Source organism: Ahaetulla prasina, chromosome 1 (assembly GCF_028640845.1).
Source record: "Ahaetulla prasina isolate Xishuangbanna chromosome 1, ASM2864084v1, whole genome shotgun sequence".
Lineage (NCBI taxonomy): Eukaryota > Metazoa > Chordata > Lepidosauria > Squamata > Colubridae > Ahaetulla > Ahaetulla prasina.
In genome coordinates this window covers 294556795-294628883 of record NC_080539.1, presented here as the reverse complement: position 1 = coordinate 294628883, position 72089 = coordinate 294556795, and the positions used below count along the sequence as shown (strand labels likewise).

General features: G+C 40.7%; 1 protein-coding gene across 1 annotated transcript; it reads left to right on the top strand.

Annotated features, from left to right (window-relative positions):
* The first annotated feature begins 16645 nt into the window (after nt 1–16645).
* CHST1 (carbohydrate sulfotransferase 1) lies at nt 16646–53094 on the top strand. Its single transcript, XM_058164801.1, has 3 exons — nt 16646–16741; nt 42974–43075; nt 51602–53094. The coding sequence occupies exon 3, from the start codon at nt 51646–51648 to the stop codon at nt 52903–52905; it is 1260 nt and encodes a 419-aa protein (XP_058020784.1). The 5' UTR covers nt 16646–16741; nt 42974–43075; nt 51602–51645; the 3' UTR covers nt 52906–53094.
* Nucleotides 53095–72089: the final 18995 nt, after the last annotated feature.

Sequence of the window (72089 nt, the reverse complement as noted above, 5' to 3'; positions counted from 1 at the left end):
GTCTGATGTCATACAAGTATTTCCTCTGCAAATGAAAACTTTCAGTGATGATTCCACAAATGCAAATTTGTGCAAATTTGCATAAAACAGTGTGGTTTTGTAAACCACCTGTCAGAAACACATTTCCTATTATGCTCATAATTAAACATATATTTATAATATTCAGATTCTGCCTTTTGAGTGAATAGTCAATTCTTTAGTTCAGGAGTATGCAAACATCAGGGATGCGGTGGCTCAGTGGCTAAGATGTTGAGCTTGTTGATCGAAAGATCGACAGTTCAGCGGTTCAGATCTCTAGCGCCGCATAATGGGATGAGCTCCCATTACTTGTCCCAGCTTCTCCAGCCTAACAGTTCGAAAGCATGTAAAAAATGCAAGGAGAAAAATAGGGACCACCTTTGGTGGGAAGGTAACAGCGTTCCGTGCGCCTTTTGTTTAGTGTTTAGTCATGCCGGCCATATGACCACAGAGACATCTTTGGACAGCGCTGGCTCTTTGGTTTTGAAACGGAGGTGAGCACCACCCCCTAGAGTCGGGAACAACTAGCACATATGTGCGAGGGGAACCTTTACCTTTTGTTCTGTCCCCCCCACCTCAGTCCGGGAGACACGTGAACTGACTCAATTAGCCAGCAATTTAGTCCATGGCAGCTATCAGCTCTGGCAGCAAACCAGCGATCGTCTGCCAAGGTTTTCTTTATCGTCACAGAAGCTCGTTACTGGAGCAACCAGGAAGTCAGGAACAAACAGCAATCCAGGCCAAATGCTCTGTCAAATAGTTCAGCTCAAGTTTTCTCCAGTCAGTTTGTTTTGTCCATCACGAAGTAGTAGAGCAGCCCCTCCTGCTTTTATACCCTGTGGGGTGTGGCTCCGTGACTCAGCACTCTCTAGGCCTGCCCCACCCCTTCTTTTGTTGTTCCCTCTCTTGTCTACGAAACCTGGGATCTAACCAGGACTGATTGTCCACAGCTGGGTCTGGAAGCGTTGCCTGGGTGGGGGGAGATACAGGAGACAGAGGCCTTGTCACCTCCTCCACCTGGCCTGCTTCTGGCTCCTGGAGCTGAACCAGAGAGGCCGGCCCTGCAGAGGGGAGACCTGACGGCCCTTCCCCCTCACTCTCTGAGTCACTTTCTGGCAGGGGGCCAGGCCCGGGGGTGGGGTGGGGGGGGCTGGAGCCACAACATCTTTATCTTTATGCAAACATCAGTTATATTTTAATGCAAAATTTAAATTAATGGTTGAAGAAATGAAACTTGATAGAAAATGGTGATATAGAGGCAAAACCAAGCATGCCCTTTCCCTTTAATAAGTTGCAGGTGAAACTCTAATTCGAAATATTAGTTATACTTGCATACCGATCAAGAATATTGCTATCAAACTGGCACTAACACTTTAAACAGATGTGGTCAAAGGCAACAAACTGATACTCATATTTTATGATGAGAATCACTGAAACAGAATTTAGCAATTCAGTTATGGGAAATATATCTTCTTAAGTGTGTAGTTTTAGCTGCAATGTTTGAACTACTGGGAGCCAAAACCTCTTGAATATTAATTACAAATCAATCAGATATACAGTACAAGTAGATGTTCTATTTTCTGTCCAGCCTTTCCTCACACCCAAGAAATAGAGCATATTGGGTTATTGTTAGCCTGGGTTAGATTAAGCATGCCTGTGATCTAATATTATTGTTTGATTATCTTGGGTTACTTATTTATTTTGTAATTCTTGATTCACTGGATTTATTTTTTCTCGAAGTTTCAATAAAGCAAACAGCAGAAAAAAATATTCCTGATACTACTGCCTTTTGTTGAGCAATAGCAAAGGCCCAATAATAACCAAAATAACAACAAGATATGTATATGGACAAGACTGATTGTTGATCATTTTAGTCTGGTCAACAATCAAATTAGAATGAATAAGATATGAAAGTATCTCATGATAAAACAGAATGGAATCAAAGGGAAGAAAAGTGTTCTGCATTCATGCATTGGGATATACTGGTATTACTTGCTTGGTTGTGCAATATGATATCCCATAAATCTGCCGTAAGTAGTCACACCACAATGAGACAAAGCAGATCCTGAAAAATGGCTTTTCATGTTCAGTGGTTGTTCCCAGTGAAGGTATTCTTAAGAAGGCATTTTAGAAGGCACATGGACAACACCATCTTAGAAATGAACTTCTGAAACCTAATTCTAGGCTTACCCAATTAACTGGCTATGGCAACTAACACTTGATCCTGAAAAGAAAAGGGATTGGCTAGTATTTGTGTGGAAAACTACTAGGAAATTCCAGAACTATACGTTAGACCAGGAAGGTTAAAAAAAAAATCTGGAAGAAAGGAGTGGCATACAACTTCCATAATTTTAACTAAAAAGCTACTGTCATATCCATGAAGTCATCAGGAGTTGTGTTTGACGTAGAGATTAATTTTAGGCCTAAATATTACAGAACAAGGAACATCACTGCTGCTGTCAGAGTCAATGCTTATTCGTTATGTTAACAAGAGTGATATATCTGCTTGTCTGCTTCCTTAGTCAGAAGTTTTATAACCAACAGCACTGTTGTTTTTATTTAATATACTACAAGACACAGATACAATTCCAGGACAGATGTTAGTTGCTGTGGAATTTTATCATGTATATCAACTTGGGATGGGATGAAAAAAATCAGGAAAATCACCCCAAATGAATCTTTGCCTCTTATGATGTCGATTTTCCACACTGGTACACCCACAATCTTTTTTTAAAAAACCAATTTCTACAAAATTTGAGTGAGAAAACAGCTTTGTCTATTTCTTGAAAAATGATCAGGATAAGATTAATTTATTAAAAAGTGGAACAGTGTACATCAGATTTCTAGTTTAATTTAAACTTTCAAGTTTGGAGGAGAAGTGTGTTCCAAGATGAGTTTTCACTCAGTTTGTAGTACCGGTATGTTAATTCTATGTAGTACTTTTTGGAGTTATGAGCAATATTTTTCTTCTGCTGATCTTTCTTACTTTTTTGTTTTCAGGTACTATGTGTCATAATTTAAATATCCCAGCCACCTTTAATTTGAGAAAATTATTATAGAAGCTTCATGTACATCAACACAAGTCTGCAAAGTTGAGGGAAAAAACAGCCTGGAGAGAGAATAAGATCAGGCAGATATCTTGGATCCTACTGAGATCCAGTAACTTGCTTACTAATTACTAGGTAGGTCAGAGAAGAAACATGGTGTTTTTTTTTGCGCTTAAGCCTTCCCAGATCTTTAAAGATGAAATTTAAAATTACCTCTTCAGAAGAATCATTGTCTAGCTTCATTTGATACAGCAAGTAGTTAAGCAAGAATTCTTCAAAATACCAGAATCCTCCTCCTCCCTCTTCCTCTTCCATCTTTAAAATATTTGAATTTGTCTTGCCATGATACTATTTCTGCATTGTAGAACCTTGTATGTTTGTTTATGTTATTGGCTTCGAATGATTTAATTCACCTATAAATTATACTTGATTATGTTTGAAACAAGAAACCTACCAATTTGGAGCTACTTATTTTCAAAATATTAGGGACCTAATCCTTACAAATTGGCAATAGCTTTGTACAACTTCATATTCACATTTCCTTTTTCTTCCAAATATGCATGCATTTATTTCATTGGGATTAAATAGGTTAGAAAATTACAGCATGTTTTTACATGCTATGATTGTTAAAAAAAATTAACATTCGACCTATTTGAAGCCAACTTCCAGAATTCTCAGTGCCTTGTAATATGGCAATTCTAAAAGTTCAGTTTAGCTGTTCTGGAAGATATATCTTGAGAGGATTTTGATTTACAGGATTAAAAACAACTTACTGGAAAGGGATGATCACATTTGACCATGGTTTCAGTATATTCACTTGACTGAATAATTTAAATTGGATAAAAAATTTTGTGAAAACTGATGTTTACTTCTGGGTTTTGGCAAAAATGCCCCATAGTGGACAATGGCTTCACTTAATGACCATAGCATTCACTTAATGGCCACAGATTCACTTAATGACAATGTTGATTTGCTTAATAATTGCCATATAAAAGGTTGTAAAATTGGATTGGTCACACGATGGATGACCTCCTATATGGGCAGACTCAATAGTCAAGGACTACCTGTAGGTAATGAGGAACATGTTCAATAAACTATTATTGAAAATGAATATGGAAGATGAATATGACAAAGATTAAATGGGCAAAACATTCTGAATGTATTTATTAAATTTATATGCTGTTTATCTTGCAGCCCAAGCAGACTCTGGGAAGCTTACAATGTAGTAATAAATACAGTGTAATTCTTGACCAATAGAAGACTATGTGGAATAAAAGGATTGAAGTTTAAATTGAATTGTAATTTGAAAGAGAACTTTCACAAGATGATGTATCATTGATATTGAATATCTGATAAATTGTCAAAGATATACAATATAAAGATATGTCAAACATACATTGGAAATGTGATCAGTCTGAGGGTACTTTTTATTATCTTTGGTGGACATACAAGAAAACTAAGAAATTTTGGGGCTAAATGTGGATTTTAATTCATAGAATTCTCAAACTAAATGAACAACTGAAACCAGAGATTTTTGTCTAAGTTTGATGGATAAACAAATCTGAAAAAAAAAACAACAACCAAGAATTTTGGTCTTATACATGATAACATCAGCAAAACTCACACATTCCTATAATGGAAGCATGGATGGTAAAATTAGTTGAGTGTGTAGAGATGGCAAAAATGAGCTTTTGAATACATAAATAGCATCTGAAAAATCATTCCCATTGAAAAAAATATTATCTAAGGCAGTAGTCTCCAACCTTGGTCCCTTTAAGACTTGTGGACTTCAACCTTTTTTGACAGTTTTAACCAAAAACTGTCTACCATTGACTTCACTCCATTCCTAAGAGGACTATAAGGGGCGTGCATAAGTGCACAAAAGTGCCTACTATTCCTGTCCTATTGTTTTTCTTTCATTATATGTGCTTGTATATAATGTTGTGACAAAAATAAATAAATAAATAAATAAACTTCCAAAGTCCCTCAGCCAGCAAAGCTGTCTGAGGAACTCTGGGAGCTGAAGTCCACAAGTCTTAAAGGGACTAAGGTTGGAGACCCCTGATCTAAGGCACTCCACCATCAAACTTAAACTGAGAAAGTAAGCATTTGAAATTAAAAAAACCCCTAACACATTGAAAATATAATATTTCCTTAGCTCAGCGCTAACTAGACTTTTTCCTGTAACAATTCCTTGGACCAGAAATTCCTTCTGATTGAGTTTTATCTGTTTTGCTTTTTCTGGATATTCCAAGGTTTATCTCTGATTAAGAGGACAGTTATCCCAATCTTCATCCATTAATTTCATCAAAGACCAAATTTTTTTATCTTCAAAAGGGAGGAAGGGGTTTGAGGATATGCTTGTAGCATACCTGCCAAAACTCGTATGTTTCTTTTTAGGAAGGAGAAGTGTATTTGAATATGTTTGAGTTTCTGGGAGGAAGTGAACATGGAGATGAGTCTTCTCTGTCCATTCACTACAGAGCCCTGAAGTCTATTGGAGAAAGTATAATAAACAGTGTTTAAAATGTTGGAAGAAATATCCATCTGGGTTCAGTTCCAAGTGGGGACAAAGACACTGGAAACATGGAGGCTGCTTGGAAAGATGGTTTAATGATGGTCAGGATCACATGGCTTGAGTTCCTGAACAGAAAAGGGATGAGATCCTGTGTGCTTCCTGGCTTTATGCTTTTTCTGAGCTTTGAACTTTCTGGGGCACAAGAAGAGTACCCTGATTGGTTGTCAAACTCCCAGGTGGTCTAGGGGTCTTAGTTAACATTGTAGGTTGTCCCTCAAGCTTGCCTGAGCCTTGCCATGTGGTGAGTTTCTGTTCTATTGTGTTGCAAATGATGGGGGGATTGAGTGAGCTTGGTTGAGGCTTTAATGGCCCATTGACAAAGGTGGGGGGGTGGCAGGAAGTTGCAGGGAGCTGCTTTGTCTTTAAAACATGTTTCTCCATTTCTCATCCAGGGAAATATATTCTGCCTTTTTAAATACTTTCCAAAATATTTCATTCTTCTAGGAGGGTGGTGGGTGCTAAATTCCTACAAAAATAAATAATAAATAAACCAGGCTGCACTCACAAATCTGATCTTTTAAATAATGCACAACAATGTTATTCTGCCCCAGCTTGTACCAGGAACAAATCAGTTTCGAAAAAACCCCTGTCCCTATCTCAAATCAACCAAAGTGGAGTTGTTTCAGCATTTGTATAAAGTTGTAGCAGAAGCAGAAGTTTTCAAATTTCATTTCATGAAAACAAACATCATTTCTGTTGTGGAAGGATGGTGGTGCAAAGTTATGCGCCGGTTGGAGGGATTGGGAGTGGGAGGCACCGTTTATCGGTGGTTCTCCTCCTATCTCTCCGACCGGTCGCAGACGGTGTTGACAGGGGGGCAGAGGTCGGCCCCGAGGTGCCTCACTTGTGGGGTGCCGCAGGGGTCGATTCTCTCGCCCCTTCTGTTCAACATCTATATGAAGCCGCTGGGTGAGATCATCAGTGGCTTCGGTGTGAGGTACCAGCTGTACGCTGACGACACCCAGCTGTACTTTTCCACACCGGGCCACCCCAATGAAGCTATCGAAGTGCTGTCCCGGTGTTTGGAAGCTGTACGGGTCTGGATGGAGAGAAACAGGCTCAAGCTCAATCCCTCCAAGACAGAGTGGCTGTGGATGCCGGCATCCCGGTACAGTCAGCTGAGTCCTCGGCTGACTGTTGGGGGCGAGTCATTGGCCCCGATGGAGAGAGTGCGCAACCTGGGCGTCCTCCTGAATGAACGGCTGTCTTTTGAAGACCATTTGACGGCCGTCTCCAGGAGAGCTTTCCACCAGGTTCGCCTGGTGCGCCAGCTGCGCCCCTTTCTAGACCGGGATGCCTTATGCACGGTCACTCACGCCCTCGTGACGTGTCGTCTGGATTACTGCAATGCTCTCTACATGGGGCTCCCCTTGAGGGGCACCCGGAGGCTCCAGTTAGTCCAGAATGCGGCTGCGCGGGTGATAGAGGGAGCCCCTCGTGGCTCCCATGTGACACCTATCCTGCGCAGACTGCACTGGCTACCTGTGGCCTTCCGGGTGCGCTTCAAGGTGTTGGTGACAATCTTTAAAGCGCTCCATGGCATAGGGCCGGGCTATTTATGGGACCGCCTACTGCTACCGAATACCTCTCACCGACCCGTGCGCTCTCACAGAGAGGGACTCCTCAGGGTGCCGTCAGCTAGGCAGTGTCATCTGGCGACACCCAGGAGAAGGGCCTTCTCTGTGGGGGCTCCCACCCTCTGGAACGAACTCCCTCCAGGACTTCGTCAACTTCCGGACCTCCGAACCTTTCGTCGCGAGCTTAAAACATATTTATTCATCTGCGCGGGACTGGATTAGATTTTAAATTTATTGGTTTTAAATGGGTTTTTATTATTTATATTGTTTTTAATAATTTGGCTATAGAATAAGTTTTTTAACTGTCATTTTAGTTTGTATTTATATGTATTTTTAATTGCCTGTGAACCGCCCTGAGTCCCTAGGGAGATAGGGCGGTATATAAATATGAAAAATAAATAAATAAATAAAATAAATTTGATAATATCCTTAACTAGTGGTGCTATTCAGCCAGTTCTATCCGGTTCAGGCAAACAGGTAGCGGCATCTGCGGGAGGTTCCGCCCACCCACCTGGATGTCATCGGATCCTGTTTTTGATGCTCTGTGCATGTGTGGTAGTGGCACTCCCATTTGCAAAGCAGTAGCAAAGGTAAGTGAATACCACCTGTGTCCTTAACCATGGATTGGAGGAATTCTGGAATTCTGCACACTGGGACACATTATCCTGGGAGGCTAAACCAGATTATATGTGAGACAAATGATTATCCAATCTCTTTTTAAAAACTTCCAGTGTTGGAACATTTATAACTTCTAGAGGCAAGTTGTTCCACTGATTAATTGTTCTAACTGCCAGGAAATTTCTCCTTAGTTCTAAGTTGCTTTTCTCCTTGATTAGTTTCCACCCATTGCTTATTGTCCTACCCTCAGGTGCTTTGGAGAATAGCTTCACCTCCTCTTGTTTGTGGCAGCCCCTGAGATATTGGAATAGCTATCATGTCACCCCTAGTCATAGACTAGACATACCCAGTTCCAGCAACCGTTCTTTGTATGTTTTAGCTTCCAGTCCCTAATCATTTTTCTAGACTCTTTCTAGAGATTCAACATCTTTTTTACATCGTGATGACCAAAACTGGATGCAGTATTCCAAGTGTGGCCTTACAAAGGCATTATAAAGTGGTATTAACACTTCACGTGATCTGAAGTGTGCTTCTGCAGCCAAGAACTGTGTTAACTTTTTTGGCAGCTGCAGCAAACTGCTAGCTCATGTTTACCATATTTTTCAGAGTATATGATGCACTAGAATATAAGACGCAGCTAAGTTTTTTTGGGGAGGAAAATAGGGGAAAAAATCTGCCTGGTATTCATCTGGTTAGCATCCTTAATTTGGTCAGCTTCAGCACATTAGTTTGCTGGTTTTTATCCCCTGCTTGGGGATAAAAAACAGCTTCTAAAACACAGCTGATCTTTGGAGAGAGAAGCAATGAGAAAAGCAGGCAAACCATGGAGATCGCTTCACTCGCTAGCATCTCCTTAGGGCTGAAAAAAAAACTTCAAAAAAGCTACATTTGGAGTATAAGACACACCCAAATTTTCAGCCTCTTTTAGGAAAGAAAAAAGTGCTTTTTATATGCTGAAAAATACGATAAGTGATTGTCCACTAGGACTTTCACTTTAAACACCCATTTACAAAAGTGGGCCCATAAAAACGTAGTCATGTGTGCTTGCAGAAATACAAATAGGTTACTGTGACCAAACCACAATAAGATGCAAAATGAACTTCCTAAACTCTATTGCAGCCTTCCTAAATCTAGAGTTAATTAAAAATTATGGGTGTTGTAATCTGAAAGAACTGAGATGGACTCCCAGGAATTTAAAGGGGGAAACTCTCTCTACATAGCCCCCTCAATATAAAGTGGGGCAAGTTCTTCTCTCTCCCTCTGGAAGTCCAACATCATCTCCTTGGTCTTGCTGATGTTCAGGTGCAGATTGTTTTTTAAGCACCATGTGGAAAGTTTTTGAACCTCCCCCCCTGTAGCTGTTTCGTCTCCACCTATAATAAGACCCAGTATGGTGGTGTCATCTGCGAACTTAATGATCACAGTAGATGGGTCTGACGGTACACAATCATGTGTGTACAGTGAATACAGGTAGGGACTGAGCACACAGCCCTGTGGGGAGCCAATGTAAGCTTAAGACCATGTTGTGACCCAGGCCCAAGTAGGTAATAATAAACTTAGTCCGTGGAAAAACAAACTTTATTCGAACAGCTGAGAATTATTTCATTCCCAGCATTATTCAACTCAAAGTAAAACAAATGCCTCCCAACACAAATTTCTCAGTTATCTCACAAACCTTGGTCCAATTAGGCAAACTGCCAAAGGCCCTTCCTGGCAAATGTTCAGAAGCCACTAAAACAAAGACATAGACGAAGCAGAAGACGAAGCAGAAGACGCAGCTACAATGTTGTTTTCCAGCAAAGCTCAAACTGGTCTGTTTTAAGCCTTATGGGAGGGGCCAATCATCTCTTGGCCCTACTCCTGAGCTGTCCTCTCTGCTTGAGCTGCTCTTTCCTTCTGGCAGCTCTTCTCATGCGTGCATTACGAACAGGCTCCTCCTGTTCCTCTGCCTCACTACTATCAGTCTCTGGAGGCTTTGGAGTCCGCACTTCACTTCCTGGCTTCACCTCAGTCTCATCATGTCCGACTCTGTTGCCAGCTCCATAGGCTACTGATGGACCACAACAGACCACAGGAACCAAGGAGTTTTTTGCAGTCAGCTTGAGGATTGAGTGGCTAGAAGTCAAGGCATTCCAATTAAGCTCACAGTTGTAATGCACAGACATAAAGTTTGACTGAGTCTCAGTTCATAATCACATTTGCAAATTACACTTACTTGCTTTTAAAAATTAAGAACCTTCAGAATGGCAAGTTTTGTGGTACTTACTGGATGGGTTTCCTTCAATTCTTAGCAAAAGACATTTTAAGTATAAATTTAAGAACAGAAAAATATTTTGGGGGGAATATATAGTAAAGGAGTGATTACAGTGTTGATTTTTTAAAAAGTCATAAAAGGATAGGAGTCCAGATAGATTTGAAGTAAGACTTTGAAATTAATTACAAGAATTCTTCCTGTGGGAAACTTCCTGTTCTAATTTTAAAAAAAAATAATGATGGAACTTTGAAGGTTGGATACCAGAGGGAACCAGAAGGAACTAAAGAATACAATTAAAAGATAAGAACACATAATTTGACTTGCTAACATAGAATGGTGCAAAAGACTTTAACTTTGGATGTATTGAAAGATATTTGTGAACAATGGATTTACAAGTTATTTTTAAGAATATTTGCCATTATAGATTGTATCTAAATAAAGTTCTATAAAAGGAATAACTTCTGTCAGACAAGACTGAAATTGATTTAAATCTGGATATAAAATGACAGGCTATACGACTTATATGGAAGAAGATATACACTGGATATACATATAAAACCAGTTAATATCTTAGTAATTAAAAGATTTTTACAAGTAAAAGATCAGAAGATTTATATGGATAAATTGCTATACTGGGTTTACAATACAGGCTTGCTAAAATTTGGAAGAATTTTGTGAGAAGGAATGAAGGAAAAAAAAGATAAATCAAGTTATTTTAAAATATTAAAGTCTAAGATTGTTTAAAGTGAAGTGAAGGAATATAAGGTCTGTTTGTTTGATCATAGTTAAAATAGATTTGTTTTTATCTCTCATAATCTTTAATGGCCTTTTGCTGATCAGGACTCTGGCTTTAAACTCTGTTTATAGATAAGACATGAGATATAGAAGAAGAGATCATTTGTTGTATAGTATTTTTAGATAAGTTACTAAAATTGTTTAGGTTTGTGATGAAGGGAGGAGGCCTAAAATAATCTTTTTTTTCCTAATCAAATTGCTTTAAATTTTAAGTGCAACCTCAAATGGGAAATTCTACCTCAAAAAAACATAATGCAAATCAGACAGCCAATTTAGTGATCACATGAGTGAAAAACCTAAGACAAATTCCAGTTAGGACAATTTTTATTAGGTTGAATAGAAGTTCACAAATCTCATAAGTGGTCAAGTTCTTTGGATCTCTCCACTAAGCAAGTTGTTGCAAAAAGCAAATCTTTTTATAGGGCCTCTGTGGCTCAGACTGGTAAGACAGTCTGTTATTAACACAGCTGCCTGCAATTACTGCAGGTTCTAGTCCCAACAGGCCCAAGGTTGACTCAGCCTTCCATCCTTTATAAGGTAGGTAAAATGAGGACCCAGATTGTTGGGGGCAATAAGTTGACTTTGTATATAAATATACAAATAGTATGAAGACTATTGCTAACATAGTGTAAGCCGCCCTGAGTCTTCAGAGAAGGGCGGGATATAAATGCCAATAAAATAAATAAAAATAAATAAAAATCTGAGGGTAAGGGTAGGGTGGCAGATACTGTAGTCATGAAGCAGATATAGTTATAAGTTAGAACTATAAGCAGGGGTGAAATGCTCCTGGTTCGGACCGGATCGCATGATCCGGTAGCAATTGTGGCCATTTGTTCGGCGATCCGGTAGCAATGGCAGAGCAAAGATCCACATACCCATCTGTATTTTTTACCTTCTGCGCATACACAGGTTTTGTGCATGTGCAGGTCTGTGTGTGCATGTGATGCATGTGCACATATGAGCGAAGCGAGTGTGACGCGCGCATGTACACTTCCGAACCAGTAAGGAAGGTAAGTAGATTTCACCCCTGACTATAAGGTATATAAAGATTATAAAACACTCAGCGTCACTTTGGATACTGAGACGGGCAGCATATAAATTAAATAATTAAATAGAATATCTTTCAAAAATGAGCATAGACATACACATTAGACTATATCTATTATTGCAATGATTAAGTTCCATCCAGGTCTGGGTAGAAGAAGCATGCAAATAATGATTGTGTATTTCATGAGAGAGTAGAGTAAGTGGGGATATACAGGCACTTGAGTAATTCAACAAGAGAAGCGGTGATGTGTTAGAAAAGAAAACAGGGGAATGAGGATAAAATTTGCATTGCATGAGTGAGGAAATCCACCTATACATAATATATCACTTTTTTTCAGTTGGAATAAATAATGCCTTCTTAAAAAAGCAATTTGCATTCTCGAAACTTTGGAGCTAGAAATTTCCAAATATCTCAGCTAGAAATAGGATGATGAAAAGATGCTGACCTGCAGTTATAACTGAGTTTTCCAAATCTCTTAGGGATATGGTTCACTTGACGTGAGGAAGAAGGAGTATTATATTCACCATCTTGAGTTACTTATAAAGTAATAAAGACTGAATATTTTTTTAAAAAAAATAAATATAATAAAAATAAAATAGCAAGCTATTTCCTCCTCTCTTTCTTTGTTGTTGTGCACACTCATGCCTGCCTCTTTCTCCCCCTTCAAGCAACGTATGTCAAATATATTTATAACTAAGAGGTCTAGACACTTTTTCTGGAACAAGTGCTTTTGACTGTCTGCAACTCTATCAGAAGTATACAAATCTAATTGCAAAGAGGGGAACACTTATTTGTAAACCATGGAACCTTTCTCCTAAAGTCAATTTCAGTCAGTATTATAGTCAAGACAACCTAGATGGTCTGGCATTACAAACTAAGAGGGAATGATGGATGGAATATATAAATTTAGAACTTCAGTTGGCTGCATAGAAGAGGAACATGATATTGCCAAACTTGAGGCCATCATCTAATCCAGGGGTCACCAACCTTTCGGACCTCAGGGACCATTAAATTCATAATTTAAAATCCCATGGACCACTAATATGATCTGCCTAATGACTGGCTAGATGGGCTTGGCTAGTTGGTCATGTGACTGGGTAGGTGTGGCCAATTCGATATCACTCGCATCGAGGAGTGCCTCACCGGCCTTTACTCACCCCTCCCCTCCCAGCCACTCCTCACCTGTCCGCTCAGGCTCCTTAGGGCCCCAACAGGAAGCAGTTGTTGGAGCTAAGCAGCCACCATGATAAAGAGTTGGCAATTCTGAACTGATCCAGTTCAAATTGGATCTGGCCGAGAAGGAGGCTCAGCAGAAGCACCTCACTGAGGACTAGGAGCATAGGCTTTCCAAGTAGAGGGAAGACCTGCGGGAGTGCAAGGCCAGACACCGGTGGCTGGAGGCTCAGAGGGCTGAGATGGTCAGCCAGCCATGAGGCAGTCCCACTGGATCAAAGCCCTCTGGCTCTTTGCCACCAGTGGCACTTCCCTCCAGTCTTCACTCAAAGCCCCACACCAGGAGGCCGAAGCAGACCCCAAGTTGGAATTTCTGACCCACACATAAAGATCCCGAGGGGGAGACTCTCTGCAGCAACAGAAATGTTCATTGCCTGTATCCAACCCAGGGGCCATAGTTTGAGGACCCCTGATTTAGTGCAATAGAAAAAATGCAAATAATTTTTTCTGAGGACCACCAAAATTTTCTCATGGGCCATCAATGATCCATGGACCACCAGTTGGTGACCGCTGATCTAGTCTTCACAAATAGCCTTGTCCTTTTTATATGACTGCAGATAAAAAGCTATATATATATTTATTTGGGAATAAAGAAATAAATGGTCAGGGATTCTGACACTGGAAGGGAGTTGATCTTCAAGGTCCCTACCATTCCATGATTCATTAGTTTATTTATTTATTTATTTATTTAATCAAATTTGTATACCTCCCTATCTCCCGAGGGACTCAGGGCGGTTCACAGGCCAATAAAAACATATAAATACAAATTAAGATCACAATTAAAAAACTTATTCTAAAGCCAAATTAATTAAAAATGATATAAATACTAAAACCAATTAAAATCAATATAAATTTAAAACCTAGTCCAGTCCTGCGCAAATGAATAAATATGTTTTAAGCTCGCGGCGGAAGGTTCGGAGGTCCGGAAGTTGACGAAGTCCTGGGGGGAGTTCGTTCCAGAGGGTGGGAGCCCCCACAGAGAAGGCCCTTCCCCTGGGTGTCGCCAGATGACACTGCCTAGCTGACGGCACCCTGAGGAGTCCCTCTCTGTGAGAGCGCACGGGTCGGTGAGAGGTATTCGGTAGCAGTAGGCGGTCCCATAAATAGCCCGGCCCTATGCCATGGAGCGCTTTAAAGATTGTCACCAACACCTTGAAGCGCACCCGGAAGGCCACAGGTAGCCAGTGCAGTCTGCGCAGGATAGGTGTCACGCGGGAGCCACGGGGGGCTCCCTCTATCACCCGCGCAGCCGCATTCTAAACTAACTGCAGTCTCCGGATGCCCTTCAAGGGGAGCCCCATGTAGAGAGCATTGCAGTAATCCAGGCGAGACGTCACGAGGGCGTGAGTGACCGTGCATAGGGCATCCCGGTCTAGAAAGGGGCGCAAATGGTGCACCAGGCGAACCTGGTAAAAAGCTCTCCTGGAGACGGCCGTCAAATGATCTTCAAAAGACAGCCGTTCATCCAGGAGGACGCCCAAGTTGCGCACCCTCTCCATCGGGGCCAATGACTCGCCTCCGACAGTCAGCCGTGGACTCAGCTGACTGTACCGGGATGCCGGCATCCACAGCCACTCTGTCTTGGAGGGATTGAGCTTGAGCCTGTTTCTCCCCATCCAGACCCGTACGGCTTCCAGACACCGGGACAGCACTTCGATAGCTTAGTTAAGAGGTATCCATGAAAATCTTTGAAGAGTTTTGCTTTTCTTTTACTGTGTGGGATACAGAAGAACGTTTTCATCCCTCGACCCTGATAATGCAGTTTTCTTTGCCTGAAATGGAATAAAATGGGGTGAGTGGGTACTAAGACTAGCCAGTACTGCAGATTTTATGAAGATATTGAGGAAAAAAATAAATCTGTTTTCAATGTTGGCCACAGAACACGGAAGGGTTCAGTTAAGGTCACAGAAAAAGGAATCTTCACATACTTGTTAAATTGTAAGAAGAAGGAAATGGGTTCGCCAAACTAAACAAATTCGAAAGCTACATGGCCCCGGAGATGACAACCGTCTGTTCAATAACCGTCTGTATCAATTAAAAAAAATAATAATTTCATACCCTTTTCTTAGATCTTTACAGAGGCATGGCTAGGATGCTAACATGGTTTTGTGATTTTATTAATCCAAGGGGTGTGTGTGTGGGGGGGAGTGTTTTGAGTACGACTTAAGACTCTTTCCACAGCTCCTGGAGGCCTGTAGAAGAATATATGCAGGAATTTCCATCTGGGAACTGGAAAATTACAGACTTTTGAAGCATCCGCGGGAACAGTAGAAGCCGCACAAACCGGACCCCAATGTCGACTTTTTTCTAAAAAAAAATAAAAAAAATCTGGGAAATTGTTCAACGAGTAAGAGAGCGACCCCTGGCGGCCAGTCGCAACTCTTCGCGTAGAGTACAGTAACTGAGCGGGCTTATGACAGCGACTAAATCGCAAATCTTTCAGCGGCATTTATAGCCCGTCGGCGCCTTTAAGTGGGAGAATCCCGTCAGTTTAGCCATCTGGAAATATCAAAGTTACCCGCTGGTTGGACAGCGAGCGGCTCACGTCCGAGGACCTTCGCTACCGAATGACCCGGGGTCGAAGTGATCCGCTGCGCGCCAAATTCCTTGTGCAAGAGAGGTGGGGGGGGGGGGGAACTGCAGAGGAGAGGCCCGAAGGGAGTCCCCCCCTCCCGTTTTATCCAATTAAGGCAGAGCAGAAATGGGTTGTGCGCTGACCCTGGAGAAGGGGCGCGGGAGGGGCCGGCAACCGCTCCTGCTGCAGATCCGGCTCCTTTAAGAGGAGCTCCCTTCAGCTTCTGCCGTCTCAACCGCTTCTTTGCTTGGGTGGAGGGGAGCCCGAGCAGGGAAACAAAAAACCAGACTTGTGCTCTGGTCAAAGCAAACCAGAGGGGCCAAAAACAGGACATCAGACCGCCGGAGGAAGAGAGGAGAGGAGAGGAAGGGCGGGGGGAGGTGTTAGAAAACACGAAGGACTTCTCTAGGTAGCCGCTTCTGCAGACAGACTCGGCTCCGCCAGAGAGGAGAAAGTGAGGTTTTGCTTTTTTTTCCTCGCGCGCCTCTCTCCAGCCTTTCGGGACCGACGCGGCAACTGCGAAGCGCGCTTCCTTCTCTTCCGCCCCTCATCTCCACCCTCCCCATCCTTCCATCCTCTCACAACATCCCCCTCGCCGCCGCCGCCGCCGCACAATCTGAGCGGGGTGGCGGGAGGGGGGGGGGAGAAAGCGGGGGCAGCCGGGACCAGCGCTGCAGAGAGATAAGGCGAAAGCGCGCGGCCGGGGCAGGTCGAGCGAGAAGCACCGCTCGCCCTTCTGGCTCTGGCCGCGCGTGCGCGCGCGCGGAGAAACAGAAAGAGAGAGAGAGAAGGGGCTGGCGGGCGCGAGAGCTCAGCCCCGCGGAGAGAGAGAAAGAGAGTAAGGATGCTTCGCTCGCCGCTGCCGCTCGCTGGGACAGAGGGAGCTTGAGGGGCGGACGGAAGAGAGATGCAGCTACGGTCTCCGGCTGGGAATCTCTGGAGATGAGGCGGGCGCCCGCCGCCGCCGCTGCGTCTGAAGCAGCCCAGCGTTTTTGAAGGTAGTTTATGTGAATGGGAAAAGCAAGGCGTGACGGGGCGCAACCTAAATCCCCCTTGCCTAGGACGCTTGGAGGGGGGGGGGAGAAGTGGGGGGGTGGGTGGGGGGAAGGAAGGTACCGGATCCGCTCTTCTTGGCTACCTGGAGTGTGTGCTGGGGTGGCTTCCCCCCCGCCCCCTCGCCGGCTTTGAAACTGAATTGCTAGAGAAGCGAGGGGAGGGAGCGATGTGATTTCCACACGTGCATTCCCACACCTTGGGGTCGGTGACTGGACAATAAGTAGCACCGCGGGAATGTACTTTTCCGCTGTGAAAACGCCGTTTCGGGATAGCCCAAAACAGGGGGGGGGGCGAGTCTAAATAGTCATTTCTGTGGCTTCAGCTTTGCTAGTTCAGAGCCCCCACTGTCTCTCGTCGAGCTCCCGATTACCGAAGGTATAAAGGTATCGTGTGTTAACCTTAAGAGATCTGTCCGATCTAACGGGCTAATATTGCAAAATCTTTGCAACTGAACACTGAACAGGCTATTCGTCCCTTGAAAAATCTGAAACCGCTCCTTTGCGCCGGCATTCTACTAAAGAATAAAAAAGAAGAGAATCTCTTCCCATCCTTCCTTGAACCATGCTTTCGGCATGATGGTGGGGCATGCAGCGAACTATAGGTAACTGTAATTATGGCTCAGGGAAACATGGTGATCTATGTGTTGTGGTGGAAAGATTCATTTCCAGGTTTCAGAGTTGTAAGAAGTGGCTATAAGTGTATCAGTGCACGGGGGGTGGGGGGGTGGGTCATAAGAATTATTGTCTGTCATAGAAGTCTGCCTTTGTTCACCCAGTGCTGTGAACTGGCTCTGATCCCCAGTAGAAGTTTTTGGTTGGCCTTGTAATATAGAAAAACACAATAGCACAGTATTGGGTGGGGGGAATATTGAAATATATGGATTGCTTCTCCAGCTTGCCAGGATGATAAAAGTTCTAGTTTTGTTCAGAGCTAGAAATGGAGTTGGCTGGAATAGAGAGTCTTGTGGATGCTGCTTTCTTTCCCTGAGGTTCTATAATACTACTTCTGATTTCCAGAGATGATTAGAGCAACAACTGGAGTCCAGAATTCCAAACTCTTAATTTCATATTCTCTATTTAAAGTTCTTTCTCTGCTGATTTGGAATTTCCCCATGTTAATTTCCAAATTGCCCTAACTGTTTCCCAGTTTAATTTGGAAGAATCAGAAGGAAGAAAAATCTATGCCTTTCAACAATCCATTGGTAGAAACAAGCTTTTGTATGGATGAGATACACCCTTACTTTTTTTTCTTTTGGATCTGGGAAAACATTAAAGATTTCGCTGAATGGACAGCATCTCTGTGCTCCTAAATGATATGAAGCACTCAAAGGAATGAGAATGGTATTTAATCCAGATGATTTAATTTATATGGTGCAACAGGTAAAACTGTTATTTCAGTTGAAATGAATAATAATAATATTTTTTTAAAGAACCGGTGTCTCTTATGTGGCATTGGATTAACTTAAACAATATTCTGCTATTTAGAGGAAAGCTTAACCCTTCCCCAGAGAATGAGGCCATGTAACTGGTTAAGATTCTGCCATCTGTAATCTCTCCCCATCTAAAAGCTGGGTTTCGTCTTGCAAAGAGGATTTAGAGAAGATCTGAAACTGAGCAGGCTTCAAGTGAATGAAAATGTTCTTGTTCATTCTTTCCCCCTCTAACACAGCACGTTTTCAGACTTTGCAGGATAGTTCTAGCTTTCAGAAAGAAAGAAAATCTTTTGTAGGTGGGGTATTTCCCTGGAAATGTACACTTTCTAATCTATTTCCATTCATGATAGCAGTTCTCTTGTAGTAGCCAAACTACTTTAATTTATTATGTGCAGATCAGCTATTCATGATGGTCTTGTAAAGTAATTCTATAAAGTAAGTACCAAAATGAAATATAGACATATGTTGATTGTTACAATGACTCCTAAAAAGATTGTTAGGGCAAAAATTGATTTTAAAAATCTAGGGTTTTTAATGGACTCTTTTTTAAAATAAACTTTGGAGTAGTGTAAATATATCTTATTCATAGTTGAAGTGAAACAAATTCCACAGTTCTGTTTATTTTTCAAGATTTTGTTCCATCAACGCAAATGCCAAGATGTCCCGAGAAGGAGGTGAAATAAATATGACTTCTTATTGATATGTTATTTTGGATTTTAAAGGTTGCTAGATTAACAAAGCTCTTAAGCAAGAAATGAAAAGTAAAATCCAGAAGTATTGCTTTAGAAGTAGCCGATAGTAAAATCACTTTAAAGGTGAAAGAGCAGAAACGTTGGAAAAATACAGGCTTTTACTTGAAATCATACTAACCCAGATAGATGCCAAGTACATATTTCTGGGAAGAACATTCCACAACCTGAAGGGGCGCTTTTCTTCTCAAGAACTGCTGTACCATGTTCAGCAGGGACATTCAGAAAAAGTCCTCTGAAGATCTCAAAATCCAGGTAGGAAGGTATGACAAGGCACAGCCTGTTCCTCTTTCCAAACTAGGACCAAATTAAAAGAGCTCCTTGAATTGAGCCCCCAAATATGATGGAGCCAGTGATAAATACTGATGTGATAAGTTCGTTTCTCCCCGTCCAGTTGGTAAATCTGGCATCACGTTTTGAAATTTCTGCCTGTTTTGGTTTTCACCTAAATAAGAAGCCCCATGTTCAGTGTGTTGCTGTAGTTTATGTGTAAATGAAAGCATATTTGTTAGGTAGGAAACTACATCTGACAGGTAAAAAGATTAGAAAGTGTATCCAACTTTAATACTCAGGCTGTGAAAAAATCTTTTTCTCAATACCCTAGAAAGAAGAGCCTTAATTCAAAGCAGTCTGTTGACAACAGTTGAAAATAATTGTGGGACCTTTTGAATAAGCACTTAACTGAATGCAATGTTGTGTTGTCAAGGGTAAATTGAGGAAAAATCAGAAGCTGTATAAGACAGACTGAGAATGAAAAAGAGACAGGTTGATGGTTAAGTTAATAGATTATTTATATTCTTAAGGCCTGTAGAACTGTGAGTAAAATTCTATCCCATGGAGCAATTGCTAGCTTTTAGTACAGTAGTGATTTCATTACTATAAATCAAAGATGGTCCCTGTGGCCCTTAGGATGTTGCTGAAATGCAGTTTCAAGCAGCCTCAAATAGCATGGCCAATGATGAGGGATGCTTGGGGCTATAAATGCTTGTTTCAAATGCAGTCTGCCTCTTACACAAGATTTAGTATTGGATATATTCCAAGTGTTGCACATCTTGAACAAAATTTCCTGTTAGAGGTCTACTAATCCTACTAACTGAGTATCAGAATAACAGAGTTGGAAGGACCTTAGAGTTCTTTTAGTCCAACCCCTGCTCAAGCAGAAAGCTCTACATCATTTCAGACAAATGGCTGTCCACTCTCTTCTTAAAAACCTCCAGTATTAGAGCACCCACAACTTCTGAAGGCAAGTCATTCCACTGATTAATTGTTCTAACTGTCAGAAAATTTCTCCTTAGTTCTAGATTGATTCTCTCCTTGATTAGTTTCCCTCCATTGCTTCTTGTCCTGCCTTCAGGTGCGTTGGAGAATAGGTTGACCCCATCTTTTGTGCCAGCCCCATAGAAATTGGAACACTGCTATCATGTCACCCCTAGTCCTTCTTTTCATTAAACCAGACATACTAGATGTTACAAACAATACAGAAGTTCTCCCTCATAATAAAATGGGTTATTCTTACAGAAGGCAGTTGGGGAAGTGAGAGTTAATACGTTCCTCACCTGTAATTTTCTGTTTATATACCTTAACTTTTTCTTACAGCCAATCTGGCTTCTGTCTCTAGAACTCAGTTCAAGGAAGAAAAAACAAAACAAAACCAGGCAAGGAAAGATTGGAGTGAATAAAAGGGGAGAAGCTTCTGCCCTTGCAGATTTTTCTGTGACTTCTGTACATTTACATATGTAGGATGCACACATACCAAAAATGATTTTTTAAAAACAAATTATCTTAGTTCGGGACATAATTTTTGAAGAAAATCAGCAACTAAATTAAGAGAATCATCTGTTCTAGATAGTAAAATACAAAACTGAGATCTAACTTGGTACAATATTGAAGAACATTTCTTCTATTCACTGACTACAAACTTGCATGGCCATCTGATGAATTTTGAAATGACACTTTTCAAAGATGTACACTTCGGTTATCTTTTCACTTCTATATGTTTTTTTTTTTAGAATCTACAGTGAAGATGCATGGGTTTTAAATTGAGCTAGCTCATTTGCTTCAGATTTCAAACTAAGATAGCTCCTTTCTTTGATTCACCATCCCTAACTTTCTCCTACTAGAAATGTTCATGAAATAATTAAATTGTTCTGAGCTTGGAACAATACCAACCATTTAGAATAGAATAGAATAACAGAGTTGGAAGGGAGATCTTAGAGGTCTTCTAGTCCAACCCACTGCTTAGGCAGGAAACCTTACACCACTTCAGACAAATGGTTCCTCAATGCCTTCTTAAAAACTTCCAGTGTTGGAACATTCACAAACTCTGGAGGCAAGTTGTTCCACTGATTAATTCTGTCAGGAAATTTCTCTTTAGTACTATGTTGGTTCTTTCCTTGATTAATTTCCATCACCAGTTCAACAAACAAAAATGCACAATTGCTTTTAGTTTTCAAACTGTAGTTAGTTGGCTCTGTCCCATATCCTATGTATCCTGAAAAGAATTAGCTCCAGCCAATGCCGGAAGAATTGGAATCCATACATGCTGTGTTACTAGATACTGATCATAGATGATTGGAACTCTTAAAATGTTGTCCCTAAGATGAGGAATGAGAATGAATTGTTTGATTTCAAGTTTAAGACAGAACTTTGAAATACATGTGCATTGTTTCATGATGAGAATATTCACAACATTTCCTTGGTCATGACTACCAAGGGTTAGATCGAAAAAGTGGAATTGTTTATAATCATATGCATATTGATGCAAGGGTTAAGTCATTTGAAATAGCTTGGCTCATAGGCTGAAATATTTTGAAACAATTCCAATAATAGTAATAATGATATACTAACTTTTGTGGATTGTACAGAATGTTAATGTGAAGTATATTGCAATATTTGCATAAAAATTACCCCCACTCTGATCCTACCAACTTAAAAGTATAAAAGATCATAAAGGGTTTTCGTAATAGATTCTGAGGATACAAGTGTACTTATAGTACTTTCTTATAAGAAAGTATGAAGTATAAATATTCAACTGTGGGAATATTCCCAGCATGGAACAATGCACATATATTTCAAAATTTTGTCTTGAACCGAAATCAGACACTCTGTGTTCATATCTGAATCTATGTGGTATGAATAGCTATAGAGATTTAAATTGTCTTCATCATCTACCAGGCAGATAGAAATGTTATTTTAAGGAGACATGTTGGGAATAAGAAAGTTAATGAATTACGTTAAAATAGACTTTTTATAAGCTGGATTTTGACTTGAAAAATAATATGTAATGCAGCTGACCTTTATGTTGCTTTTTCTATGAGTGAGGGCTTAAGTGATTCTGCTGAGTGTTGAACATTTTACTAAAGACGATTTAAGTGATCTGTATGATATATCAAAAAATTATTAGGAGGATTGAAATTGGCTTTACTATTTTTATGACATGCTTTATCTGAGCTTTAAATATGTATACTCTCAATATTTAGTCTCAGACTCTTTCTCTTTTTAGGACATACTCTGTTGTACTGAAAAAGTTGCCAATTCTTGGATTTGTTTGTTAAATGCTATTCAGCTGCTCAGAAAAGTGATTTTGATATCACTGATGTACAAATCTTTCATGTTGGATGCAGTCTGGTAAACCCAGAGATGTTTGAGTTATCTTTAATGAAAGAATTTCTCAATAACCTCCAGTCTTTATCCTCTTGTATGGCAACAGTGCTTCCAGCTATTCAGTATTATTCTGCCCTCCCGCTCTTATGGATATGAGAAAAATAAAACCATGTCAGAGCCTAATTCCTGCATTATGGTTTGCTGTATTCCATGCCTGAAGGGCAGCAGCATTTCATTTCAAGAAACAAAGTTATTCAGTTGAATAGTTAAGGCAGCCAGCAAAGCTATAGTTTGTCACTTCTAGCTGAATTTGTGTTTTACAAACCAACAGTCTCATGTCTGTGGCTGTAAAAGAAGCCCTTATTGAGAAGGAAATGTTTTTCTATGAAGTAATTCATAAAGAAACATAACTTTTTGTCTCACTATACCCAGCAGCTTTACCATTCAACACTCCTAATTTTAAGACCACTTACGTAGATGCACAAAATCATGCTATCATGCCTTCCTCAGACTATGTGCATGCATATGAAAACCAAGTTAGTATAGGATGAATGCAGAGGTGGGCTGCTGCCAGTTCAGACTGGTTCAAGCGAACCGGTAGTTCCGACCAGTGGCTCAGACTGCCTACCCGGTCTAGTGCTATCCTGTCCTATATAATCACCATTTTTTCGATGCTGCACGCATGCACTCACATTTTCAGTTCTGGGCAAACTGGTTGTTACAGTATGTGACGCCCACCTCTGGATGAATGACATAAGATCGAATAGAACTTTCTTAAAACTAGCTGACTATTCTAGCCAATGCATGTTAATACAGAGAATAAAGCCATGTCAGAGCCCAAGTCTTGCCATTATGGCTTGCTATACTCTATGCCTGTAAGGCAGCAGCATTTCAAATATAAAAAACCCAAAGTTATTCAATCAGGTAAGTAGCAAAAGCAGTTTGTTCACTGCTAGCAGGATTTGTGTTTTGCCAATCAACAGTCTTATGTTTTAGGTGTAATAAAAGCATCCATTAGGAGGGGAAAAGCTTTGGGGGGGGGAAATAAGAGAATTTAAAGAGGGAGGCTGTTTTTTTATTAGACAGAACATTTTTTCAGTGCCTCTGTCCTTACGATTTCTGGGGTGAGGTTCAAACATATCTGGAAACCATGGAGCCTAGCTTTGAAAGCAACAGCTTCTTAGCAATGAGAGAAAGATTCTTTGAGTATGATTTTGAGGTAATCTTATTTATCATCAGTTAACAGTATCTCACAAATGCAGAGAGGAACAGTTTCAATCAACAGTTTATATAGATATGACTTAGGTTGCCACTGCTTTCTGTTGCCATCCTGATAAGAGAAATTTGGTACATCTTATTAATGAATAATGTAGGGCGGCATGATTTAGGTAAACGTTTTTGGGATTCTGATGTTGGTATAATAATCTGTAGCAGCACTAGGATCTAGTACATATTTTCTGTTTAATAGTTTGTCATCTAAGGCTATGCAAACCTTTAGCATATCACAGTAGAGCAAGAATTATACATTCTAGTTACATATGGTCAGGAGGTGGGCAACATCAACATCAAGAGATGACTGGAAGGTTAGTTCAAATTCTAGCACTGGACAACTGCTTATGGAATTGATTCAGAATTGTCAAAACAAAGCCTCTATTGAAATACTGAAGTTGATTCCTCTGATTTAACTTGGGCTGTGTCCAGTTAACGTATTCTTGTCAAACAATAAAATCATCCTATTTAGACTCATGTATCTTCGCAGAGTAATCCCCATCCTCCCCCCTCCAGCATCTATCTATACTGCTTTGACAAGATGCTCCTAAAGTTATCTTTCATAAAATTTTACATGATTTCATTTTAAGCTCAACCCAACACAAATAATAAAACTAGACATGTTTAAATCTATTCAGGTATGAAGGCTCATTATCTACATATTCTCTTTGGTATCAAGGGGAACTTGCTTCTGTCCAGATATTGGAAAAGAGCTGTATTAGTCACCCCAATTTCATGACTTTTAGATAAATTGAGGCTGGGAATTCTGGCAAGTGCAATCCCAGTAACTTCTTGGGGATAGCTGAAGTTCAACTCATGTGATTTTGCTATCAGAATAAATGCTAGAGCACACATAAAATGAGATCTTATATATTATATATGTGTATGAATGGGGATTGTTTGAGACTAGGTGTTGCATTATAATCTAAATGTTCTGAGATTGATTGTTATTTCATGTTAAGATCTGTCAGTCACTCGGTGCTACAAACAGGCAACTTTTTTTTTTTGGTCACAACATTATATACAAGCACATATAATGAAAGAAAACAATAGGACAGGAACGGTATGCACTTTTGTGCACTTATGCATGCCCCTTATAGTCTTCTTAGGAATGGGGTGAGGTCAATGGTAGACAGTTTTTGGTTAAAGCTTTTGGGAGTTTGAGAAGAGACCACAGAGTCAGGTAGTGTGTTCCAAGGGTTAACAACTCTGTTACAAAAGTCATATTTTCTGCAATCAAGATTGAAGCAGTTAACATTAAGTTTGAATCTATTGTTTGCTCTTGTATTATTGCGATTGAAGCTGAAGTAGTCTTTAACAGGAAGGATATTGCAATAGATGATTCTGTGTGTTAAACACAGGTCATGTTGGATTCGGCGGAGTTCTAAGTTTTCTAATCCCAGGATTTCAAATCTGGTGGAATAAGGTATTTTGTTGTTTACAGAGGAGCGGAGAACTCTTCTTGTAAAATATTTCTGGACTCGTTCAATTGTATTAATGTCAGAGATGTGGTAATATTGTAGGTAACAGTAGGGAATAGTATTAATAGTAGGGAAAATGCTGGATGTTGATCATTCTGAAAACCAGAGCCTCATATATGTATATTATTTGAGTTGTTTTTGAAATCATTGGCTAAAAGAATATAGTAATTGACTGCTTCTCCAATATGTGGCAAAGTTGAATTAGATAAAAAAGAGAGACATAATTATTTATCGGCTTAGCTAGCTAGTAAATTTAAAAACATAGAGTATACCCTTGTGAAAGAGTAATGGATCTCCATTGAGAAACTGCTAAGATTTAGTAAATTGTTCTTTCTTGGTGACTTGGCACTGGAGTAAGACTTTGTACAATGTAGAAGTATGCTAAAATCTTTTCCTCCATCACAAATACTCTGATTTAAATTCACAACTAAAAGGATACACTATTTCATAAGTCTAAAAACAAATGCTATACTCCAGCGATCTTGTAACTGAAAATGCAGTATACAGAGAGATAATAGTATGGCTACATTATATCTGTGTGAAGTGTAAAGTTAACTTTTAAGTATGCTTATATTCGGATATGTTGACTGTATCAAATAATGACTGGAAGCTTGGCTGAATGAAACTCATCTCTCAGCCTGGTAGGGAATTATTTGGTATGCTGCCATGTAATTCCCAAATGCTGCAGTAGCTCCGAATTTGAATTGGGACTGTGGGGGAAAAAGTTGAGTCATGTGTCTTTATCTTACTCTCTGCATTACATCATACGGGATATCCATGTCTGCTTGAGGAGAGAGAGAGAGAGACAGAGAGAGAGAGAGTGGGGGGGGGGAGAGATCCATAAACACAAACAATAAACTATAAACACAAAGCTTTCTCTGTGTCCCAGCATAACAGATACAGTGTCCTTGCTGACCTTAACAGGGACACTAAAGTGACAGGTCAAGGTAGTTGTGATCATTTTAACTCAGATAAGCAGGGGATTGTGGTCCGAGATGAAAAACTTACTTTGGAAAAGGGAAAGTGTGAATCAGGTATTACACATCAGTCACACAAGAAGAGCAAGGTATCCAAAAAGAGAAGCCACCTTCTGGTTGGTGATTCAATTGTAAGGGATGTAAATTTAGGAAAAGATATGGAGGTTATGAAAGAGGTCAGGTGTCTGCCAGGTGCTACTGCCAGCAGAGACAAGAGACGTATTTTTAAGATAGTCAAGACTGTGATGTTGATGCTATTATACATCTTGGCACAAATGATCTCTCCCAAAAAGATGTACTTTCTGTGCAGAATGATTTCCAGAGCTTGGGGTATGAACTTAGTAGTATAGGTTGTAGGCTTAACATTTTAGAGGTTTTACCAATATAGAAGCAACAAAAGGGAAAGTTTAATGTGTGGCTAAAGGAGTGATGTAAAAGGGAAGGCTTTGGTTTTATGTCTGTATGATGTCTGCAGCTGGTCCAATGGAAAACTGTACAAAAGAGATGGTTTGCAGCCATCAAAGAAAAGAACTGAGTTACTTGACATTAAATTCACAGATTTTCTGGATAAACATTTAAACTGAACAGTGGGGACAGAGAATTAATTGATACAGAACATTTCTGTCCCCAGCAATCTAAAATTAATAGTTATCAGTGCATGTAACATAGATATTTGTGCAGGTAAGATTATCAACCTTGTGCCAAGCATTTAATAGTGAGTGCCATACCATGTGCACTAATCAAACAGGTGGCAAGAAAGTAGGGGCAGTCAGGCATAACTCATATAACTATAACTCATATAGACTTCACAGAAGATTATGTTGAAAAAGCTCTTCGCAAACTGAAACCATCTTTATCTATTGGACCTGATGGACTATGTGCATACTTCTTAAAAAAACCTTTCCACTAATATAGCAGAACCCCTAAGCATAATCTTCGATAAAGCTTTCAAGACTGGTTCCTTTCCCAAACTTTAGTCTCCAGCCACAGTCATCCCTATCTTCAAAAAAAGGAGATCCCAGCCTAGTTGAAAATTACAGACCAATCTCTCTATGCTGCATCACCTGCAAAGTAATGGAATCTATCATCAACCAATCCATTACCGTCCGCCTAGAAACAAACAACCTACTCTCTAATAAACAATTTGGTTTCAGAAAAAAATTATCATGTAACTTACAACTTCTCCACTGCAAAAACATATGGACTACTAATCTTGATCAAGGCAAAGCAATAGATGTAATCTACATAGACTTCTGCAAAGCTTTTGCCTCAGTAGTACACGATAAACTTCTCCTAAAACTAAAATCCTATGGCATTTCAGGACCCCTTCACAATTGGATAACTGCTTTCCTGTCAAACAGACAACAAGTGGTCAAAATTGGCAATGCTCTATCAAATCCTGTCCCTGTCAAAAGTGGCGTTCCTCAAGGTAGCATTCTTGGACCAACAGTCTTCATACTATACATAAATGATCTCTGTGACCATATCTCAAGTTATTGTGTTCTCTTTGCTGACGATGTCAAACTATTTAACACCACCAACAATAGTAATACCCTTCAAAAAGACTTTGATTTTGTATCCAATTGGTCTAAAATTTGGCAACTCCAAATCTCAACCAGCAAATGCTCAGTCTTACATATTGGAAAAAAGAACCCAAACACTTAAGTACAAGCTCGATGGACATTACCTTGTAGATGACCCCCACCCCATTAAAGACCTTGGAGTTTTCATATCAAATGATCTAAGTGCCAAAACCCACTGCAACTATATAGCAAAAAGGGCTCTAAGAGCTGTAAATCTAATTCTGCATAGCTTCTTTTTCAAAAACTCTACACTACTAACCAGAGCATTCAAAACATTTGCCAGACCCATTCTTGAATACAGCTCATCTGTCTGGAACCCATACCACATCTCTGACATTAATACAATTGAACGAGTCCAAAAATATTTTACAAGAAGAGTTCTCCGCTCCTCTGTAAACAACAAATTACCATATTCCACCAGACTTGAAATCCTGGGATTAGAGAACTTAGAACTCCGCCGACTCAGACAAGACCTGTGTTTAACACACAGAATCATCTATTGCAATGTCCTTCCTGTTAAAGACTTCTTCTTGTATTGTTCAATAGCAACAATACAAGAACAAACAACAGGTTCAAACTTAATGTCAACCGCTTCAATCTTGATTGCAGAAAATATGACTTCAGTAACAGAGTTGTTAATGCTTGGAATACACTACCTGACACACTGGTCTCCTCTCCAACTCCTAAAAGCTTTAACCAAAAACTGTCTACCATTGACCTCACCCCATTCCTAAGAGGACTATAAGGGGCATGCATAAGTGCACAGAAGTGCCTACCGTTCCTGTCCTATTGTTTCCTTTCAATATATGTGCTTGTATATAATGTTGTGACAAATAAATAAATAAAAATAATAAACAACACAGGTTATGTAGACAGTAAACACAGGATCAATCAAAATGGACTCAAGTGTCTATACGCCAATGCACAGAGTTTGAGAAATAAACAGGGTGAATTAGAAATTCAAGTAAATGAGGGCAGATATGATATTGTTGCCATTATGGAAACTTGGTGGGGTGAAACCCACAAATGGAACATACAGCTAGAGGGATTTAAATTATTTTAAAAAAAAACACACCAGACCAAATAAAAGAGGAGGTGGAGTTGCACTATATATAAGAAATAACTACATCTCTACAGAAATGGAGCACAACAATGACGAAAACTGTCTTGAATGCATTTGGGTTAATATTAAAGGGGAAAAATGATATTGCCATAGGTGTATACTATAGAATACCGAACCAAAGAGAGGAAATAGATGAACTTTTTGCTAGTCAGCTAATTAAGATATGTAGGAAGCACATACCAATAGTAATGGGGGATTTTAACTACCCTGACATGAACTGGGAGACAAACTCCATGAAGTGGAAAATCCAAGAGGTTCCTAACAAACAGTCAACTTTGTTTCCCAAAAAGTAGAGAAGGAAACAAGGGGATCAGCCATATTGGACTTAATTCTCACTAACAGAGATGAAATAATAGAAGGTGTTGAAGCTACAGAACCTTGGGGGCAAGTGATCATGCAATATTGGAATTTGACATTATGCAAGCACAAGTAGTACAACAAAGTCAGCTAGAGTCTTGGAATTTAAGAGAGCTAATTTCAATAAACTTAGAGCTTGGGAAGGATTTCATGGATGAGAATTCTCAAGTGGAAAACAACTTAAGAAGCTTGGGAAATTTTGAAAAGTGAAATTATAAAAGTCCAGTCTAACTCAATACCAATGAAGAAGAAAAATAACAGCTCTCAAAAGAAACCAGCATGGCTGCATAAAGAACTCTCTGACAAATTGAAAGACAAAAAGGTCAAGTATAAAAAATGGAAAGAGGGGCACATAATTAAGGCAGAATATCAGCAAATAGCCCAAGCATGCAAAGATGAAGTGAGGAAAGCTAAGGCTCACAATGAACAAAGGCTTGGGACAAAAGTAAAAAACAACAACAAAAGCTCCTTCCAACATGTTAAAAACAAGAAAAAAGTCAAGGAAACAATTGGTCCATTGCTGGGAGAAAGTGTCAAGAAGGTGACAAGCAACAGGGAGAAAGCAGAACTACTTAACTCTTTTTTTGCATCTGTCTTTACACAAAGGGAAAAAACAGTCCAACCTATCAAAAACAGCACCACAAAAAACAGATTAGGAACACAAGTTAAAATAGAGAAGAAAATGGTAAGTGAGCAGCTATCTACCCTAGACGAGTTCAAATCACCAGGACCAGATGGACTACACCACAAGATTCTGAAGGAACTGGCAGACGAGATCTCGGAACCACTGAAATATATCTTTCAAAGATCCAGGAGCACCGGGAAACTGGCAGAAGATTGGAAAAGAGCTGATGTAGTTCCCATCTTCAAAAAAAAATAATAATGAAAAAATAGATCCAGGAAACTACAGACCTATCAGTCTGACCTCAATACAGGGAAGATTCTGGAAAAGATAGTCGAGCAATGAATCGACAAACACCTAGAAGCAAACAAAGTAATAGCCAAAAGCCAATATGGGTTTGTCAAAAACAGATCATGCCAGACTAATCTTGTTGCATTCTTTGACAAAGTGACAAAATAAGAGGACCAGAGGAATGCTGTCGATATAATTTACTTGGACTTCAGTAAGGCATTTGATAAAGTAGACCATAACCTACTACTAGATAAAATAGAAAAATGTGGGTTAGACAGCATCACCACCAGATGGATTCGTAACTGGCTGACCAACAGTACTCAATGTGTAGTCCTCAATGGAACTGCATCTACATAGAGAGAAGTATGCAGTAGGGTACCCCAAGGCTCTGTTTTAGGCCCAGTACTCTTCAACATCTTCAACAATAATTTGGATGAGGGGATAGATGGGGAACTCATCAAATTTGCAGACAACACCAAACTAGCAGGAATAGCCAACACTCCGGAAGATAGGCTTAAGATCTTAACAAACTTGAACACTGGGCGCTATCTAACAAAATGAAATTCAATGGTGAAAAAAGTAAGGTTCTACATTTAGGCAAGAAAAACAAAATGCACAGGTACAGTATATGTGGTACCTTGCTCAATAGTAGTAGCTGTGAGAGGAATCTTGGAGTCCTAGTGGACAACCACTTAAATAGCCCGTTTCCCCAAAAATAAGACATCCCCTGATAATAAGCCCAATTGGGCTTTTGAGCCCATGCGCTAAAATAAACCTCCCCCTGAAAATAAGCCCTCCCCGAAAATATTTAAATGCAGAGCTGGAAATCAGGTAAGATGACAAGAGGAGCCCCATCTTTCTCCACAATAAGACCTCCCCAAAAATAAGACCATTGCTTATTTCGGGGTTCAAAAAATATAAGACAGGGTCTTATTTTCGGGGAAATACGGTATGAGCCAGCAGTGTGCAGCAGCTGCCAAAAAAGCCAGCACAGTTCTAGGCTGCATAAACGGAGGGATAGAATCAACATCACGTGAAGTGTTAATACCACTTTATAATGCCTTGGTAAGGCCACACTTGGAATCCAGTTTTGGCTGCCACAATGTAAAAAAAGATGTGGAGACTCTAGAATGAGTACAGAGAAGAGCAACAAAGATGATATAGGTACTGGAACCATATGAAGAACAGTTGCAGGAACTGGGTATGTCTAGTTCAGTGTTGGCGAACCTTTCACGTTCTTGTGTGCCGCCTGCATGCCGGAAGTGGCACACGAAACCACCCCGAGGCAAATGCGCAGCCTCACCGGCTCCCATCACGTTCCTGTGCTCAAACGTGTGCTGGCCAGTTGGCCTTCATACACGTGGTGTTGGCGACCCCGGAAGTGCAGCGGTCCATCGCACATGCATGTTGGCGAACCTATGGCATGCGTGCTGCCTCACACTTGGGTGTTGGCGAACCTATGGCACGTGTGCCACCTCACGCATGTGCGGTCCGCTGGCACCGCACGCACATGACGGCCAGCTGACCGGTGTGCATTTGAGCACAGGAATGCAACAAGGAGCTGGCGAGGGCACGCATTTGCCTTGGGACAGTTTTGCATGCCGCTTCTGGCACGCGTGCCATAGGTTTGCCAACACTGGTCTAGTTTAATGAAAAGAAGGACTAGGGAGACATGATAGCAGTGTTCCAATATCTCAGGGGCTGCCACGAAGAAGAGGGAGTCAAACTATTCTCCAAAGTACCTGAGGGTAGAACAAGAAGCAATGGTTGGAAACTAATCAAGGAGAGAAGCAACTTAGAACTAAGGAGAAATTTCCTGACAGTTCGAACAATTAATCAGTGAACAACTTGACTCCAGAAGTTGTAAATGCTCCAACACTGGAAGTTTTTAAGAAGATATTGGATAACCAATTGTTTGAAGTGGTGTAGGGTTTCCTGCCTAGGCAGGGGGTTGGACTAGAAGACCTCCAAGGTCCCTTCCAACTCTGTTATTCTGTTATTCTTTCAGTCTCATTTCTTGAGTATCCTAAATCTCCTAGAGCATTTGCTGTTGACAATCATGTTTAGAGCCAGCCCCCAAATCCTGAGTCACAGTATTGTTTCCATGGAAACAGACTTGTTCGTTATAATGCATTTTAGGGATAGTGAAAATATAGTACAGATGCTGCTAGGGATTGGACCTCTGCCAGAATCATATTGGCAAGAGAGATGCGAGATTTCATAATGCTGGGTGAGGGGCTCATACTTCATTCTCTACCACTGTAGAAAGAAGTCTTGTGAAAAACATGTAATATACCCGTGTTTGTATGACAGCTAAGCCATGAAATTTACAGGCACATTTCCTAATCATACAACATTCTTACCTGTTGCTGTGATAGCTGAACTTTCTATTCTTCAGCATTGTTGCCAAAAAACAAAACAGAACAAAAAAACAACATTGAGATATACTATTGCATATTCAAGACTGCAATGGACAAGAAGAATAGTGAAACTACTGACTTGGCATTATGAATGTCAGCTTATTATCTGGGTTATTACTATATTAAATCCATCAAGCTAATCTCACGGTCATAAATGAAACTTAAACTCTGAATACCAAAACTCAGGTCACTGAGTAACAATGTTCAAATTAATAAACATAAGGGAAAATTTAAGAGAAGAGAGAGCCAAAACCAAAAGCCAGGAATTTCTTCATAGCTAGCAGCCCAATTTAAAGAGCTGAACCTAGATAGCAGTATGTAGTATCAGAGGCAACATTGTTATAGGAGCTCTGCCATTTTTAGGCTGATTCCAGAATACTAGAAGTCTCTGAGCAAAATTATGTGTGTTTTGGTTTGGTTTCCTTCAGCAAGTTGTTCCTCGGTAGCTCTGCTTGGTGTAACAATCTATTTACACAGTTCTCCATCTCTGATCTAGGACTTTAGGTAACAATATTCCCAAAGATTGGTGGGGTGGGAGCATTCTGTTGGGTATAGACAATATAGTGGGGATATTGTTGCTGGCTCAACATAAGTGCTCAGCTCTTGGGTCTCCTCCTCCTGTTTTCACTTCTCCCCTAAAACAAGAGTATGATTGCAAGTCAGCAGATGTCAAATCTTTGCTGATGTAATCCCAAACGAGGGACCCTCTGTGGGCATCAAGAAATAAAATTGAAAGTTAATACTAAACTTCAAGTGAAAAACCATGTGTTAATAATTATGCCCACATCTATTTTCTGACTCTTCCCCACTGTGTTCCATACATAGAAACCTGAAATATCTTTCCCAGTAGGGATGCAGCCAGCATGGGCAGGAAAAAAGAAATCGATTCAGATCTATCCAGAAAGCAAGGTTAAGTCAAAAAATAAAGATGGAAAATGATGAAGCTAATCTGAAATAGGGGTGTGGCGGATTAAACCTGCAGATTAAAATAAATGGGTAAAACTGTCAGAAACATGTTGCTTTCATGTGGGTTGAATCTCAGGCCTTTGTGTGGAAAAGCTTGTGTTGTTTTCCTGATGTTAAGTGAATAGTTACGAAGGCTTGAGGGCAGAACACCTTACTGCCCCCCCCCCGAATTTAGCCACTCATGCCACTCTCTCAGAAAGCTTGCTGGGATATTTTCCTTCCCTTTTCCATTCAGTTAGAGTGGACAGAGTCCAGCTTTCAAGGTGGTAGAGAACATTATAATAGTCTTGTTTCATCATTACCAAATGGGAAACCCTGCTCGTGTTCCCTATGTTTTTCACTTTGTTGCTTTTCCACACCTTGAAAAGGTCTCTGTGGTACACGCAAAGTACACAATGGAGACATGGGTATTGCTTTTAACTGCTTACTTACTTTTTACTGCTTACTTTTTCCCCTCCAAGCTAGCAAAAGATTCTAGAAGTGTATTTCATTTATTTATTAAATTTATACACTGCCCCTCTCACTGTCAAGTGACTGGGTGGCTTATGTGAAGTTCTGGGAATAACCTTCCCTAGTTTTGATAATTTTCCTTCTATTAATCCTGAACAGAAATAAAAGAAATAATAGCATTGTATTAAAGGTCCCAGGAAGGGTTTTATTCTCCCACAACCCCTGTTTTATATGCCTTTGAGTCATTAACTACTGGTGACTGCCTAGACAAGTCCCTGCAGGGTTTTTGTTTTTTTTTGGCAAAGTTTTCCAGAGGGGGAAAGACTGAGTGGTGCAAGATCACCCAGTTGGCTTTGTGCCTAAGGCAGCACAAGAATTCACAATTTCCCAGTTTCTAGCTCAACGTCTTAACTATTACACCGAACCTTTCAGTTTGGTACACATGATTACTTACCATATGAAATTTTACTTTCATGCACTGACTTTGAAACATGAGATATATTGTGGTTTACAGATAATTTGGGAAGTCTTTGGTGATTATTTACACCAGGGTTACCCAAATTGTGAGACATAGCTCCCTTGGGAAGGCGCAGACAAAATCCAGGGGAGATATGAAGAACCTTTTACTTCAACCTTTTATGTTTTTATTAAAATATACTGGTAGTTTCATTGTATTGTTTTACTGTTCATTGGTGCTTATTTTGCTGTTTGGATCTTTAGGGGAGATGTGTTTAAGATTACACTGAAGGAAGGTGTGATGGCAAAAATGATTAACAACCCCTAATTTATTTATTTATTTTATTTTTATTTTATTCGATTTTTATACCGCCCTTCTCCCGAAGGACTCAGGGCGGTATACAGCCATATAAAAAATCCACAATATATACATTAAAACAAGATTAAAACAAAACATATTACAAGGTGGCCGGAATTTAAAGCAATTTAACAAACCTTAAAATATAAATTACCCCAATTAAAATTTAATAAAACTTTTAGGCCAGTTTAGGCTAAGTGTGAGGTAAATTAGGTTCAGCCTGGTATCATTTGATCTGGAATTGCAATTTTCAGAGGACATATTGGTTAGATATTTTGGAACCGCACTCACAACACTTTGGGAGGGTGCTAGATTGGGAAAGTTGATATACATATATATATAAAGATGAAGAATATGTTTGGTTAGGCTATCCTGAAAATCTTCTCTTGCTCTTCATATAGAAGTTTAGTGTTGGGCTCTGATTGCCAATGGCAGTGCAGCTGCCTTGTAGAAATGTTGGCACAAAAAGACAGGAGGGCTTAACACAGAGAATAAGGGTAAAGGAGTACACTGCCATGCTCTGGAATGTGGTAATTTTCTTTGCTATATTGTCTGGAAGAATATCTTATTAGGAGGTCATGACCCATAAATACTGAGTCTCATAATGGTGTGGAAAAAGGACAAAACATTTGGTTGCAGCTGTTTTAAATAGATAGATGATAGATAAATAGATAAATAGATAGATAGATAGATTCTTAATTTCCTGACTATCACTTACTTTGTGGAACCATTGTATGCTACCATTGTTAGCCTAAGCAAGACTAGTTTGGATTTCCTTGGCATTTCCAAACAATTTCTTGTGCCAAGCATTCTTCGAAAGCATGGCTATCCTTGGCCTAGCATGGGTGGAAGATAAGCCAAGTGCTTTTGCTGTTTATCTGAACAATTTCAGAAATAAAAGTGCTTGCATCTTCCTCTGAGAAGCACAGTTGGTGAAGCAAACAAAAATGATACTGACGTGAATATATGAATAATTGGGGTGGGGAGAAGAGATGTGTAAGTCTTCCCTATTTTTATGCTGTCAAAGTGTGGAGGACTGTACAGTAGAGCCCATTTTTGCCATGACAAAAATAGAACTGATGGAAGCTGTAGTCTAGCACCTTCACAAAGCACCAAGTAGAAGAAGGTTGTGATAGAAGAAAACTGACATGCTTTGTATAGGATTTTTTATTGGCCAAGTGTGAGTGGACACACAAGGAATTTGTCTTGGTGCATATGTTCTCAGTGTATATAAAAGAAAAGATAAATTTATGAAGAATTCTAAGGTACACCACTTAATGATAGTCATAGGGTACAAATAAGCAATCAGGAAACAATCAAGATCAATATAAATCGTAAGGATACAAGCAACAAAGTTACAGTCATACAGTCATATATTTTAAAAATATATAATTGTGTATATTAGCCATGAATGCATTTATATAACTAAGATAAAAATAGAGTCATGGAAGTAAGGCGGGGGGGGGGGGAGAGATTTCTTTCCTCCACTCATTCCCCTCATATCATTTCCCCTAATTAAAACAGCCTGCCCTGAGGCTATTTGCTTCACAAAACAAAACCTCCAGATACCATTATAAGCAGGATACTTTAGAGCAGTTCGGTGAGGCAATAAATTCAGGCTTCTTTCAATATGCTTGATCATAAATAATCCCACTCCTCCCTATGAGATATTATCGCCCTCCCCCCAGAAAAAAGGAACAAAACAACCAAATTAGCCATATCCTTTTCTCTCTTTCTCTTGTGTTTTGCTGTGACTGAAATGTTGCAAGTGTTGTCTATTTCAGTAATTAGTATGAGTCTTGATCACTAAACTGTTAAGCGACAGAAAATAACTTTCTAGAAAATTAGTTACTTTTTTCCTGATTTTCTGTTGAATTCGGGTCATCCATGCCAGTGAGCTGAAAAGAAAAAAAAGGAATATAAGGGTAGTTTTATAAAATTGTAATTTGAAACATGCAAATGCCCTAATTTCCAATGGGGATACAGCACTATTTTTATTGATAGCAGAGGGGAATTTTCTGTAGGCATTTGATTTGCCTATATTTTTCATGGGAATCCTTTGGAGTCAGATAGGACAAATAGTAAGCATTAGACAGAGGAGCCTTCCACAGTTTTCCTTAAAAAATAGACTCAGATAAAATCTTCAAGTTTTGCCGTACATTTCTGACTTTATCAAATGAAAGTGGGTTCCTTAATTATTTTGTACAAATATGGTTATACTCTATGTATTGGACTAGGAGATTTCAAGAATTATAGACATCACAGACATTAGAAAAGGCAGGGTTGAGAAGCGGAAATAAGAAGTGTGAAATAACTTCTTATTTCACACTGGGTTTTTACAATTGGGTTGTAAACAGTCAGTGAACCTTGTTGGTGAAAGAAGGATTTAGAAAACATATTTGACATCTGTCTCGACTTCTAGAGGACCAGGATTCATTTTTCATTGCCATTACATTCTTGCTACTATCAATCCAAAGGAAAATTCCAAATATTTTAGAAGACAGGGGAAATGAGTACCACAAGAGGGCAAAAGAGAGTGCTCTGTTGAAAAGCTGAAGTACAAATGAAAAACTAGATTGTCCACAAATTATTCATTTTTGGCCAGCCCTTTATTCTTCTCAACTTCAGTTTCCACATGGCCAAGAGTAAGGCTATTATGTCTAGAATTTCCCAGCTATTCTTTTGTTTAGCATCTGTATATTGTTAGTATTGTAAAACTGAAAGAGATTTTAGCTAGTTAATGAGAGATTATGGTGGACATAGCAGATGGTTTATACCTCTTATTCAGTGGCTGCCTGTTGCAAATGAACTTTCCCTGTTCATAATCCAAAATGGGGACGACTTATTTACCAATTAGAAAGTAGCTGATTGTATTGGACTAGGAGATTTCATAGCAGCTACAAGAACCTGCTCCTGAGAGCATCAAGGTGTCACATCCTGTCAAAAACTGAGAGTGCTTCACTTCAACCAAAACTTGGTACCCCCATGCTTCAATGATACTTCAGAGAGATTTTTAAAGCTGTTGCTATGATCCTTCTTTAGAAGGAGATACTTGTTGCCTTGATTTGCAGATTCTTGGCAGCGTTGCAGAATGATATTTAAATCTCCAAAGTGTGGATATCTGATTTACCACCTTGTCTCTCTTACTGATATGAACTGTGGAGACCTTCAGATCTGTTCCAAGACAATGTTAGTTGACAGAAGAAGACAGCTGTCCTGCTGCTGCAGTTAGATTTGGTACTTTTCCCCCAAACAGATTCACTTCGATGTTCTGCTGCAAGGTTAAGGCTTCCCTACTTAGGAAGACATTTGGATTTTATAGGCTGGATTTTGCTGTTGCTTGAAGTAATATGTCGGAGCTTTCTACATTTTAAACTTCTGGGTTTACGTATTCTGTTCCTGCTGTTCAAGTTGTTTATTGTTGTGGGACTGTTGAATTTAAATATGTTGCAGTAGACCACAATGAACCAAATAGCAAAGGTTAAGTATACATTTAAATAGTTATGAATGCAGGAATCGGGGAGGACCTGTGTCTCATTGACAGATTATGTGTTTACATGTGAAAGGTTGTAGGCCCAATCCTTGGCATCTCTTAATAAATAATGATGACAAAGACCTTTCTGCATATGATTCTGGAAATACACTACCTGTCTGGTGCTTTTCAGATGCTTTAGAGTGAATAGGGATTATTAGATTATTAGAATTGATATCTGATGCATCTAAAACACGGGTGTCAAACTCACTGCATCATAGTCCAGATTGTGATGTTTTTTGCCTTTGCGGAGCCGGAGTGGGTGTGGCTTGCACGTGACATATCCAGTCCACAGACCACCTGTTTGGCAGGCCTGATCTAAAGGACATCTAAGTGCAGAAGACTAGGTTACATAGATAATGTGATGATGTATTGGCAGCTTCCCAGATTGATACAGGGGCTCTTTCAAGGATTACAATTTTGTGAAGGAAGAATAGGTGTAATTTGGCCACTGGTTTGATGAAGACTGTTCAAAAAATTTTTGGAGTTAAAACATTCACGATCATTCTTGATAAATGAAAACATTTCTGTTTTGAATCAGCCTTTGGGCCCATTCAAAGCAGTCCTGCTTTGCCTTCTATAACTGACATGGAGATGACCTAGCCTTTCCCCCTCACTTCTTCCTTCCTCTCTAGGCAAGTAATCAGTCTACAACACAGTATCCTCTTGGGAGAAATCACCAAGAACTTTGGTCTTTCCTAAATTAGACATTTTAATATGCTAAAGCCACAAGAAGCTTTGAGATGGAATAGTTGAACACTAACGTATTTGTAGCTACCATATTCCTGAAAGTGCATTATATGTATAGTTATGTTGCTGGCTGCAGAAATCTCTTCATTTTGTTGCCTGCCAGCTGCTGCTCTTGTTCTCCCATTGAGCTTTAATGGGCAATAAGGAGACATGAGATTTGTGTGTGCGTCAATACACCAATGAAGCAAACTGTTTTGGGTGTTTAAGCAATGCTCAGAGCAACTATTAAAGATGAAAGGTTGTGCATGTGCCTTTTAAGGGTGGATGGAGGGAAACTTCTTCACAATAAATGGGAGAGAAAATAGCAATCTACTGGTCGAGCAGAATAACCTCAGATTGTTGTTTGCAACAACGGCAGATTAAAAAAATATTTAGGTAAATTAATCTGGGATTTACACAGCATTTGTTGTCAGCATTTTATGCTCAGTCTCTAAAACTGAACATCCCATCTCTCCAAGCTTTACCTGCTGCTACATAAACAGCTTTTTCTCATTGTAACTGCAAAAACAGAGGATATTCTATTTTAAAAGTAATGTGTCTCATTCCATAACACTTGTTAAAAAACGTCTATCAAGACCATTTCATGTGTTTATGTGATTGATAATCTGTGGATATCAGTCATTAAGTGAGTGGGAATACTCTATCTAATCCCAAATACCAGGCCTGGATATGTGTACGATATCTGAGTTTGCAAACATGTATTTTATTGTGTCTGTTTATTTTCAGAAGTTTTTTTTAAAAAATATCCTGCGGTCCCAGAGCTAAGGAAGAGAGTTGCTAGACCAATGAATGAAAACATAGTTTCGCATTGTGGGCTGCTGCTGGAATTTCTCACTTTGTTTACGGTGTGAAGAAGAATTTTGTCAGGAGAAAGGAGGAAGTTTAAATTCATTGTGATGCAGAAAAATTGTATGATTATGTTTATGTGTAAAGTGGGAAATATGGAAGTTGTTTTATTAATCTAAAGAACAAAGGGAAACCCAGATTCATTATATGCAAGAAGAAAAAAGGTAAAAAAATCAGTTTCTGGATTTTAACTCTAGTCTATTGTTTTCCTTCCCCAAGTGTAAATAAATAGCAAGTAGCAGCTTTGGATCTGTTTTCACTCATATCTATTTTGATCCTGAGGGAATAAAAGGCAGAGAGTCCTGATAAAATCTCTGATACTGTTTCTTTCATATTATGGCCTGATTTCATTTCTGATTGAAAGATCCATCAGCGTGATGTCATGAATTGAATATAGGACTTGATCAGACTAACTGTGAAGTCAGTCATTTCACTGTTAGCTTTACCTATCTTGCATATATTGCTAAATATGGGGGATATCGAAGAGGTTACTCTAATATTTTTGAAAAACTAATAGGATAAAATTATGATGATGAAGAATGTCAGGTTGCCTCATATGTGTTGTAAGAGTCCAATTATGTACTTCTTCAATATAGTCTACCCTGGAACTTTACAGGACATGTCTAAAATACTGTAAATGTTTATATCAGCTGGAAGAGATTCTGGGCTTATATAGTATTTTCCTGCCAAGAAGATACTTCTCCCTGAGTGCAGCTTATACGGCTCATTCTGGGACAGAGTAAAAGTGCCAGCATAGTCTGTTCAGCCAAATCCCATAGCTAAAATGCAGCAACATCTGTTTTCGGCTTCTGTCTTTCATTTGCATGTGCAGTCCAAAGGTATTGAATGAGACTATTATCAAAATGCTCTGTACTCTTGTTGATATCATCTGGTCTGAGGTAGAAGGAACTTCTTGTAGGAATTAATTTAAACAAATTGTCTTACTTTACTTTACTTACTTACAAGTATGTTTTTGGCCACAATCTCCAGTGTAGGAAATATTTATGAGTGCTGTGTTGATTTAGAGAATCATGAAGAAGATACCTTGGAGATTATCTAGTCCCCCTGCCAGGTTCAAGAATTCTCATGCCATTTCCAACAAATGGCGATCCAATCTTTGCTTGAAAACCTCCATAACATCAGGAGACAGGTTGTTCCATTGCTTCATAGTGTCAGGGTTCTGAGTAACACATCAAAAGCAGAATTCTGAGGCAGATAGATTCCTGAAAGAACATGTTTATTGGATACATCATAGCGGCACAGCTAGTGAAAACCAACTCTAAAAATTCCTGTGGGTTTTCCCCTAATCCTAACCCTAACCCCCTAATTACTCCTCATTCAAGTACTGGTACTTAACTTAAAAAGACCCTGACCAACACAAATAAACAGTAAAGTTTACTTTCCTAAAAAAAAGCGGATTAACAACCTAGCAAAATATATGCAAAGATCTTATACTACATGCAGGATGGTCTTTTCACCCCCTCATTTCCAGCAGTTAAAAATCAATAGCAATAAGTCACAATTGGGAAGACAGTCATAGCCATCAGATTAAAATAGACAAACCCTGACTGTGTTTATACACCCAATGATAGTCTATTCCAGCAGCCTTTGTCCTAAGACCATGAACTGAGAGAATAGTTGTATTTCAGCCCTTTCTTTTCTATTGCAGATGATCAGGGCTTGGCAGTGTTTGGCATAAATGTTAGCATAATAATAGAGATGATTAGGCTTAAAAACATGGAAAAATGATTCATCTTTCTGATTAATAGAATGGTTGACCAAAGAGGATACTTGAAAATTCTGTTTTCCATTAAGGGAATTGGTAATATTGTGCAATAAAGAGGAAATACTGAAGCACAAGTATATAATAAAGGTGAATGTGGATATAAAGAGTTTCATAGATAATTCAACAGATATTAAATGAAAGCAAAGTATTATCTTTGGCTGGATAGAATGTAGCCCAAGATGAACATTTGATAAGATCTATGTAGGACTAAAAAACAAAATTAACAGTCTATTTATTTATTTTATTCAATTTGGATGCCACCCTCCTCCAACCAACTGAAAGAAGATCAGAAGGAATGCTATATCAAAGTTGGTTCCCAGACACAACCAAGATATACTCTGGATATGAATTTTCACTGCAAGAACACATGATCGTTGAACATGAAGCCTCTCACGCTTCACCTGTCAGGCTTGTGGATACATAGCATTCAACTCACAGAGATATCTAAATATAAACGTTTGCAGAGGAAGCTGCATTAATTTGACTTGCAATAGGTTCACCCAGAAATTGGGCCAATATAGTTTCATAAAGAGATCAAAATCAAGGTGGTCAGATGTAGTTATGCTCATCAGGAAGTAATAATAAATTGAGCTCTTAAATCCATGGAATGCTGTGATTATGTAAATGTTGCTGTATTACAAATCCCAGCATCTTTAATCATTAACAGTGCCATCTAAATTGCAACTGAATATCAACAACATTAGTTAAGTATAAGTTCCTCTCCCTGTGGATAAGTGATCAGTTAGTTAAATATAGTTGACATGATCTTAAGTATGCAAAAGGGAGTAAAGATCAGAATATACTGATTCAAGCAATGACCTCAGGGAGGCTTGGTACATAGCTTCAAACATTGAGCACCAAATACAGCTGCTGACAGGATTTTGCTATTCAAGAGTCCATAGGGAACTCTTGGATGTAGAGTTCCGCTGCAGGTAGCTTCAAGGAAATACTGATATTATTCATTTGTGTTGTGAGACAAAATCTGTGGAAATATCCATTGCACATTTACGAGGACAGGAAATCTTGACCACTCAATTTTATTTTATTTTTTATATTCTGTGCTGTTTAAAGAACATGTATTTGCTGCAGAGAACATTAATAACAATATTTCTGTTTCCTGTAGAAATCTTCCTCTCTAGCCAGGAAGCTCACAATAGTGATGCAGAGGACAGCAGGACATGCTATTATCCTGCAACAGCTGCACAACATGTTACCCATTGAAACAGTTAAGTATTGCATGATTAACTCCTTGTTCTTACATGCCCAGGCAGCACATTCTGGATGGTCTCTTGCCGCTTGAATTGTTGATTTATCCCATAAGCTTGATGTGAGGGTGATTGTAATTCTCTTTGGTTAGGATAACAAAAATCTAAATATTTGAGACAACACTTCTGATTCAATCTGAACCATAATATACTTGAATGACCTGCTATTTTCTTTTGCCTTGCTGGGTGAAGCACTTAAGACAGCCTTGGTTTTCTTGAAAAGCTAAGAAGGATCCGTCAGAATTTGTACTTATATGGAAAACCATCCAGAAATTCTGTAGGCATTTGTAGGCAGAAATGTAGGCCCGTAGACATTGGCATTAATAGGGATAGGGGATAGTCAAACCAATCAGTCTAGTAAAAGTAACCAGAACCTGCAAATGCCTGTGGGTAGAGTGAGAAGTGGGGCAGGAAATTTTAGGATAAAGCAGTGGTAAACATTTTCCACTTGGTTGCAAGAAAACTACAGGAATGTATTGATTAGTCTGCCAGAATGAAGAGCAGATTGAAGGTATTGTTTCTTTAATTTCCCCCAAAGTACAAAATATTGGGTAGGGGAATGTCTAAGATCAATATTTAAAAGGGGAATAAAATGCCTCTTTTAAATATTTGCCTTAGACATCATTCCTTGACTTTAAACAACTGCTTATGTGGATATAAGGGTTAATGTATTGGACTAGGTTTGGAGAGAACTGGATTTTAGGTCTGGTTCAACCGTGAACCTCATTGGTTGGCACTAAGCCAGTTGCTTGTATGTTCACATAACAGGCTCAGCCCAAAAGTTCTGTCAATCTGCACATTCCACCATTTTTTTAACCTGTTGTGTGTGATTCATTAAGCAAGCTTTGTGAGTTGTCTCACCAAAATCTGAAAAAAAGTTGCACTGGGCTTCTGGAAACCAGGATTTCTAGTTTGATTGGGTAAGCTACAAATTTTAAACAGCTAAATGGACTGTTGGAGGACAATTTTCAAAGTGCACATAATAACTCACAATTTATTTAATGTCATGTGAAACAGGCCATTATCTCTCAGCCCGATCCACTTTGTAAGGTTGTTAGGATACAGTAGACTATGGAAAGGATGACTTACACTGACCTGAGATTCTAGTAAATAATAAGGGTCTCCTCCCTTAATTGTTGCCATCTGAAATACGCTTTTTACCTTTTGAAAGGTCATGAAGCTCTGACTCTTCCCCCAAGGGCCAAGATGAGGATTCAGTCAGGAGGTATTTGGTTTGGCACCTGATGGGAAGAATGCTTTCACTGATAAAAGTTTTCCAAATAATAACTAAGTTTAGTTTTGAAAACAGAGTCTAGCAGTCAGTGCCCTATTTTATAGCATCCTCCTGTATTCCATCATGAGAAGCATTAGATCTTTACCACCTTTTTAGCTGTGTCTTCCATTTATTAGAATGCAAGGGTCTGTGCTTGCATGAACCAAATAACGTGTTTCTCCTTTCTCTGAGTCACATTTTACAACTCCCCCCTCCTGTTGTTTTTTTTTTTACACTTGCAAATCGTGCATTTCAATGATTAATTTCTTTGGTATAATACTTGAAGGTTAGTTCAATAGACAGAGAGCTTATCTGCATTACATAGTTGACTCATCATTAGAATGGTACAGCGACTATTTTTTTTTTTGACAATAGAAATAAATAATTTCGCTCTCTAATCATCATCATTATTATTATTATTTATTGAATTTTTATACCACCCTTCTCCCGAAGGACTCAGGGTGGTGTACAGCCGGAGATAAAATACAAAATATGTACAATTAAAACAAATTAAAAACATAGCAAAATTACAAAAACGGCTAATAATTAAAATTAAATTTAAAATATTTAAGAATATTAATAAAACCCCAATTTAAAATCAAACTATTATGCCAGCCCCGCTTGAATAAATAAGTATGTTTTTAGCTCACGACGGAAGGTCCGAAGATCAGGCACTTGACGTAGGCCAGGGAGGAGTTCATTCCAGAGCATCGATGCTCCCACAGAGAAGGACCTACCCCTGGGGGCCGCCAGCCGACATTGTTTGGCGGACGGCACCCTGAGGAGACCCTCTCTATGAGAGCGTATGGGTCAGTGGGAGGCATAGGGTAACAGCAGGCGGTCTCGTAAGTACCTGGGTCCTAAGCCATGGAGCGCTTTAAAGGTGGTAACCAAAATCTTGAAGCGCACCCGAAAGACCACAGGAAGCCAGTGCAGACTACGGAGCAGTGGTGTTATGTGGGAGCCACGAGCGGCTCCCATTACTTCTCGCGCAGCCGCATTCTGGACTAACTGCAGCCTCTGGGTGCACCTCAAGGGCAGCCTCATGTAGAGAGCATTGCAGTAATCCAACCGAGACGTAACCAGAGCATGAGTGACTGTGCATAAGGCATCCCGGTCAAGGAAGGGACGCAACTGGCGGACCAAGCGAACTTGGTAAAAGGCCCTCCTGGAGACGGCCGCCAGATGTTCATCAAAGGACAGCCGTCCATTCAGGAGGACGCCCAAGTTGTGAACCACCTCCTTTGGGGCCACTAACTCGCCCCCAACAGTCAGCTGCAGATGCAGCTGACTGTACCGGGGTGCCGGCATCCACAGCCACTCCGTCTTGGAGGGATTGAGCTTGAGTCTGTTTCTCCCCATCCAGACCCGTACAGCTTCCAGGCACCGGGACAGCACTTCGACCGCTTCGTTGGGGTGGTCCGGGGTGGAAAAGTACAGCTGAGTATCATCAGCGTACAGATGATAACTCACCCTGAAACCACTGATGACCTCACCCAGCGGCTTCATATAGATGTTGAACAGGGTAGGCGAGAGAATCGACCCCTGAGGCACCCCACAAGTGAGGCGCCTCGCGGACGACCTCTGCCCCCCTGTCAACACCGTCTGCCACCGGTCGGAGAGATAGGAGGAGAACCACCGATAAACGGTGCCTCCCACTCCCAATCCCTCCAACTGGCGCAGCAAGATACCATGGTTGATGGTATCAAAAGCCGTTGAGAGATCTAATAGGACCAAGGCAGAGGAACAACCCCTGTCCCTGGCCCTCCAGAGGTCATCCACCAACGCGACCAAAGCCGTCTCCGTGCTGTAACCGGGTCGGAAGCCGGACTGGAACGGGTCTAGATAGACAGCTTCCTCCAGGTGCCGGGGGAGCTGCCACGCAACCACACTCTCTACAACCTTCACCACAAAGCGAAGGTTGGAGACTGGACGGTAGTTTCCCAAAATAGCTGGGTCCAGGGAAGGCTTCTTCAGAAGAGGTCTCACCACCGCCTCTTTCAAGGCGGCGGGGAAAACCCCTTCAACCAAAGAAGCGTTTATAATCCCCTGGAGCCAGCCTCGTGTCACTTCCTGAGCAGCCAGCACTAGCCAGGAAGGACACGGGTCCAGTAAACATGTAGTTGCATGCAACCTCCCCAGCAACCTGTCCACGTCCTCGAGAGCCACAGAATCAAACTCATCCCAAATAACCTCAACAAGACATGTCTCCGCCATCTTGGTTGGATCATCGCAATCTTGGTCCAAGCTACCCCGAAGCTGAACGATTTTATCGTATAGATAACCATTAAACTCCTCAGCCCGTCCCTGTAGGGGGTCATCCCGTCCCTCCTGATGAAGGAGGGAACGGGTCACCCGAAACAGGGCGGCCGGGCGCTTATCTGCCGATGCAATGAGGGTGGAAACGTAGGAACGTTTCGCCTCCCTCATTGCCACTAGGTAGGTCTTAGTAAAAGACCTCACTAGTGTCCGATCAGCCTCGGAACGGCTGGACCTCCAGGTACTCTCTAGGCGTCTTCTCCGGCATTTCATCTCTCTTAGCTCCTCGGAGAACCAGGGAGCCAATTGAGATCTACGCTGGGTCAGAGGCCGCAAAGGCACGACACGGTCCAAAGCCCCAGCCACGGCCTTTTCCCAAGCCACAACCAGTTCTTCAGTCGTGCCGTGGGCAAGATTCTCAGGGAACGGCCCAAGCTCCATCAGGAACCTCTCCGGGTCCATCAGGCGCCTGGGACGGAACCAACGTGTTGGCTCTGTCTCCCTGCGGTGGTGAGCGGCGGTCTGAAAGTCTAGGCGAAGAAGAAAATGATCTGACCATGACACCGGTTCTTTCATTACATCTCCTAAATCCAGATCATTTTATCACTGACCAGAGATAAAAATCAAGTCTAGCGCGCCTCCCCCAATGTGTGTAGGGCCATCAGTTACTTGAATCAGGTCCAAGGCCGTCATGGAGGCCTGGAACTCCTGAACCACCATTGATGACAAGCCGGCCGATGGCAAGTTGAAATCCCCCAAGACTAGAAGTCTGGGAATCTCAACCGCCACACCAGCAAGCACCTCTAGTAACTCAGGTAGGGCTGTAGTCACGCAGCAAGGAGCCAGGTACGTGATCAACAGCCCCATCTGATTCCGATGGCCCCACTTCACAAGGAGGGATTCACAGCCAGCTATCTGAGGAACAGTGGACTCCCTCGGCTCCAGACTTTCTTTGATCACAACCGCTACCCCCCCACCCCTACCTTGGGCCCTCGGCTGATGGAATGCACGGAAACCCGGAGGGCACAGTTCAACCAGGGGTACACCCCCTTCTGTGCCCAACCAGGTCTCCGTAATGCCCATAAAGTCCGTGGACTCCCTCTGAATAAGGTCACAAATCAGGGGAGCCTTGTTAACCACGGACCGGGCATTGCAGAGCATCAGCCGAAGACCCAAGCTCTGAGGGTCCTGACCATCCGGGGAACGAGTGAGGACTGGTGGGCCGGAGCACATGATCGCTTTTAAACATCGAACACGTGCTCCCAAAGGATGATACGGCCCCCTGCCTCTGCCATATCTGCCCCTCCCACTTACCGTACAGATGGAATAACACTCTCTGCTCTGTACAAACCCCTCCCCCCTTGTCTTCGGACCAACTGAAATAGTGTCGTGAGCACGCGCTGGGACTGGACATACCCTCCCTGACGGGTTTCCCCCAACACCCACCCTCCCTCCCCCCCAACCCAAGCCTGTCAATTTCCACCCTCCCCGTAAAATTCCCATTAAAACTCCCCTTAAAAAATCGGTTAAAACAATTAATTAAAAATCCCCTAAGTCTCCTATTCTTGGCATGCCATCTCTCGGGGTTCCAAAACCTGTCCTCAAGATGGGCCCTCGATAACGTAGAGGGCCAAACCCACGAGAGAGGGGAATCTCGTAGGGCAAGAAGGTCAGCCGCTGAAAATGTCCACATGATGAAAATCATCTCCTTCCCATTGTTAATTCTACCCCCAGTGCATTTTCTGGCTGCAGTTTCAGTACAGGTAGTCCTTAGCTTATGGTACAGGTAGTAGTACAGGTACAGTACAGGTAGTCCTTAGCTTATGGTAATGAAATAACTGGGACCAATAACAAGGACCAAGAATGAGTGCTTTATGGCATGTAAAGCACTTCTGGCTGTTGTACAAGGTTGTACCATTCCTTCTCATTTCACTTGGCATCACAGCATCAGCATCACATGGTCACATGACTGGGATTTGCCAGGTTTCTGGCTAGCTTCCAGCAAAAAAAAAACCCATTAAAAATGGCTTCTCATTTCTGACCATGGGATTCACTTAACAACTGTAGATTCACTTAGTTACCACCACAAAAATGTAGTAAAATCAGATCTGGTCATGTGGGCGCCTTGACTTAGAACCATGCTGATTCACAACAGGAAACTCTTGTCTCAATTCCAGTGATAAGTTCTATACTATCTATACTTTTGTCTCTCTCTCTCTCTCTCTCTCTCTCTCTCTCTCTATATATATATATATATATATATATATACTATCTATACTTTTGTTATATTGCCTACATGCTCTGGTGCATTTTGGCTGGAGCATTTTCCTTTTTTCAAGGCTAAGTCTAGCACTTCCTTGGTGACTACATAGAGGAAGGGATCATCCCTCAAGGGAGATGATAGTTGCCGTAATCTTTAGGAATTTCTAAGACCCCTTCAATTTTGATATTAAAATAACGCAATGGCTGACAGCCTTTTCTGGTATGTAAGAGATTTGTGATTCAACAATTGTTTTGACAAGAAATAATGCAACCAAGTTACTATTTTCTTTAGCTAGCTAGTAAATGAGAAAAAACTAGCTAGCTTAATGAAAGTAATTAAAATAATTCTTTTAGTTTTTGAATCACTACAGAGTGCTTAGTTATATGGGCAGTGATAAGAAAGGGAAGATCTTGTAGTGACTACAGTGAAAAACAATTCAGAATCAAATCAAATCAAATCAAAATTTCTTAATTTAAAAAATCGTTGCTATCCAAACATACATTTGATATCTTTACTTTGAATATGCATATTTAATTTTAGTGTATATAGATACATTTACAACTCTCTCTCACATTCTCTCTCTTTCTCTCACACACACACTATACACACACACACACACACACACACACACACACACACACCAGAATATATTTGCAATAAGCTTTTTCCACAGGAAGGAAAGCAATTGGAAGCTATTTCCCCCCGGAACAGATTTTGTGGCCTTCAGTCTGGATGAAATATTTTGCAAACTGTTGACAAATGCCTCAGTCTGGTCATATTTGTCATAAACCGGATTAAATGTAAATTGCCAGAAATTCAGGGACAAAAGCATCTTAAACAATAATTGTGTGGATATGTCCAGAGATTGCAGTTACATTATCCAAAATGGTTTTTATTGCAAGAAATCTGCAATATTTCAAGAAATCTGTTAGGCATATTTCCAGAGGCTGTCAGCCTTCCATTAGTGGAATCTCATAAAAGGATTATAATCTATTCATTTTTGCTTCAAATCCTAAACTACAAACAACAGTTTCAAGTTCTTTCCTGTGAAATGAAAATAGGTCCACATACAGATCTATTCCATCTGGAGATGTTGGATCACAGCAAGGATTCATCCTGTGAATTAAACTTTCAATATTGAGAATAAAAGAGTGGTACAGCACTGGATAAAATAACTCTTGGAGTCAAGTAATGCCTCTAAGCAAATGAAGGAAGAAAACAGATGTTACTCTTTGATTCCTTCTATATATTCTTCCAAATTGTTTTGAATAGTCAACCAATCTTCTGAAATTTATTTTTAGGAATATTATTGAGGGGGAAAGGGGAATTGAGAAAAAGTATACAATTTTCTTCCTCCATTAATAAAATATCCATAGACCTAAATCTTCTGAACAACACTGTTGATCTCTTCCCAGTAGCAGCATTGTATTTTTACAGATTGTTGCTGTGAAGATCAGCGTTTGACTCATAAAAATGTTTGTCCATCCATTCGCATTGCATGGGAAGAAATTATTGTTGTTTTTGAACACTTTGCAAGAGATGTCTTCATAATTAGGCACCACAAGGCTGACATTTTGTCTTTTGGTATTTTTATGTTGATAATTTAGAAAATAAAAAATACACTATTGGATTGATTTTACTCAATTACTTTTTCCTCTTCAATAATTTTCTGAATCATATGTAGAAAACAGTTGCCTTTGGCAATCGGTTAATCAATACGTGTGCAGAAGAGTCTTTGTCCCCCCCCCGCCCCTATTTGATTGGTTTATGTAGTCAGTTTGTTTAATAAGAAATGAGTATTCTGTGCAAGTAAATAAGCAGAATACCAGTGAGAACATAACCCCAGTGAAATGAGGAACTGGGTGAAACAAACTGTAAAAGGTCAGGAAGCAGATGAGATGACAAGAGTTAATTTTTCACTAATCACACTAAGCATACCTATGGTTGTGTTCCCCCTTGTGTTGGTGTGTGCTTAATCCATGAAACAGATGAAATCAGGATTGTGTATATAAGGGAAAGGAAAGCTAATTTACTGTCATTCTTCTGCAGGCGATTAGGCTGTGGGATGGTGAATTATAATTCTCAGTGTGCTTTATAGGTAAAGATTTGAATTTGGCACTCCAACCTCTGCATCCTCTGGCATGGCAGGCTGTACATTGCTTGTGAAAGCCATTTTCCCCTTCCATTAACCATTCCAGGTATTGCTTTTTTTTTTTAAAGGGAGAAAATGTGTTTCTTTTGAATTTTACCTTTTGTAATTGAAGTTCATATTTTCAATTTGTGCCTGAATTATATACATTATTCCCACCATTAACAAACCTGGGGTCATACATTTCCTATACTCCTCAGCTATTAATACAGGCTGCCACAGCTGATCAGACTGCAGGGGACTGCCTTTCATTGGCAATGAAAATGTACAATTTTCACCTTTTTTTTACTAGGAGAGAAAGGGAAGCCCTTAGGCATCTTTTTTCTTCTCAGCAGGGGCTGAAAATGTAGATGTGTACATAAACCATTGTACTTATAAAGTCTTGAGATTACAGAACACAATGTTTGCACATACACAGACACACATACCTTTTGTAATGACTTCTTGAGATTCCTGAAAGGAGGCTATGGTGCAGAGTGTGTGTGATTTCTGGGGGAGTATAAATATTCGCATTCAATCAGATTGACTCTATTGTGTTGCAGATACTAAAGTGAACTGTGACGAATCTCCATGAAGGTGACCAGCCATGCAATGTTCTTGGAAGGCTGTCCTCTTACTTGCTTTGGCCTCCATTGCTATCCAGTACACAGCCATCCGCACTTTCACAACCAAGTCCTTCCAAAGTTGTCCTGTACCCAATCCCATGAATTGTAGCCTGAATCAGGAGGCTGAATCTACTGACAGACTGTGTGATGAAAGCCCAACCTTTTCTTACAACCTTTCTAAGAAGACTCATGTCCTGATCTTGGCCACCACCAGAAGTGGTTCTTCTTTTGTTGGCCAGCTCTTTAATCAGCACTTTGATGTTTTCTATTTATTTGAGCCCCTTTACCATGTCCAGTACACCTTGATTCCAAAGTTAACACAGATGAAGGGCTCCATGGATCGGCGGATCATGTTGGGAGCTGGCAGAGATTTGCTGAGGAGTCTTTATGACTGTGATCTTTACTTTTTGGAAAATTACATCAAACCCCAGCCGGTGAACCACACCACAGACAGACTCTTCAGGAGAGGGGCCAGCAAAGCTCTGTGCTCTGCGCCAGTTTGTGAGACACTGGCACCAATTGATACCACTCTGGAAGAAGGAGACTGCGTAAAAAAATGTGGCACTTTGAATTTGACTCTAGCTACTGAATCGTGCAAAGATCATGGGCATGTTGCTATCAAAACAGTGCGAGTGCCAGAGGTCAATGACCTTCGGGCTTTGGTGGATGATCCAAGACTCAACCTGAAAATTATACAATTAGTGAGAGACCCCAGAGGCATCCTTGCTTCCAGGAGTGAAACATTTAGAGACACTTACAGACTTTGGCGAATTTGGGATGGCACAGGTAGGAAACCCTACAACTTGGATGTGACACAACTCACCACTGTTTGTGAGGACTTTTTGAACTCAGTATCCACTGGCTTAAATAGACCCTCATGGCTGAAAGGCAAGTACATGTTGGTGCGATATGAAGACCTAGCTAGGAATCCTCTAAAAAAGACTGAGGAAATATATGAATTCCTTGGTATTCCAATGGATAGCAATGTGGAACGATGGATACAGAATAATACAAGAGGAGACAGGTCTGCAGCCAAGCACAAATACGGGACTGTCCGAAATTCAGCAGCAACAGCGGAGAAGTGGCGGTTCCGTCTCTCCTATGAAATTGTAGCATTCACACAGAATGCATGCCAGCAGGTATTAATACAACTGGGTTACAAACTGGTATCCTCTGAAAAAGAACTAAAGAATCTCTCCATAAGTCTGGTGGAAGAAAGGGATTTCTTGCCCTTTTGGTAATGCAGATGTTAGGGCTCCTATTGTAAGTTTGAGATGAGCCATTTGTAACTGTTGCCTTACTTTCCCTCTTCCCGCCTACTCTCTAAAAAATTTGCACTAATTGTTGAATGGGATTCTCAAAAGGAAAGTTCCCCTTCTCAAACCATTGTATAGATGGATGACTATTGGGTCTCTTAAGAGCAAAAACTAAAATAAACAAACTGGACAGGTAGCAATGTTTACAAATCACACACACTTAACAATATATAAAAGGGAAAAAAAGTAACCCTCGGCTTTCCACATTGATGGGAATCTGAAGGCTTATACTTTTGCACTTTTTACTTTTACAATGTAAGAGGTAATTTTATACCTCTTACATTGTAAAATTTATAAATATAAATATATATATGTCTAATTTATGAATAGTGTTGTTACCTCCCTCCCAACTCTTATGAGCAGGTTTTACTGTTAGCTGATGGTGGAATAGTCTCCTTGTTTTTAATCTTGTTTTGATATATCTGAGTCATGCTATCGGGCTGGTTGCTGATCCACAGTTTGTTTAGTAACACTTACAACATTTCTTTGTGCCAAAAAAGTAGAAAGAAAGAAAGAAATTGAGATTTGCTAAACGGGAACAACAATGCTTTATCTCTGTGTTTTCTTCAAATAAAGAATTCAATAAAATCAATTGTTCCTGGAGGGTGAAAGTCACCAAGCCAGGCTCAATGAATCTTGAGACTGTGGAACTCTGTTCAGGACAGCTGTGGATACTATTTAATGCTATGGTGAGGGAGAAGGAGAAGGAGGTAGCAACTTCATTTTTAGAGTCAAGGATGGGCAGTGGGAAGAATGATAATAAAACAAGTTGACAATCTGATTTAAGTGACAGAGTGCAGAAGTGATGGCAATCCTATGATCTGTATAGCTTTTAAACACTTGCCCTTTTCATTTGTAGTCAATTGCAGCAGGTTGTCTGAGAATCCACAGGTAGGAGGGAGGGGGCACCTGTTTGATAAATTGCATTTTTTTAGACAATGTCATGACACATGTGATATCATCTTAGCTTGTACTAGACACCTATGACTGTGTAACAAGACGGTGTAACAAAAATAGAACTCAGGAGTTTCAATCTAAAGAAATCTTGCCTGTCTGCCTGCTAGAATCATCATATATTCAGGGAAGTTAGCTTAATGGGACAGCTGGAACTCCTGAATCAAATGGCAAAGTTAAAGGAGATGGAAATGGCCAATACTGCCACCCCAAATCAAAAAGAACTACTGGAGTTAGCAGTAGGCCCCTTCCCTCACTTTCAGCACCTCATTGTTTAAACCCTTCTTGACACTGTTTCCTGAAAATAAGACCTATCTCAAAAATAAGCCTAGCACATTCACTTAATATAAGCCCTACCCCCCAAATAAGCCCTATTTAAGAGCCTGTGCAGCTGCCCCCCCATTCCGTTCGGTTGTTTGCAGTGCCACAGCCACAAGGCAAGTTGGGTTGGTGGTGGAGCTGCCCCATGTGCTGGCCTACTTCAGGGCCCCCACAGCCAAGCCATCCACACCGCAACACCTGCCTCACAGTGGCAGCACCAGCAGCCTTGTGCCGTAAGAGTCCACATGGCCTCCAGCCTACTTCTTCTTGCTCACAGCTGCAACCGAGCAAGGTGCCACGAGGTGAGACAGATGGGGCATGGGTGGCCTGGTTGTGGGGGCCCTGAGGTAAGCCAGTGTGGGGCACATGGGGTAACTCCACCCCACCAGTGGCATACTGCGCTGCCTCCTGCCCTGCTGTGAGCAAGCAGAAGAAGTGGGCCTCTCATACATGGAAAATAATAAGACACCACCCACCCCGAAAATAACAGTGCTTATTTTGGGCCCCCCCAAAAAATAAGACTGGGTCTTATTTTCAGGGAAACATAGGGTAGTCTTTACTATTCAACTTCTTTTTTCCTAATCTAAACATGCTTAGCTTTCAAGTTAAGTGATTAGTTTGAGTGTTGACAGAATTAATACTGGAAATGTAAAGCAGATCCTAGTGCCCTTACCTGGAATGGCTAGAGCTGGACTTAGCTGGACCATTGCTAGAGGATTATATACAGGTGGTTGTGTCATTGACATGTTGAATTATTATTTTTTTAAAAAAAGAATTCCTCTGAACAGGCTCTTTTTCTCCATGCAGTCCTTATTTGAGAAACATACAGAAGGCATCAAAGGGAAGCAGGAATCTGTTCCACAGATGGATGGTTAGCATTGAACAAATCCTAAGGATACTGTGTTAGTGATCCAAATGCAGTCAGCACTCCCTATGGAAAAGGAACAGCTGCTAAGCCAACTAAAATATTTAGTGCATTCCTCATTACGGCAGGATTGAAATGGGGGGGAATTAGTTAGGAAGGGTAAAGTCTGCCTTTCCTGCCTTATATGACCTGCCAGAATCTGGTACTGGAGCCTACACAAAGCTTTTGGTTTCCTTTGGGGAGAGGGGGTGGGAGGGGGGCAGAATTTAATTGCTACTCAAGGAGATGCTTTCTATATGAGCAAGGGAGCATGTGTGTGTGAGTGAGATATGAACGGTGTGCGTATGTCCTTTTCCCCACCTGGATATTACCTTCTCATTTTGGTGTTTGGTCCTTGGGAAAAGTATAACAAAGGAAATGCACACATAAAATTAGCAAGAACTACACTATAAATTGTTTTGTTTTTTTAAAAAAAATATACAGTGAGGAACAAGTTCATTCTTTTGTTATGATCTTCATGCTGAAGAGTCCTATCCTGAGCCTGTTTGTCACTGATAATGATAGTGTATAAAAACTGCATGTTTATATGTCTCAGTGTTTCCAATGTTGTGACCATATTTTTGGTATGGGAAATTATACAAGATTGCTGTTTCCTGATCTGCAGTTCAGAAATAATCATGATATGTTGATCAGCTTAGCACCTTAGAAATGTATCTGGCTACAACATCTGTTATATCAGACAACAAGCCATGATGGTAGATGTGGTCCAATACATCTGGAAAAAATCAGGAGGGAAGATATTCATCAAAACGTTGAATAATTTTTGATCTATTAAAAACTGAATATTTTATTGGACTGCATCTTTTAAAATATTGGGATTTTTATATAAGCAATCCACGGGAGATAGATACCTCCTTAGATAAGATCTATTACTTTTATCACACAGGAAATGCAACTTCTGAGAGAATTCTGTGAAATATGCATGCATTATCTAATGTTTGTGCAGTCCTACTCAGAAGTATTGTCCCACCGAATTCAGTGAAATTTGCTTCAAGGTGTAGGACTACAGCCTAAAATGCCTTTTCTTCTGAATGTTTATTCAAATACAATTTGTTCATACAAATTTGATTCAATTAAAATTCATATAAATAATTAACCATGATTTCTTTGTTCAAATGACAGAACTAATTTTATTGTTAAAAGGCCTTGGCATATAAAAATACCAATTGTTACTACTGCCTTTGTAGTAATGGAATCTTGCCTGAAGCCATTTTCTGTTCCAATAGCGGAAAAAGAGACAAGAAGGTGAGAAGCAGACATAAAGCTTTGGCTCATACAAGCCCCTCTTCTAAAAGTTCAGCTGCTGTCTGATACAACTGACCCCAAGTTTAAATGGTTGACCTGGAATTTCCATAGGAGCTTATTATTATTATTAAAGTAATTACCCAACTGATGTAATTTCTTTCCCAAATATACTGGTGGGTATTTGCTCATCTGCCAGTTTGGAAAATGATAATACTTTTTTTTATTTTTAGAAGAAATGATATCACTTTACTCATGCATAATTCATGCAGAAATTGTTTCTGAAGATAATTGGGATGGAAGTGATTTTTTTTGCCAATTTAAAAGGAAATAACATAAAAAATGTTAATGGCTCCTCAAATCAACTTCAGTTTCTGGTGATTTCATGGACACAAGCATGCAGTTTCCTTGGCAAAAATTTAGAAGTGGTTGCCATTGGCTTTTTCCAGGATATTTTCCTGAACTATCCTACAGCCATGATAGACCTCAAGTTTTCCATCCAAGAATGAGCCAGTTTAGAATTGCAACCCAGTTAGGACTGGCAAGGTCCTGTGCTTCTGTGACAAGTGACAGATTTTCTACCACTAAAACTAAACTCGACCACATTTGTACAGCTATCCACATTTACGGAGCAGCCTTGAAAGAATAGAACTCTCCACCTCTGGGTTTATTTTCTTCATAGCGGACAGCAGCCACATGGAGAGGAGATACAAATAGATACATCTCAACCTACAACCACAACTGAGCCCAAAATTTCTGTTGCTAAGTGAGATGGTTGTTAAGTGAGTTTTGCGCCGTTTTATGACCTTTCTCACCATAGTTGTTAAATGAATCACTGCAGTTAGTAACATGGCAGTGGCTTCCCCATTGACTTTACTTGTCAGAAAGTCGCAAAAGATGATCACCTCACCCTGGCACACTGCAATTATCATAAACATCAGTCAGTTTGAATCTTGTTCATGTGACCATGGGGAAGCTGCAATGGTCGTAAATGCGAAAAGCAGTCATAAGTCACTTTTTTCAGTGCCGTTGTAACTTTGGATGGTCACTAAAATAATTGTTGTAGGTTGAGGACTACCAGTAGAGAGAAAGAGGAGGTGAACTGAACAAGCTCCTCTGTGCTGCCTATGAGGGCACTGAACCTAGTCAGGCCTTGTGGATTTTTCAACAGTTTTCCTGTTCTGGAAGTGAAGTGGGGAGGTGGAAGAAGACAATTACAGCCTGTCACCCTTTTCTGTGGGCTGGGAACTTTGAAAATCACCTTGGACCATGAGATGGGCCGCAAATAAATGTGACAAATCAATAAATAAAATGGCCTCTTTGCCATTTCACTGAGGACAGGCTATCATGGATTCCTTTCCACAGAGGTAAGTTGGCTTCCCAGTCTTCACAATTGGTAGTCAAATTCTCAATGGTTCAGTCATGCAAACATGAGAAATTAAGAGATGACTACTGAATAGGGTAAGAAGGATTATTCAAACATTGAACTTCATATGAAAGTTGGAAAAGAAAAAAAAATACCTTCCTTTGTGCTAGTGTGGACTTTTCATCATTTGCACCTAAATTCAAGGCAAACATACTCCCCCCCCTTTTTTTTTGCCTTGTCCCTTGACATTGCCTCCATCTCTTCTATTTAAGGTGGCCTTCGATTCTCCTTACTTGTTCAGGTATTTCCATGATGGAGCTTTACTCAAACTTCAGCATTTTTTTTGCTGCTGGTGGTTAGTCATGTGAGGTGGTGAGATCAGCCCAGCACCTCCTCATTGCTTCAGGTTGCTGGGAATTTGCTTGCCCTCTGAATCTAGCTATCCTCCTCTGTTTTGGAATACTGAAAAATCTGGTTTTTCCAAATTGGTCTCTTCACCTGTATCTGCTGCTTCCTGGAGTCCATAGAACTTGGTGCTGGTGGGATCTGCAGGAGAAAAAGTGCTAAAACTGCACTGAAAACAAGTCTATCTAATAGCTGATTTTTGGGTCTGAGAGACCTATTTGATAAAATGGAAGAAAAACTTCCACCTTACATACGCCAGTCTTGTAAGTTAGTCCTGACAAAAAGCACATCCACAAATACTAGCTCTAACTTTACTGTAAAGTTACATTAGCAGAATCTTGTAAGTCTGAAAGTACATCTCTCCTCATCTCTCACCTTTACAATCCAATAAACTAGGGAAGGTCCCTGTTGAGGCATATACCACACCCCTATTGCTTCTGTGACTCTGCTGCTACTTATATGGCTATCATCTAGGCCAGGGGTCTCCAACCTTGGCAACTTTAGGACTTGTGGACTTCAACTCCCAGAATTCCTCAGCCAGCTGGCTGAGGAATTCTGGGAGTTGAAGTCCATAAGTCTTAAAGTTGCCGAGGTTGGAGGCCCCTGGTCTAGGCAACAGTTTTCTTCCTGTCTCCTAAGATTATTTCCACCAACCATTACATTCTTGCGCTCCTTCCCTGTACTCCCTCCATGTATCTTTTGGTCCTGCCATCTACCACAGCAATGGTTTTGCTTTACACACTCTACCTAGCCCAATATCCGGTATGCTCCCATACTTCAGCAAGCCAGAACAAAGGATAGTGATGGGAGCATAATTTATGCAATATAGTTTTCTAGCCCTCTGAATAGTGAAGGCATAGCTCTTAAACTGAGCCACAAGTAAAGGCCCGAACTTACAAACATTTTTGACGTTAAGTCCATGAAGAGTCTCAGCTATCCAGGTTGAGTTGTCTGGAAGTTGTGTCATAGCAGCTGGACTTCTTTTCTTTTGGGTTTGAAATGTTCCACTGCTTATCCAAGTAGTTTCTTCAGTCTGAGCAATTGTCTGGCTTGCTCAGACTGGAGAAGCTACTTGGATAAACAGCAAAATGTTTCAGACCAAAACAATTCTGACATTATTTACGATTCTTAGTTTCCTTTCCTTTCCTTTCTTTCTTTCTTTTTTTGCTTCTCACAAACATTTTGGGAGATAATCAGAAGCTAATGTCTTGAGTGTATTGGTGTGGACTAAACAATCTTCTGGTTTCTGATGAACTTCAAGGAGAAATCCAATACTTCCCAGGTTTGTGAGCAATGCATATTCAGGCTGAAAAACAAAAGGCAAACTATGTTAAATTAACTGTTCTGTTAATGTTTCTTCTTTTGGAAGAGCAAAGGCAGGAACTGCTGCCGTACATGTCTTCCTGCTGGAGAGGCTTCACAAGGTATCCTCTCAGCTTGGAAGATGGAAACCCATTTTAAATGGGAATGGCTGTAAAAGGTCAGCAAAAAAATGAACTGGGTAGCCTATCCTACAGGAAAAAAAGTCTTATAAATCATGGAGTCTTATAAATCATATCCGCTGTCAAGAGAGAGATCAAGTTGGATATGTAATAGCCACGCAGGACTAGATGAAGAGGAAGAAAGTTTCCTGGAAAAAAAACAAAACCTTATGTTCTATACAGCACATTTGAATTCATTCTGCACTGTCCCAGCACTGTCTGTGTAATGTATTTTGAACTTTGAGAGGGAATTTTGGGCGGGAAAATTGCACGTTGCTGATTGGTTGAAGCCTCAGCCAAAAGAGTATTTAAAGAGGGGTTTTTGCCGGTTACGTTCGCTGGGGTCACAATAAACTAAAGAGCTGTTGTCACTCACTGGTCTCCTGCCTCTTCATTGCCCGAACTTAACATTGGCGACGAGGATGGGATGTGGAGGCAGTGAGATCGTAAGAAGAGCTGATGGAACCAGGAATTCGAAAACCCAGCCAGTTTTCAAAGGCGGAAAATAGCGATGTCCAGCTACACGCCGCCAGCGCCATTTGACCCAGCAAAGGAGAAATGGGGGTCGTACATGGCTCGTTTCGAGTGTTTCCTCGAAGCAAACGAACTACAGGGAGTCTCGGATAATCGGAAGCGAGCATACTTCCTGAGCCACTGCGGTCCAGAGGTCTTCGATACGGCGGAGTCACTCTCAGGGCCAACGCCGGTACAATCGGTACCGTGGCAGACACTACAAACAACACTTCGAGCGCACTACGCACCGGTACCCTCAAAGTTCGTCCAACGGTTCGAGTTGAGGCAACGGGTACAGCAAGAGGGCGAATCAATAAGTGTGTACATGGCCGCGTTGAGGAAAGCCGCAAACCACTGTGAGTACAGAGATTTGGAGGATTCCTTACTCGAACAACTCATTTGTGGGGTCAGGGACATCAGACTTCAAAGGCGGCTGCTGTCTAAAAGCAACCTGACTTTAGCGATAGCCCTGGACGAAGCCAGAGCTCACGAGATGTCCACCAAGGCGGCGGAGACCTTGCAAAAGCCAAACGCGCAGGGTACCGGAACAAAGACTACACCGGTCCACAGCGAGGAAGTCCGGGCCGAGTCGGAAGGTGAGGAAGAGGAAGAGGTGTTCCACACCGAGAGGCTGGAGAGAGGTGACCAGGACGAATGTGTGAGTTGTGGGGGGCAACACCAACGGCAAAACTGCAGATTCAAGGACGCGGTTTGTCGGCGGTGTGAAAAAAAAGGACACATAGCTTGGGCCTGCCGAGCCCCCCAACCTTCCCGCCAAAAATTCAAACCGACCAATCAGAGCGCGGGAGCAGCGAAGCGGCCCGGGATTGGTCCGTTTAAAAAGGTTGCGAAGTTAAACCAGACCACTGTGAGAGTGGGCCACGCATCGACACGACTAGAGAAGAAAATATTTACCCAAGTCTACATTGAAGGGGTGCAGTGCCCAATGGAAGTAGACACTGGATCGTCAATCACAATTATGTCCTGGGACACCATCGTGAGAGACCTGCCAGCCATCGCAAAACGTCAGCTACAAACCCAGAAGCTGAGAGTGCAGGACTACCAAGGGAATCGGATCCCTGTTCGAGGAGTCAAATCCGTCCAAGTCAAATATGGACAATTCAAAAAGACCCTGCCAATCACCATAGTAAACGGAACTCTACCGAGCTTGCTAGGGCTGGACTGGTTCCGAGCTTTGGGCATGGGAGTGACCGGGGTCCACAGGAGCGACGTCATCCTCAGAGACGAACTACTGAAGGAGTTCGAGGACGTTTTCAAGGATTGCCTGGGCAAGTACGTGGGGACCCCTATTTCTTTCAACCTTGACCCCCAAGTTGCCCCCATCCGGTTAAAGGCTAGGAGGGTTCCATTCGCCCTAAAGCCCAAAATTGACCAAGAATTAGACAAGCTAGTAAGCCAGGGAATACTAGTCCCCGTTGATCATGCAAAATGGGAGACACCCATAGTAACCCCAGTCAAACCGGATGGATCGGTCTGGATTTGCGCTGACTACAAAGCAACGCTTAACAAAGCATTGCAGAAAAGTGCATACCTCGTTCCAGTGGTACAGCATTTGCTACACTCATTAGGGCAAGGGCAGGTCTTTGCCAAACTCGATTTGGCCCAAGCCTACCAGCAGCTACCTGTAGATAGCAGCACAGCTGAGGCGCAGACAATTGTCACGCACCGCGGGGCTTTCAAATGTACGTGACTTCAGTTCGGAGTTAGCGTGGCCCCAGGGCTCTTCCAGAACCTAATTGAGCGATTATTACAGGGCCTACCAGGAGTGGTACCATATTTCGACAATGTATTGGTATCAGCTGAAAACTTAGAGGAACTCGGGGTAAAACTAAGGAAGGTGTTGGGCATTTTTAGGTCTGCTGGGCTTAAAGTTAAGCTCAACAAATGCCACATTGGGGTGAAATCTGTAGAATTCCTAGGATACCGAATAGACAGGGAAGGGATCCACCCCACGGAGAGCAAGGTACGGGCCATTAGAAAGGCCCCAGCCCCCAAAAATAAAACAGAATTACAGGCATTCTTGGGGCTTGTTAATTTCTATGCGGTATTCTTGAAGAATAAAGCAACAGTAGCCGAACCGCTACATAAGTTGCTAGCAAAGAAAGCTGTGTGGTCCTGGGGCAGAGAAGAGGCTAGGGCATTTGAGGGGGTAAAAAACCTTTTGTCCAGCGATAGCCTCCTCATCCAGTACAATGGCACGTTGCCACTAGTGCTAGTTTGCAATGCTTCACCATATGGGGTGGGGGCGGTGCTCAGCCATAGGTTACCGAATGGAACAGAAGCTCCTATAGCATATTATTCCCAGACAATGTCCTCTGCGGAAAGGAACTACAGCCAGCTAGATAGGGAAGCGTTGGCCATAGTCTCCGGGGTTAAGAAATTCCACGAATACTTGTTCGGGTGAGATTTCGAGATAGTCACGGACCACAGACCCCTTCTAGGACTCTTAGCGAGTGACCACCCGACACCCGTGGCACTTTCTCCCAGGCTGACCTGATGGACTATTTTCCTAGCGGCATACTCCTACAAATTGCTCCACCGCCCAGGAAAAGACTTAGGGCATGCGGACGCTCTGAGCAGATGCCCTTTACCAGAGACAATTGAAGACCCCACCCCGGGGACACCCATCTTGCTAATTGACTCTTTGGACTCTGGCCCAGTCACATCCAAGCAGGTGGCTAGGGCATCTTACAGGGACATTACAATACGGACTGTAATCGGTTGGGTGCAAAGGGGTTGGCCCGCTGCGCCGGGCGAGCGTTTCAAAGACTTTGCGAAAAAACGATCAGAACTGTCGGTTCAAGGGGGGTGTCTGTTATGGGGGGATAGGGTAGTTATCCCAGAAAAATTACGCGAAAATGTGTTGGAACTGTTGCATGTGGGCCACCCAGGGATTGTGAGGATGAAGAGTTTAGCGAGGAGTTATGTATGGTGGCCCTTAATGGATAAGGACATCAGCGACAGGGTAGGGAAATGCCAATCCTGCCAAGAGTCGAGGTCGCTACCCCCTACAGCCCCAGTTAGAGAGTGGGAGAAACCCCAGGGGCCATGGTCCAGGATTCACATAGATTTTGCGGGGCCATTCCATGTAGTAGATGCCTACTCAAAATGGTTAGAAATCATCCTCATGAAAAGCACAATGGCCGAAGCAGTAATCACAGTCCTAAGGCATCTATTCGTAACACATGGCCTGCCCGACACCCTAGTCTCTGACAACGGCCCGCAATTCACGGCAAACCAGTTTGAGGGGTATTTAGCGGGAGAGGGCATCAGACATGTCCTCTCAGCGCCTTTCCACCTGGCGACGAACGGACTTGCAGAACGTTTCGTTCGGAGCACCAAGGAAGCGCTATCTAGGATAAGTCCAGGCGACTGGCAAACGAAAATAGACACTTTCCTGGCCGTCCAACATAGGACCCCTTGTGTAACAACTGGCCGCAGCCCAGCAGAACTCTTAATGGGCAGGAAACTCAGGTGCCCACTAGACCGACTAAACCCAACTTATACCCCAGACGGGTACAAGGGTATACAAGGAAAAACCAGGGAAATGACAGTGGGTGACCCAGTATGGGCACACAACTATAGCGAGGGCCCAACATGGTTAAAGGGGGAAATTCTGGGCATAACTGGACCCAAATCATACGTAGTAGACATGGAGGACGGCCGGGTATGGAAACGCCACATAGACCAGTTAAGAAAATGTATACCAAACAAACTAGAAACCAAACAACCAGGCCCTGACTACCAATTGTTTGAATCTGCAGCTGACTCAAACCCGAGGCGAGTGGAGGACTTATCTGAGTCCGATGAAGTCCAGCGACGCCAACCGGTTCCTCCTGAAGGCAACAGGAACAACTCAGCCAATAATCCAGGGCCGGACGGCCTAGAGGAGGAGCTGGGAGGAACAAACAGTCCCTCCGACCAGCTCGACTCTCTCCCAGAAAATGAACTGCGCAGGTCAGAAAGAGTTAGGAGACGCCCTGTCTACCTGCGTGACTACGTAGAGAAATAGCATGTAAATATTATGTAAATAGAGGTACAAAGCGTTCTGGGAGGGAAGGAGTGTAATGTATTTTGAACTTTGAGAGGGAATTTTGGGCGGGAAAATTGCACGTTGCTGATTGGTTGAAGCCTCAGCCAAAAGAGTATTTAAAGAGGGTTTTTTGCCGGTTGCGTTCGCTGGGGTCACAATAAACTAAAGAGCTGTTGTCACTCACTGGTCTCCTGCCTCTTCATTGCCCGAACTTAACAGTCTGCTTTGCACTCTTTGTACTATTTTCCATCAGATCATGAAGCAGACACAGAGAACCTTTCATGACACATGGCCTCTATAAACTACTGTGCAAATATCCATTGGCATAGCATGAAATACTTGTCATGAATGGTTTCATGCTAAATATGTTGTAACTGGACTCAAGCAAACATACAAATCCATGAGCTAGCCGTAAAGTAAACGTAAGGGGGGAAAAGACACTAGTGGAAATTGAAATAAAATATAACATTGATTCAACCTTAATCTTTTTATTAAAATTATAGATTATATAGAAGCATACAACCCTGTCTTGCCATTCTTAGAATGTAAAAACTTTTCAAAAATTGAGAAAGAACCTATTCCTTTAACACCAGGAGTGTAGATTTATTTCCATCAAAGTAAAACGAAGGCAGAGCCATGGTAGCACAGTGGTTAGAATGTAGGTTACTTCTGCTGATTGCTGGCTGCCAGCAGTTTGGCAATTTGATTCTGACTGGCTCAACGTTGACTCAGCCTTCCATCCTTCCAAGGTTGGTGAAATGAGTATCCAGATTGTTTGAGGCAATATGACGACTGTAAAACCACTTAGAGAGGCCTATAAAGTGCTGTGTAGTGGTATATAAGTCTAAGCTCTATTGTTACTGCTAAAACTCTAGGCTTGATAAAGCCAGAATACTTAATAAAAGATCAAAGTCCATATATATAAATGATAATAATAATACTCAACAACAAATTGGGGGAAAAGACAAGCAATTATAAGACTAAGACAAAAATCCACTGGAGGGGAGCAGCCCATATTCCACCTGAACTCAGTGTGTGTGGAAAGGGAGTCAGAGTTTTAACCCTCATGAAAATATATGGGATCGGGACTGCACAGGATTCAGGAGGGATGCTATTCACATAGAACAGAGTAACCACAGAGGAGACCTGTCTCCAAGATCCCCTCCCCCATGACATTGCATTACTACATGAAACATAGCAATGTGGGATAGGTTTTCCAACAACCCAATCTTAGTTGTGTCAAGTCATGTCGATTAGATGAGATTTCCCCAAAGGAGATCACTCAACAGAAAGTGATAAAGATCAGGTCACTTTAGCAAAAACGGCAGGTATCACCTGCTGAAAGGGTCTTGCAAGAATACTGAATGCTGAAGTGTGCAGGGGTGCCCGTTCCTTTTGATCACAAGAACTGTTTTACCTTGAAGATGGAAGCTGAAGAAATGTAACCCTTGCTGAAATGAGATTTATGAGATTCTTACGAGTGGACTTCTTCCATATTCCTTGGTAAATCAGGTTGGCATCACAAGCTCTTCTTTTTTTAAAAAAAACCCAAACTATTTGTTTATATTTAAATATATATAAATATTATGGAACTTGATTAGCTGGGGCCCTGAGTTAAGGTAACTGGAGATACATTCCTCCTCCTTGTAATTTTTTTTTAAAAGAAATGAAGTCAAAGAATACTTTTTGAGAGCTCCTTCACTGCAGCTCATAAAGGTCTTTTATATGTATATAATGTTCAAATGAACGTTATCAAATAACTGGTTGAAAGTCCTTTTCAAAGGTCCTTTTCTTCTGTAGCAGTGCAGTGTAACTGTTCTTCCTTTATTTAATCCTCGCTAACATACTGATGGTGAACTGTGCACCCTCTGTGTTTAATCATTTAAAAATGGCCATGGGCGACCCCGCTGGATGAGGACGGAATGAAAAGTAATACATCCGTCTCTGTAACATTAGTTTGAATAGGGATATTTTAATAAATGAAACAAGACAATGATCCTTGAAATGAGCTCGTTTATTACCTGTATTTACTTCTCCACGTAATTAAACACCATAAATGAGTTATTTCTTAAAGGTGCATTGGTTTAAAAATATAAATATTAATACATCCAATATACACTATAAAACACATCCATGCCCCAAGCGCAAGGAGGAGAGTGGAGGAAGCAGTCCAAATCCAGAAATGAACTTCTCACATTTTAAGAGTAAAGGATTGCCACACCATTGTTCCTAACTCTAACACAGTAATTGTGTTAGAAAAGAAAAGGAGAATGGGGCATGGAGTCCAGTTCAGTAGCCCCTAACTGATCTTTGGTCATATCAAAAATATCAGATCAGATATGTGGGACATAAGGGAGGGGAGATTGCCAAGATGCTAAATGGATAAAATTGAAAGAAAAGAATAATAATCTCGGGTTTAGACCAATTTTTCCCAAAGTGGGAAGTGAAATAGGTATGTCTGGGGATTTGGTGAGACTTAAGGCACCCATTTTACTTCTAAAAACTTCCTCCCCTCCAAAGACTGCCCTACCTATCCTTTTAATATTACTATATCATCAGTTGCACTTCCTGGCCACAACAAAGTTACCCATTCCTGCTCAAGGATCAAGACAAGACCAACCAACATATTTTGTTAATTAAAATGAAATGCCAAATGCTTCTTTCCCATTCTAGGGCCATCACTTTGGCTGACTTCGAGATTTTGAGACTTTGGAAAAAGTTTAGATGATCAAAGGCCTGGAGACTAAAACATATGAACGGCTGCAGGATTTGGGATTGGCTGGTCTAAAGAAAAGAATTAGGGGTGACAGATAGCAATATTCTAGTATTTGAGGGACTGCCACAAAGAAGAGGGGGGATGTCAAACTATTCTTCAATAGTTTGAGCAGGACAGAGACAATGGTTGGAAACTAATCAATCTGGAATTAAGGAAAAATTTCCTTACAGTGAGGACAATTAACCAGTGGAACAGCTTGCCTCCAGAAATTGTGGGTTCTCCATGACTCGATGTTTTTAAGACGAGTCTAGGCAGTAACTTATCTAAAATGATATAGGTTCTCCTGCTTGAGAAGGGGGCTGGACTAGAAGATGTCCAAGGTCCCTTCAAGATTCTATTCTATTCTATTCTATTCTATTCTATTCTATTCTATTCTATTCTATTCTATTCTATTTTATTCTATGCCATGCCATGCCATGCCATGCCATGCCATGCCATGCCATGCCAAATTCTGGGAGTTGAAATCCAAACATCTTAATGTTGCCAGGTTGAGAAACACTGGGCTAGACTCATACAAATGTATTAATCTATTTCTAAAATGTATTGGTTGCCCATCTTACCACAGGTAACTCTGTAATGACTTAGAGCAGCATATTAGAGCTTCTCTTTGTACTACTCTCACCCAGCATCAATTTTGTGGGGCAAAATGTAGAAAGATCTGAAAAGTTAATGTTCGTCAACCATTTAATTTTATTAAGGACTATCTGATTTAAGAGCAAACGTTTTAAAGCCTCATTTCTGAAAGCATTTTCATTGAGCATCCTAAAACAGCAAAGCTGGCTGAGGAACTCTGGGAGTTGAAGTCCACAAGTCTTAAAGGTACCAAGGTTGGAGACCCCTATCCTAAAAGATACAGAAATGGTTCCTTTGCAAGAGAGAGCATATCTATTAAACGACATCCTTCTTCCCTAGTCCCCTTTTAAGCACAATGCCGGAGAAAATGGAGATGTCCCTGTTATATAATATGAAGCTCTGGCTTAAATTTAATGCTTTGGAACCCTTGGAATGAAGGCAAAACTGAAAAAAATGAAAACAGGAAAGATGGGAGTTACCTTTGCCTATTTTTCCCAGGCACAAAGTCTCATCTTGTTTATTGTTACTGCAACAGAAGCAAATATGAGGTAAAGAACATTGAGTCTAGTGTTCCAGGTAACTGTGGAATGTTGTTAGTGCAACACTAGAGGGAATTACACTATAAACATTCTGCCCTTGCTTAGGGAAATATGCGCATAGGTAAAAATCCTCATTGTACCGTAGTGCCAAAGGCAGGAAGGATGGTACTGAACTAAACCCAGATCTTGCTGAAACTAATGCACAGACGGTAATGTGATGTTACAAGCACAAGAGACTGTAACTTTAGTAAACAAAACCAGAATGGTAGAAAGAGAACAGAAACTGGCTTTTATTCCTCAGACAAAATGAATAAGATTGATTAGTCTATTTCAGTGAACAAGCAAAATGTACGAAGTATTTGGTACTGGCCACAGCCCTAGCCAAGATGGCATTCTGGAGATTTGCAGAAGGCAAATGTAAAAGTTCACTGCTTCACCGGATTAAATAAAAGGCACAGTTGTGAATCTGCTTATGTGTGTGTGTGAGAGGTGACAGAATGAAAGACAATGAGAAAAAAAACCTGTAGCTATTACATGAAGCATATGACTTTTATTTATTTTCCTTTTTAATTAATAACAAAATAGCAATAGCAATAACACTTAGACGAAAGAAAATAGAGCATAACACAAAAATAATAGAGATGGTGATATATACCCTGTCAGAGAGAGAGAGAGAGAGAGAGAGAAAAGAACATAAAAAAATGCTTTAACTAAAAAAATGAATATGACAGATATACAGGTATTCAACTTACAACTATTTATTTAGGGACCATTCAAAGTTACAATGGCACTGAAAAAAGTGACTTATGACTGTTTTTCACACTTGCAACCATATTATCCCCATGGTCACATGATCAAAATTCCGATGCTTGGCAATTGGCATGCATTTACGACAGTTGCAGTGTCCTGGGATCATGTAATCCCTTTTTGCGACCTTCTGATAAGCAACGACAATGGGGAAGCTAGAATCACTTAATAATTGTGTTACTAACTTAATAACTACAGCGATTCACTTAACAACTGGGACAAGAAAGGTCATAAAATGGGGCAAAACTCACTTGAAAACTACCTTACTAAGCAACAGATATTTTTAGCTCAGTTGTGGATCACAAATCAAATCAAACCTTTATTGTTAATGCACAACATGTGTACAGTGAGATTGAATGAGCCTTCCTTGGTACAGCCGCCCCCCCCCCCGAAACACAGAATACATTTCAATAACTCAAAATAAAGAAAAATAAATTTGTAAACCCAAATAAGTAATAAACTAGCACACATAGAATGGAATGGAATGGAATAGAATAGAATAGAATAGAATAGAATAGAATAGAATAGAATAGAATAGAATAGAATAGAACAACAGAGTTGGAAGGGACCTTGGAGGCCTTCTAGTCCAACCCCCTGCCCAGGCAGGAAACCCTACACCATCTCAGTCAGATGGTTATCCAACATTTTCTTAAAAATTTCCAGTGTTGGAGCATTCACAACTTCTGCAGGCAAGTCGTTCCACTTATTAATTGTTCTAACTGTCAGGAAATTTCTCCTTAGTTCTAAGTTGCTTCTTTCCTTGATCAGTTTCCACCCATTGCTTCTTGTTCTACCCTCAGGTGCTTTGGAGAACAGCCAGAATAGAATAGAATTCTTTATTGGCCAAGTGTGATTGGATACACAAGGAATTTGTCTTGGTGCATATGCTCTTGGTGTACATAAAAGAAAAGATACATTTGTCAAGAATCATAAGGTACAACACAATGATAGTCATAGGAAACAAATAAGCAATCAAATCATATTAGGAAACAGTCAATATAAATCTTAAGGATACCAGCAACAAGGTTACAGTCATAAAGTCATAAGTGGAAGGAGATGGGTGATAAGAACAATGAGAAGATTAATAGTAATGCAGATTCAGTAAATAGTCTGACAGTGTTGATGGAATTATTTGTTTAGCAGAGTGATGGCCTTCGGGAAAAAACTGTTCTTGTGTCTAGTTGTTCTGGTGTGCAGTGCTCTATAGCATCGTTTTGAGGGTAGGAGGTGAAACAGTTTATGTCCAGGATGCGAGGGGTCTGTAAATATTTTCATAGCCCTCTTTTTGACATTTCAATAACTCAAAATAAAGAAAAAGAAATTCCTAAACCCAAAAAAGTAATAACTAGCACACATTCCCATATACATATATGCATATAACATTGTATTATATTACACTGTTATGAACATGTTTCACGTTGCGCTGGCCCTGCAAATTTATCATGTTAAACCTAATTATGGTGTTATGTTGGGTTCAGAAGTGTGATGGCCCACAGATAAAAGCTATTTTTCAGCCTCTTTCAGCCTCGATGTAAGTCGAGGACTACCTTCGCATAATATATATTTCTTCTACTTTGTCATATTTTGTTTCATTTTCTGGTTGAAGCACTTTTTATCTGTTCTGTTCTTTTTTTCTTTTTGACAATGTATATTGTACCTGAAGCATATGTTGAACTTCTCAAGTCGGTTTCAGGATTTTGGCAACCTACTTGTCTCCTGGGTTGTAATCTAAACATGCTGAGTGGGAGAAACAAGGAACCAATTTAAACGAGCTTGATCTTCAGTTTTCAAAGATTCTATAACTCAACCATATGTTGCTTGAAACATTTATTTCACATTGCTTGCCTCCCGGGGTGATCAATGAACCCAAATAAACTGTGCTGGATCTGTTAAGCACAATATGAACTCTTGACATGTTGAGACCTATACTGTCATGATTCTAACATACTTGCTTATCAGCAACCTAATTAATATTCACCACGCTTATTCATCAAACACACAATGACTATTGCTGTTTTGCTCTGTACTTAAAATCCCACAACTCCTCTAAAAGGAAAACAACAAACAAACAAACACGTAGATACTGCTGCCACGATCTGCTAAATGTCCACTGAGGAATCTATTGGTGTGAGGGAAAAAAACAATCTGTTGTGTGACAGCAGCAAGTGCTCTGTGGAATGGGCAGATTTCCTTTTGAATTGAGGAGCTAAAACAAACACAAAGCAAAGCAGGCTGGAACTTCATGAGTGGGAATTTGTTGTATTGAGCTAGATTGACTACATTTTCTGCATAGGTTTTGTGTGCTGACGGGCATCGGCAAAAAGGGACCCCTTTCACGGCACAACCAGGCACCCCATTTTGCACCAGTGTTAAAGAGTAGATTTTAATTTGTTAAGTCAATCGACAACTCTGTATGCCCTGCAGATATTAGCTGATTTTCTAGCAGCACTCATACCTACACACATGCATATACTCTTTCCCAAAACTAATTAAAGTGGTATCACAACTTTATGAAATGAAAGTACACTAAATTATAATGAAAGGAATAAAGGAATGGAAACAGAAATCTCCCTAATAACCCCTATGGAGTGACACGCTTTACATTATTGCTGTTTCATAATATTTCCTCTACTGATTCTGTACAAATTCCATGTATTAAAAAGCAAAACAGAACAATCCTGTTCCACCCATCATTGGTCAAGCTGCTGGGAATGAGGGTCCAAAGCAAGTACAAGCAGTAAGTTGAGAAATATTATTTTACAATCAGCATTGTACATTATACTTCTTATTACTACTTATTAGAACATTACCTGACCTGAATTTCCCCCTCCAATATCTTTCAAACAGGAGTAAGTAAGCCTTTCATCATTTTAGACATCAACTTTCATAATAGCTCAGGGCAAGGGGTTTTAGTTCAAAATAATTGAATGGCAACAGATTGCGAACCAGGAACATCTGCAGAAAGTTAAAAAGTCAAGATGGCAACTACAACCCCATGGCATATACATATATATACACACACATATATAACATTTGTGATAGATGCATATATAAAAAAGGGGTAGAACTTGAATCCTGCACACAAGATTTGCAGAATTTCCACATCTTGATTTTCTAACCTCCACACACACACCACTATTGACAACTTAACCT

Coding starts and splice junctions, on each gene's coding strand:
- CHST1 (XM_058164801.1), top strand. CDS start 51,646: ATGCAATGTTCTTGGAAGGCTGTCCTCTTACTTGCTTTGGCCTCCATT.